Source organism: Phyllobates terribilis, unplaced genomic scaffold (assembly GCF_046119375.1).
Source record: "Phyllobates terribilis strain yellow unplaced genomic scaffold, ASM4611937v1 Scaffold_241__1_contigs__length_2998254, whole genome shotgun sequence".
NCBI classification, from domain to species: domain Eukaryota; kingdom Metazoa; phylum Chordata; class Amphibia; order Anura; family Dendrobatidae; genus Phyllobates; species Phyllobates terribilis.
This window is the reverse complement of record NW_027363001.1, coordinates 323,956-396,044: the sequence shown is the minus strand read 5'-3', so window position 1 is coordinate 396,044 and position 72,089 is coordinate 323,956.

Genomic DNA, 72,089 nt, shown 5'->3' with positions numbered 1-72,089 from the left:
GCTGAACTTAGGGCCCTAACCGAGGCCTGTAAACTAGCGGAAGGTAGTATTGTTAACATTTACACAGATTCTAGGTACGCTGGTGGCAGCGACGTGGATGAGCGCCAGGATTCTGCAGGGATCCATGGGGGTAAGTATAACAAGTTTTATTTTTTTTTTTTAAATACAATTAATTAACTAGGAGTGGGGGGGAATCAGAGATGCATGGGGGAATGAGAGATGCACGGGGGGATAAGATGCACATGGGGGGATGAGAGATGCACGGGGGGATGCGAGATGCACGGGGGGGATGAGATGCACGGGGCGGGATGAGATGCACGGGGCGGGATGAGATGCACGGGGCGGGATGAGATGCACGGGGGGATGAGATGCACGGGGGGATGAGATGCACGGGGGGGTGAGATGCACGGGGGAGGGGATGAGAGATGCACGGGGGAGGGGTGAGAGCTGCACATGGGGGGATGAAAGATGCGTGAAAGATGCATGGGGGGATGAGATGCATATGGGGGGATGAGAGATGCATGGGGGGGATGAGAGCTGCACATGGGGGGATGAGAGATGCACATGTGGGTGTGAGAGATGCACATGGGGGGGTTATGTTTACATAACTTTGTTGCCCTATGAAGGGCAGGGGGGGCAAAAATTTCTTGCACAGGGGCCCACTACAGTCTGTGTCCGCCTCTGGTGGACATTGACAGTGTTATAGCAGAAGATGAGGCCCCTTAAGTTCAAAGGCCCCATCTATGCTATATAAGTCTGAAAGTTACTTTAGGTCAAAAAACACCAGCTGTGAATGTTCCTTCTTGAATCAATAATGCGTCCTTGCCAGTCATCAGAATGTATCTGATTTAATGTGTCTAATTCAATGTGTCCGATTGAATGTTTCAACACAAGCACGAGAATAGAAGTTAGTCTTTGTGTGCTAAAATTGTATAATCAAACCATATATGGTAAATCCGTTTCCTGCCTTCAGAGTGAATATAAAACCCATGCTTTGTAATAAAGTTTAGAGCTTGTTTGACACACATCCTGTCCTGTGTCTCACTCTCTCTCCGATATCGTAATCCAAAGGATAGAAGACTCAGAATGCAGTGACGACAGCTGGCGTCTCGAACAAGGACCTTGAGTTAATCTACCCAGGGGTGCTCGACCGGTCCAAGACGTGGGACGAGCAAAGCTCTTTGTTGGTGATATATACAGTGCTGAGGTAAGAATAACTGTTATATTCTACCTAATTATATCACTGCATAGAAGAGACTCCCTCACCCCCGAGCGGTCGGCTCCCCAGGTAATTCACAGATTGTTGTCTGGCTCAGGTCCCTTTGAACCAGTAGAATCCCCTCAGATCAGTCCTGCCTTCTATCCTTTGGAGAATTTAAGAATGAAAGTATGGATCCGATGATTGTGTTGTGGATGTGTCCCGGGATTGATGTTTTTGGTCTGTTTTTCTGGTTGGCGTATAAGTCCTAGAGAGGCTAGTAGTGGAATGGTTCGGAAACCTTTGTGGCCCATTGTCTAAGTGACCATTGTCTAAGTGACTGAGGAGTCTCTTCTAGGTGAGGAGAACCTAAAAAAATGGGGAACCAAAATGCCAAGGAAGGCATTATAGCCAAAGACTTAGTAGTACGCAGAGAAGGGAAACAGGCACTGATTGGAATTGACAAAATATTGTGTAAAGCGGGAATGAATGAGAATGGAGAGATGAATGGAGAGAAATGGAAATCCTTCTTTAACTCCTATCATGGATGGCTGAAAGATAAGGGTCTGTTAGGGACAGTAGATGTATGGATGAATGCATGCGCTTATTTTGAAGGAAAGATTGAAGAATTAGGAGACGGACGTTACAGACTGACAAAAAACGGAATGACAGATTTTCCTCCCTGTCCGCTCCCGACGTCACCCCCACCCCAGTACCAGATTTCCCAGGAACCCAAATGTTGGGTTTGCCCCAGATGTGGACAGCAGAACCCCTTGACAGTAGACATCTGTGTGGCATGTGGAGGACCGAGACCCCACCCAGCTAGACTATTCCCAATGAGGACGGTAGTTGTGCCAGGAGCACCGGGAGCAGCAGCAGCAGCAGCAGGGGGGGATGCAGTGGTTCCAGGTCAGGAAGCTCGTACAATGTTAATGTATAGACCATGGAGTCCTTCAGAGCAGTTGGCACTGATCTCCCAGCTGCCAGACCCATCCCAGTCCCCTATGGGTTTCGCTAGAATGATCACCACCATACAGGATACGTACCATGCCACTAGAATAGATCTGCAGGGGGTAATTAAGGGAAAATTGGCAGATGAAGCCCGCTATGATAGGTTGATAGATGAGACAAAAAAACAGTATGCCAATAGGACCGGACCCGTAGATGCAGAATCTAATGATGCAGCAGCTGGAGTCCTATTCGCAGCAGCGTTGGTAAAAGCATGTCAAGACAGGCAAGCAGAAAAGCAAGTTACACTAGAAGATAGAGTGCAAGGGAAGGAGGAAGATCCTAAGGATTATTTCTATGCACTAAAGAAAACCTGGTCAGAAATGGGGTTCAACCCCGGGAATAAGACTAGTGAGAGGGTATTAGCAAGTGATTTCATGAATGGACTAAAGAAAGAGATTGCAGAGAAGGTAAAAGCAAGTGGACCGGACTGGAGATCAGTGAAGGCAGAAGATTTAGCTAGAATAGCTCAGGGGGCACAACATGACATAGCGCAGGCAAAAAGAGCTGCCAGAATACACATCGTAGAGACGACCCCCAGAAACAACAGAGGCAGAGGACGGACTGAAGGAGGAGGACAGAAACTGTGTTACGGATGTAAAAAGCCAGGACATTTTAGAAAGAACTGTAGGACCAACCCGTATCCAAATGCTCAGAGTACGGGTCCTCCAGCCGGCCAAACAACGCCCCCATAGGATGAGGGTAGCTTGCACATGAACCCCCTCATCTCCTTACCCCCAACTCCCAGTTGTACAGTGCAGGTGAACCTACCAGGGGGACATGAAATCGATTTCCAAGTAGATACGGGGGCCGACAATTCAGTAATTACTCAAGGTGATTGGCCATACACTGACACTGATTTTTCACATCATGTCATTGCCACCCCCTTCAATTCCCCGTCTGTCCTGCTCCCTGTCACTAAGAGAATTCCCCTGCAAATTCAAGGAGCTACTGTACATAGCCAGCTCAATGTAATCTATTGGGAAATGATGTGTTGTCCCAATTACAAGCACATATAGAGTATCATCCCGATGGCACTGTGACCATGACCCCAGGTTTAAAACCAAGTACCCTTTGCAAAATTATGTCACTAGATATTGCCAGCATAGAAGAGACAAATGAGTTTCCCCTGATATTAGAGCAGGCTGTGCCACATGATTTTTGGGCCTCAGACAAAACAGATGTTGGTAGGTTAAGAGTTCAACCAGTAATGGTAAAATTAAAACCAGGAGCAATCTTGCCTCAACAGAGGCAGTATCCCCTTAGCTCGGCTCAGGAGAATGCCATAGCCCAGCAAGTCCAAAAATTACTACAGAGAGGAGTCCTAGTCAAAACCCAGTCCCCTTGCAACACTCCCCTGTTCCCAGTAAAGAAAAAGAGCGTGCCAGGACAACCAGCCGCATATAGAACGGTCCATGACCTCCGGTTGGTTAACAAAGCCACAGAACTTCTAACACCAGTTGTGCCCAACCCGCATACTCTTCTGTCACAGATACCTTCTAACTCTCTTTGCTTTTCAGTGGTCGATTTGGCAAATGCATTTTTCAGTGTACCATTACATCCTGACTGCCAGTACTTGTTTGCTTTCACATTCCAGGGTAGTCAATATACACGGACAGTGTTGCCACAGGGTGCCCAGAATTCACCCACAATGTACACTGCAAGTCTGCAGGAAATACTGGAGGGATGGTCTGAACCACATATCGTTGTTTTGCAATATGTCGATGACCTGCTCATTTGTGCCCCCTCCAGGAAACAATGTCATAGTGCAACTATATCGCTTATGTTGTTTCTCTATCACGCTGGCTGCAAGGCATCGAAAGATAAGCTTCAGTTTTGTAAATCTTCAGTCACCTTTTTGGGACATTGCATTACACCAGGAGCTCGTCATTTAACAAATGCACGTAAACAAGCAGTACAGGCATTCACCGTCCCTATTAATGTTGCAGCCCTCAGAACTTTTCTTGGAATTGTTTCCTATTGCAGACAGTGGATTCATGCCGTCTGTTTTAATGCAGCCCCTCTATGACTGTCTTACTCCAACACCTTTTGTACTAACATCAGAGGCAATAGACTGTTTTTATTCTCTCAAGAACCGTATTTTGGCCGCTCCAGCTTTGGGTACCCCTAATTATGAGCTCCCATTTACTCTGTACCTTCATGAGCAAGCTGGACATGCAGCAGGAGTTTTAACTCAAACACACGGTGACAATCAGAGACCTGTTGCCTATTTTAGTGGCAGATTAGATGCGGTAGCCAGAGGTGCACCATCCTGTGTACGTGCTCTGCATGCTGTTGGACTATTACTCCACAAATCCACAGACATTGTTCTTGACCACCCGCTCACCGTTCTAACACCTCATGATGTCTACACTATATTGAATCAAGTGCAACCCGCTCACCTCTCAGCAGCATGTCATCTCAGGTTACAGTGTGCACTGTTAATGCCTCCCAATGTTTCTTTACAGAGGTGTACTACTCTGAACCCAGCAACTTTGTTACCTCTCTCGGATCTGAAGGAGGAGTCAGGTACTGGGCTTTTTAAGAAAGATCCAAGAGAGGAAGTTCCTCATGACTGTGTACAAATGATGGCACAAGAAACGGCAGGTTTACCTACTGTATTTAAACATGAATTACAAAATGCAGATTTTGAATTTTTTGTAGATGGATCCCGTCATCAGGACGATTCAGGTACCTTCCATACTGGATATGCAGTTGTCTCCCTCAATGCAGTAATCAAGGCAGAACCAATGCTCCCACACCAATCGGCTCAAGAAGCTGAACTTAGGGCCCTAACCGAGGCCTGTAAACTAGCGGAAGGTAGTATTGTTAACATTTACACAGATTCTAGGTACGCATTCGGTATATCGCATGATTTTGGTCCAATATGGAAGTCAAGAGGTTTCCTGACGGCAGCAGGACACCCCATTAAGAATGCTGATGCGGTCCAGCAGTTAATTGATGCGCTACAACTACCCAAACAAGTAGCTGTCATAAAGGTAAGAGCACATACCAGACGCACTGACCAGGTAAGCAGAGGAAACGCGATGGCAGATGCAGCGGCAAAAACAGCAGCCTGTAAGCCGCAACAAGGGTCAACAGTACGTCAGATAAGTGCCCCTAAAAACCCCTTTGTGTCGGAGGACATCTTATCCCAAATGCAGTCTCAGGCTCAAAAGGAGGAGGTTGATAAGTGGTTACAGGAAGGTGCATGCCTGAATGAAGCAAATGGGGTATGGGGGAAAGGGACACGACGATGCCTTCCAAGGGCACTGTACCCAGCAGCTGCCCAGATACTACATGGGCCGACACACCAATCTAAAACGGGTGTGATGAGTGTGATGCAGAAACATTGGGTGGCACCAGGATTCTCCACCTGTATTGAAAACCTGGTACAAGGGTGCATGATATGTGCTACACATAATCAGGGTAGAGTAGTTAAAACACCACCCAAACACACACCCTGGGCCCTCTATCCATTCCAGAGACTGCAAATTGATTATATTCAGCTGCCAAAGTCAGGATCATGGGAATATGTGTTGGTCTGTATTGATTTGTTCTCAGGATGGCCAGAGGCTTTCCCGATTGCCAAAGCCACGTCTGCGGCAACCGCAAAGAAACTGCTTGCGGAGGTGGTCTGCAGGTATGGGGTACCAGAGGTAATTGAGAGTGACAGAGGTACACACTTCACAGGTTAAATAATGAATGAAGTCATGTCAGCTCTAGGAATTCAACAAGCATTCCACACCCCATATCACCCACAAAGTAGTGGTAAAGTGGAAAGACTGAATGGGACATTGAAATTAAAAATTCAGAAAGCCATGGCTGAGACAGGAAAACCATGGCCGGACTGTTTACCGCTTGCTCTGTTTTCAGTAAGATACACGCCTAATAAAAAGACTGGACTCTCTCCATATGAGATATTGTTTGGCAACATACCCAGCCTAGGGTGTTTCTATCCGCAAGCATTAGAAATGAACAACCATGTGCTAAGTTCCTATGTGAGGGCTTTACACAAAAAGATTAAGCAAGTACATGATAATGTCTTCAGTTCTCTTCCAGATCCAGATCAAGACTCTAGCAGCCATACGCTGCAACCTGGAGACTGGGTGGTTATAAAAAGATACGTGAGGAAAAGTCTAGATCCACGGTTTGACGGACCCTTTCAAGTTCTGCTGACCACAAGTACAGCCGTTAAGCTAGAGGGAAAAGAGACCTGGATACACGCGTCCCATTGCAAAAAGATACTAGGAGAACCAGCGGACAAAGAATGAAGACATTGTTTATACTTACCTGCATCCTTGCGACCACAGGTGCATGGACTAGGTTAGGCACCATGGATGGAGACGACAATAGATTCATTAGACACCATCTTGCTCTAATCGATGGACTAAAGGAGCAAAACCAGACCATTGCTAATTGTTGGATATGTACACATGCCCCTGTGACGTCCACTAGCATACCCTTTCTCGCTGTTCCAGTCTCATGGGAAGAGATAAACTTTTGGGTGAACTGTTCAGATACTTTGGCCAATAATTCCACACAGAGATTTTCCTTTCTAAATCCCGCAAATTGGTTTAAAGGTATCGGTGGGTGGTTGGCTGGTATAGTGCAAGCTATTTTACAGGTTTTGCTAATGTGTCTTGCGGTTTATTTGGTTTTTAAGCTTTTTCTAATGTGTATTCAGCGGTGTACTAAAAGAAAATATAGAGAAACATATTGATAAATGAAGGAACAAAAGGATGGAATGTTATAGCAGAAGATGAGGCCCCTTAAGTTCAAAGGCCCCATCTATGCTATATAAGTCTGAAAGTTACTTTAGGTCAAAAAACACCAGCTGTGAATGTTCCTTCTTGAATCAATAATGCGTCCTTGCCAGTCATCAGAATGTATCTGATTTAATGTGTCTAATTCAATGTGTCCGATTGAATGTTTCAACACAAGCACGAGAATAGAAGTTAGTCTTTGTGTGCTAAAATTGTATAATCAAACCATATATGGTAAATCCGTTTCCTGCCTTCAGAGTGAATATAAAACCCATGCTTTGTAATAAAGTTTAGAGCTTGTTTGACACACATCCTGTCCTGTGTCTCACTCTCTCTCCGATATCGTAATCCAAAGGATAGAAGACTCAGAATGCAGTGACAACAACAGCTTGGGGCCCCTGTGCAAGAAATGTGCCTGGGTCCCCCTCGCTGCCTAGCATGCCGCTTATGATCAGGGAAATCTGGCCGTGAGACCCCCGAAGCCTCGGGCTCCGAGCAACAAGCCAGGATACCGGCATTATTGCCGCCCTGTAAGCAGGGGTGTGCATAGAAATCACAGGGCTCCATAGTAAATGGGCCCCTCCACACCGCTAAAAATATATATTTTCACTGACATGGAGACAAATTATATATCAGTAAAGATAAAGATTCGGTTCTGCTGGTTCCAGCACAGTCAGACTTGCAGTCAGGTGACAACTAGAGTGTCAGCTATGTTGGTGAATAGAACATTGCAAGATATGGCTGAGACTCTCTAGTTGACACATGACAGCAAGTGTGAAAAGCGCATCCTCATGGTTACGTGATAATGGCTGGAACCGGCAAATTCCAACCATGTATATACAGTGCCTACAAGTAGTATTCAACCCCCTGCAGATTTAGCTGGTTTGATAAGATGCAAATAAGTTAGAGCCTTCAAACTGCAAACGAGAGTAGGATTGATGAACAGAAGCATAAATCTTACAAACCAAAAAGTTATGTTGCTCAGTTGAATTTTAATAAATTTTAAACATAAAAGTGTGGGTCAATTATTATACAACCCCTATGTTTAATATTTTGTGGAATAACCCTTGTTTGCAATTACAGCTAATAATCGTCTTTTATAAGACCTGATCAGGCCGGCACAGGTCTGTGGAGTTATCTTGGCCCACTCCTCCATGCAGATCTTCTCCAAGTTATCTAGGTTCTTTGGGTGTCTCATGTGGACTTTATTCTTGAGCTCCTTCCACAAGTTTTCAATTGGGTTAAGGTCAGGAGACTGACTAGGCCACTCCAACACCTTGACTCTTTCCCTCTTGAACCAGGCCTTGGTTTTCTTGGCTGTGTGCTTTGGGTCATTGTCTTGTTGGAAGATGAAATTACGACCCATCTTAAGATCCTTGATGGAGGAGCGGAGGTTCTTGGCCAAAATCTCCAGGTAGGCCGTGCTATCCATCTTCCCATGGATGCGGACCAGATGGCCAGGCCCCTTGGCTGAGAAACAGCCCCACAGCATGATGCTGCCACCACCATGCTTGACTGTAGGGATGGTATTCTTGGGGTCGTATGCAGTGCCATCCAGTCTCCAAACGTCACGTGTGTGGTTGGCACCAAAGATCTCAATCTTGGTCTCATCAGACCATAGAACCTTGAACCAGTCTGTCTCAGAGTTCTCCAAGTGATCATGAGCAAACTGTAGACGAGCCTTGACATGACGCTTTGAAAGTAAAGGTACCTTACGGGCTCGTCTGGAACGGAGACCATTGCGGTGGAGTACGTTACTTATGGTATTGACTGAAACCAATGTCCCCACTGCCATGAGATCTTCCCGGAGCTCCTTCCTTGTTGTCCTTGTGTTAGCCTTGACTCTTCGGACAAGCCTGGCCTCGGCACGGGAGGACACTTTCAAAGGCTGTCCAGGCCGTGGAAGGCTAACAGTAGTTCCATAAGCCTTCCACTTACGGATGATGCTCCCAACAGTGGAGACAGGTAGGCCCAACTCCTTGGAAAGGGTTTTGTACCCCTTGCCAGCCTTGTGACCCTCCACGATCTTGTCTCTGATGGCCTTGGAATGCTCCTTTGTCTTTCCCATGTTGACCATGTCTGAGTGCTGTTCACAAGTTTGGGGAGGGTCTTAAATAGTCAGAAAAGGCTGGCAAAAGAGATCTTTAATCCACACATGTGAAGCTCATTATTCTTGGTGCCTGAACTACTTCTTAATACTTTAGGGGGACCAAACAGAATTCTTGTGGTTTGAGGGGTTGAATAATAAATGACACTCTGAATTAACTTTTAACGTTTTAAAAAACAAAAAACAAACAAAAAAAAAACAATATTTGCTGCGGTGCATTTCCCACTTCCAGGCTGATCTACAGTACAAATGTCACAATGCCAAGTTAATTCCGCATGTGTCAACCAGCTAAATCTGCAGGGGGTTGAATACTACTTGTAGGCACTGTATTATATGTCTGGTATCTGTATCATCTGGTATCTACTTTATTCATTGTCTATGGAGCTGATGGAAATAACCGAGCGCAGCGCTCAGCAGCTCATAGATAATGAATAGAGCAGAGGCCAAACAGGCACAACTCTGCTCCATTCAGGACGACACTGCAGAGCTCTGTTCCCAGAATCTCTGGGGGGCCCAGTGGTCCAATCCCCAGTGACCAGCAAGTTATTCCCGATTCGATGGATTGAGGATACCTTGATTATTTGGTGAATAACCCTTTAAAGAGCCAGGTTTATTCTTCTATTCTTTACAATCACAGTATAATACATGAACTGAAAACAAATATGTTCACACACACAAACATATACATAAACACACACATACATATAATGTACATATGACGCGCCCCCTGGGACATATTCCTTTTTGAGGGGAATACCCGGCACCGGATCAGATGGGGGTTGTAGTCTCCGAGCGGCTGTGACCCGGCCCGTGCCCAGGGCGTCAAACTCAGTGTTATGTGGCAGTCCTACAGATGTTATTAAAAATTCTTTTGTGTCGACTACGCCACCCGTTGTGATGCGGTCACTGTGGCCGCCGCTGCAGCAGGGTCCGCTGAGGCTGATGGTGGGTGCGCAGCTTGGTGGGATAACCCCCAACGGGAGGGGTATAGCCTCAGGGGGGACAGGTGCAGAGGATGGGGGTTGTGGTGGTGCAGTGCAGACGGCAATGAAGACAGAGTCGGGTTGTGCAGTTAAGGGTGTTTACTTACTGCAGATGTTGTACTGGTCACTCCAGCTTCGAGTGACCACCCGAGCCGTGCTGCGTCCACCAGGTCCTGGATCCAGCCAACCCCCAAACAAGTCCGGAGCGTGGCCCTGAGCTCTCCTTCTGTCCCGTTCTCTGGCCGTCCCCACCAGTGATCCACCTAGGTCCAGCTCCCTCGGGCCTTCTGTTGGGACACCCTTGGCCTTGGGTTCCCTGACCCTCCACGTGGTATGCCTTCGGGGTGGATGTGGTGGGTGGCCGTGGCAGTTGCTGCCCACGGCCTCCGGTCTCTGGCTAGGGTGTGTTTTCTGCCCCCGCCAGTTTGGGATCCGGTACCCTGTGCCGACTCTTCACCCGGGGATTTAATTTGGGTTCTTGGAGTCCTCTTTTCTGTTTCCCCCTCTGGGTCTCTCTTCTCCTCTCTCACTCTGGGTCTCTCTTCTCCTCTGCTCGCTGACTTGTTCTCTGCATCTGACCCTGATCTTAGTTGGTGCCCTTCTTTTATATCCCTCTATGTGTGAGCTCAGGTGACCAGCACCCAATGAGCTCCTATCACTACCCAGACTGCACCCCCTATCTGCCCCTACACTACATGGGATGTTCCAACCCCCTCCCACTCCAGCCAAGGACAGACTCGGTCGTACCTGCACATTTCTAAGTGGGAGTACCGTCGGTCTGCCCTCCGGAAATGGGATGTATGTAGTGCATGCAGCCTACCGAGCTCAGTTCCACTCTCCATCCTTGCCCGGGAGTGGAATATCACACCTCTGGCTTGAGGTGCAATACTCCTGTAGCAGCCGAATCCTCAGGGTGCTACATTCCCCCCTGGTAAATCACAGCACGTCCTCGGGCTGTAAGAGAAAATACCACAAAACAACACATTTTTTTTTTCCATAATAACGAAACATATAAACTTCATAATAAACACTATATAGATATATATATAAATAACATTCTCGTAGAAAACATTCTTGCCCTCCGGCCACCGTGTATCTGATGACCGGGAAAGTGCGACAGTTCTCTGGAACACGTGGCTTTCCTATAAAACCAGTAGGGGGCGCTTTAGGAAGCGCAACCATATACAGGGGAAGTTGGCCGCTCTCAGTCCTCGGCCAGGTAAAGGGAAGGGAATGGCTGCTCACAGTCCTCAGCCTGGTATGGATACGGGATAACGGGTAAACAGTTTACTCATGCTGGTCCCAACGGGGACTATATATATGTAGCAACAGTTTCTTTGGTACCCGGTCGGGTAACTATTTACATCTACTGCTCTGCCGCACTCAACGGCGTCTTCCTCCTGCTCTTTGCTTGTAGCTGGTTGTAGCTTCAGACCCGTCCGGGTCCTCTTGCTCCTCCTCCTCGCACCGCAACTCCTCCTCCGTCAGGCGGTGTACGTGGAGGGCGTAAGGTCCTTTGGCACACTTGTGCCGGGTGAAGGTGACCTCGTCTCCGATGTAGAAGTCACGACCTCTGTGACCCTCCGGCAGATGGGATTCAACGTCTCTGCGCGTTACAAAAACGTCACCGAAGGTGTTGCGGTCTCGGATGAAGCCCCACCCATGCTGCTGGTTGAACTTGATCACTGTCCCGATGGTGCGGGGACAATGCGCTGCACGGGGGTCCCTCCTGGTCCGGCTCTTCTGCTCGGCACTCCGTACTTGGGCCTGTTGCTCTCGGACCCGCCTCTCTCTCCGCTCCCTTGCGAACTCCGCGAGCTGCTGACGGCAGCACTCAGCGCGCTCTGCTGCAGCTGCCCGGGTTTCTCCGGTGAACCCCATTAGATCTTCTCCCGTGGGGTCCCACGCAAATTGGGCTTCTTCCAGAGGAGGCGAGACCCGTGCCACGGGCTTCGGAGCCGGAATCAGGGGCTCACACAAGGGCCCTAGTCTCTGCTGCCGCTCCAGCTCATGGAATTCTTCAGGCCAGATGAAGGGCCGCCCGTCCGGCCATGTGAGCTGGCTGAACAAGTCCTCCCCCAGGTGTGGCACCCTTGGTTTTACGGGCGCGGGCGCGGTGGTGGTGGCGCCCGGGTTGCCCAGGCCTTGCGGCCAGGCCTGGGGCACCTGGAAGGTGAAGGGCACCGTTAATACGGCGGCGCCCTGGGCTACCTGGCCTTGCGACCAGGCCGGAGGCTCCGCGGAGGTAGGGGGCGCTGTTGGTGATGCGGCGCCCGGGGGTACTAGGCCTTGCGACCAGGCTGGTGGTATTTCCTGCTTTGTCACGCTCCGGGTCGAGGCGTGTGACGTCACAGGGGTCGCTGCGGCGGCTTCCGGTCGGGGCCTAGTCCATAGCGGTGACATGGCGGCTACGGGCACAGCAGGGGGACTTTCGGGCTCTGCGACGGGGAGCTGGGGCAGGTGGGCGGTTTCCCGGCTTGGGGTATAGGCGTCCCCTTTAACTGCCTCCTTGCGTCCGGCTCCCTTCTCGGCGCCGTCTCCGGCCTTGGGTCCTCCCGCGCCATCCTCAGAGGCGGTCTGTTTCCTCTTCCAGGGTAGCGTGCTCCGTTGACTGGTCTCAGCTTGCTGGGCCATCTCCCGGCTCCATTCCGCCAATATCTCGCGCTGTACCCGGGCCATCCTCCGTGCGAGGCCCTCCAGGGCAGTCTGTGCACACTCCCGGTCTCGGGGGAGCTGTGCAAGGACCTCCACTAGGCCTAGTGGGGTCGTGGATTCTAGCAGGCTCCTGACCAACGGGTCGGTGCTGCTCTGCTCTTCTTCCAGCAGGCTCCTGGCCAGCGGGCCGGTGCTGCTCTGCTCTCCTTCCTCGGTCTCTAGCAGACTCCTGGCCAGCGGGCCGGTGCTGTTTTGCTTTCTCTCCATCTCCGGGTAAGCTCCTCCGCTACTCTTCTCCAGGCTTCTTGCCTCCGGGTGCGCTCGCTCCAGACTGCTTGTTAGACTTCTTGTCTCCGGGTGCGCTCGCTCCAGACTACTCCAGGCGGCACCCATCTTCGCTCTTTTCTTTCGTCTCCTCCCACTTCGAGGGCGGTCCCGGGGCAACTCGGTGACTGTCAGCTCCAGGGGTAGTTCTTTCACGCTGACAGACACCTCCAGCATCACAGTCTCTGTTGGTGGGGGCGGTTTCCACTTTTGGCGCCATTTTCTGTCCTGGCCCACGATGGGAGGCGGCCTCCTGCCCTCCTTTGGCACGCCCATAATGGCGTCCGCTGCTCTTCCAAGGCGGGAAAAAGCTGGCAATGGCGGGAATCGCTTCCCAGTGGCGGGAAACTCGGCAGATGGCGGGAACAAGCTGGAAATGGCGGACAATCGGCGGGAAACGACCTGTGATGGGGTCCGATGGCGTGGACCCTCCGGAACCGGCGGGAGACTTCTTTCTGAGGTAAACTTGCACTTTTCTTCAGGCACGCAGTACCCGGGTGTTGCGGGCACGTAATCCTGCCGACTACGCCAAAGTTGACGCGCCCCCTGGGACATATTCCTTTTTGAGGGGAATACCCGGCACCGGATCAGATGGGGGTTGTAGTCTCCGAGCGGCTGTGACCCGGCCCGTGCCCAGGGCGTCAAACTCAGTGTTATGTGGCAGTCCTACAGATGTTATTAAAAATTCTTTTGTGTCGACTACGCCACCCGTTGTGATGCGGTCACTGTGGCCGCCGCTGAAGCAGGGTCCGCTGAGGCTGATGGTGGGTGCGCAGCTTGGTGGGATAACCCCCAACGGGAGGGGTATAGCCTCAGGGGGGACAGGTGCAGAGGATGGGGGTTGTGGTGGTGCAGTGCAGACGGCAATGAAGACAGAGTCGGGTTGTGCAGTTAAGGGTGTTTACTTACTGCAGATGTTGTACTGGTCACTCCAGCTTCGAGTGACCACCCGAGCCGTGCTGCGTCCACCAGGTCCTGGATCCAGCCAACCCCCAAACAAGTCCGGAGCGTGGCCCTGAGCTCTCCTTCTGTCCCGTTCTCTGGCCGTCCCCACCAGTGATCCACCTAGGTCCAGCTCCCTCGGGCCTTCTGTTGGGACACCCTTGGCCTTGGGTTCCCTGACCCTCCACGTGGTATGCCTTCGGGGTGGATGTGGTGGGTGGCCGTGGCAGTTGCTGCCCACGGCCTCCGGTCTCTGGCTAGGGTGTGTTTTCTGCCCCCGCCAGTTTGGGATCCGGTACCCTGTGCCGACTCTTCACCCGGGGATTTAATTTGGGTTCTTGGAGTCCTCTTTTCTGTTTCCCCCTCTGGGTCTCTCTTCTCCTCTCTCACTCTGGGTCTCTCTTCTCCTCTGCTCGGTGACTTGTTCTCTGCATCTGACCCTGATCTTAGTTGGTGCCCTCCTTTTATATCCCTCTATGTGTGAGCTCAGGTGACCAGCACCCAATGAGCTCCTATCACTACCCAGACTGCACCCCCTATCTGCCCCTACACTACATGGGATGTTCCAACCCCCTCCCACTCCAGCCAAGGACAGACTCGGTCGTACCTGCACATTTCTAAGTGGGAGTACCGTCGGTCTGCCCTCCGGAAATGGGATGTATGTAGTGCATGCAGCCTACCGAGCTCAGTTCCACTCTCCATCCTTGCCCGGGAGTGGAATATCACACCTCTGGCTTGAGGTGCAATACTCCTGTAGCAGCCGAATCCTCAGGGTGCTACACATACACACACACTGTACATACACACACACGTATACCGTACATACATATATCTATACACACATATACCATACATACACATATACCATACACCGTACATACATATACTGTATTGATACACATATATACATATACAGTACATACACACACACATATATACACACACACATGTATACACACAGTAATATAGACACAGATATAGACACACATGTATACACACACACCTATACATACATGCAGTAATCTATGATACCAGGTGTTCAGATGTGAGCTGTGCATGAGTTCTGCCACATAGCTCAGAGATGAAGTGGAGAGGGCTTCAGACACCACTGTGGGGGATGGGGACACAGTATACTGACATCAGCCCCTGCTGCTGTGCTGTCCTGTGCAGTGAGCCTAATCTCCCACCTCTTCTCTGTCAGCAGCTACTGCTGGAAGGACCGGAGGGAGCAGCAGAAGCACAGTCAGTCCTGCTCTTCCTCCACTATGGCCTCTGTGTGCTGTGCAGCCCGGGGACCCTGACTGCAGGTGAGGTGAACACTTACTATTGGGCGTCGTGCAGGAGCCAGAGGCTGCAGCCAATGAGCGCTCTCCTCAGTCTGATGAGGAAAGCGTTCATTGGCCAGCGTCTCTCTCCCTGCAGGACACGCCCCCTGTTTGTAGCCCTGCTCTCTGCGCCGTGTGCTCCGCTCTCTCCCCGGGGTCAGAATGATTAGGGGCAGGAGTGAAAGGGGCCCGGTGCTGCTTGACTTAGGGCCCCTCTTCTGCCCATAATATGGACTGAATGGCTGCGTTGTCTGCCCTTATGGGCAGTACGCTTGTAATGACTGGGGGTCCGAGAGAGATCCAGTGAGTCACAAACTGAGACAGAGACAGAAATAAACAACACTTTCTTTACTAAAACAGGGATTAGACTAAAATTCAGTATTGAATGAATCAGTCTAAGGTTCTGCCTGGGACACTACCTCTACTAGATACACACAATCAGCAAGAGCTGAAATCAATGTGCCAATCTCAAGGTTTCCAGTTTATGTGAATTATTCTAGTGATCTGGAACAATTTTACCTAAACACAAAGTCAGTCTAGTGAGGGCGGTATATGGGGACCCCCTGAGATGGCACACTGAATACAATCCTACCCCTATTAACAATAATAATGCACGAAACTATATCAATTGCTCTTATACCCTTATTATCAGGATACCCAGGTATCTTAAAATTATGGTACCGTTAACCTCAGATGCAGTCTATCACAGGCCTGTGAATCACGGTGGCTGCAGCTAGTCCCGGAAAACTTTGGCGCCAAAACAAAAACAAAGTTCACAAAAACAGCAAAAATTCCTTGTCTTTTCGGCCGATGCCGAGCCCACACGCCGGGGACTTTAGTCCTGTAGCCTCAGATTAAGGTCTGGGACGATCTCTTCACAAAGGCTTGTCAATATCCTCTCAGTAGAAATGGCACCAGAAACCTTCTTTCCTCCCGAAGTCTCTCACTCTTATTCAGTACACCAACCATGTGCTCCGTCACAGAAATGGATTCCTCAGTCCCTTCCTTTATCACTCGACACGTGACTTCTCCAGCACAAAGTCTCTAATTCACTCAGCATGGACTTCGACAAAACTCCACAGAGCCACACAGCTTTCCCCAGCTCAGCACTTGTTCTTAAAGAGAGAAAGGGGTAAACAAACTCCACAGGGAAGCGTGTAAAGACAGCATCTTCCTGCAGCTCCGTTCTCACAGACTTCCTATCTAGCCTCTCACACCTCAGACACTCTTAGAACACATAGAGTTTCTTGCACTGCCCCTCCTCTGAACTCAGCCAGGCAAAAGTCACAGGGTCCTAGTGCTCTCCTGCTGTTATCACATTTCACACTCTCACATGCTCCTGCCTGCAAGGGCCCCTCTCCACCTTCGGGCCGGGGCGGTATGTCCGCCCCTGGCTTTGTGGGGGCTTATTAAACATCGCAAGTGTTCAATATAGAAGAAAAATGACACCAGATTTCAGTCCATCTTTATTTGTTTTCTGAAAAATTCCTGACATTACAGAACTAAATTGAAATGCCTTTAATACCCCACTCTCTACATTGTGACTTAAATAAAAACAAAATATATCGGTAACAGGACAAACTTCTGAAACTAAAATCTGTATCAGCAGGTTTAACAGCGGGAAAACAAAATTTTAGTTAAAATGCTGTCACTTCATTAAAAAAAAAAGTTTCTTTCAATTGCAACCAGTCATCCTGTCCCTGCAGCTGAAAAACACCCCCATAGCATGATGCTGCCACCACCATGTTTCACTGTTGGGATTGTATTGGCAGGTGATGAGCAGTGCTGGTTTTCTCCACACATACCGCTTAGAATTATCACCAAAAAGTTCTATCTTCATCTCATCAGACCAGAGAATCTTATTTCTCATAGTCTGGGAGTCCTTCATGTGTTTTTGAGCAAACTCTATGCCGGCTTTCATATGTCTTGCACTGAGGAGAGGCTTCCGTCGAGCCACTCTGCCATAAAGGCCCGACTGGTGGAGGGCTGCAGCGAGAGTTGACTTTGTGGAACTTTCTCCCATCTCCCTACTGCATCGCTGGAGCTCAGCCATAGTGATTTTGGGGTTCTTTACCTCTCACCAAAGCTCTTCTCCCACAATTGCTCAGTTTGGCTGGTCAGCCAGGTCTAGGAAGTCTTCTGGTGGTCCCAAACTTCTTCCATTTAAGGATTATGGAGGCCACTGTGCTCTTAGGATCCTTGAGTACAGCAGAAATTCTTTTGTAACCTTGGCCAGATCTGTGCCTTGCCACAATTTTGTCTCTGAGCTCTTTGGGCAGTTCTTTTTGAGCTCATGATTCTCATTTGGTCTGACATGCACTGTGAGCTGTGAGGTCTTATATAGACAGGTGTGTGCCTTTCCAAATCAAGTCCTATCAGTTTAATTAAACACAGCTAGACTCCAATGAAGGAGTAGAACCATCTCAAGGAGGATCACAAGGAAATGGACAGCATGTGACTAAAATATGAGTGTCTGAGCAAAGGGTCTGAATACTTATGACCATGTGATATTTAAGTTTATCTTTTTTAATAAATTTACAAAAACTTCTACATTTCTGTTTTTTTTTCAGTCAAGATAGGGTGCAGAGTGTACATTAATGAGAGCAAAAAAACTGAACTCTTTAGAATTTACCAAATGGCTGCAATGAAATAAAGTGTGAAAAATTTAAAGGGGTCTGAATACTTTCCGTACCCACTGTACATCCATGTAACTACCAGACACCTGCTCTAATTGCACAGTACATAACCGACTATTTTAAAAGACTTTAGCCACTAAGTTGTGATATGGTAAGGTGCTGTGTGGCCCAGCATCCTGTGAATGGGCCAGCAATTGGCTGCTGGGGCTACAAGGCGACTTTGGCCACAACAAAAAAAAAGGTAGTAATATGCTAGTATTGGCAGAGATTTTTGGCAGCAAGACCCAGATCACAGTTAAGTATCACCATGCAGCCCAAGTCTTGAGATTGTCCCATGAACCAAGCTCATTTCAATTAATAGATCTTGGATCAATATGTTCCACAATTGGATGTATTAAAAAAAAAAGTGTACAGGACAGCATGGGATCACAGCTGCAGCATGGTCACAGCAGGGGAACATTTATATCATCATCATGGGAAACTTAAAAAGATAGCAGAAATTAAGATCCATTAATTAAAAATGAACTTTGTGGGTAACCCCCTTTAATATTGTGGAGGTCCACCTAGTCCAGTAGTCACATGTAATACAGTGGGGGACACCTAGGAGAAGTGAGTGCATGGATTTTATTATTTTATTATTTTTTTTTACAGGTGAGGACACTGCGTGAGCAGACTACCACTACCCTCATCATAGTCCCTGCTGGTGCTGAACGCAGCGCAGGCATGGAACCATGATGAGAGTAGTGTTCAGAACCAAGCGCATGGGAACAGTATCACTTACTGGGCTGCTTTGTGTCGTTTTTATAGAAAACCTGTTTTGTCTGCTTTCGATGTGTTTAAGAAACCATAAGCACATAGGACACACAACAAGTGTGCTAAATTTCAAAAAACTTCATGTATACATCAACAGCACAATAAGTATACATGTAAATGAACACCAATAAAAACAGTAAAAACAAGAAAAGAGATTGTATATGTGCATTGTACACCGAATAGCAAGCTTTGGGGCAGGTGACTAACCTGGCTGCAAAGATCATTTAGAAAAAATTGGAAAAAATTGAAGTTAGGAGATCAGTCTAATTTGCCCACCCTGCTATTATAGCATATGTATCAATGTGTATCCAGTTACATGTTAAACACTGAAGAAACATAGTGATAAGCACAATACACTAATGGAGTAGATAATTACCCTATTTACCTATGCAGTCCAGCAAAGTTCTTTGTTGCATCCGCTTGAAAGAAGAGCAGGAAGACCCCCACTCGGTGGGTGTACGGAGGTCCTCGGCGAAAAAAAAGATGCACGTAGAGCTGCAGTGTAGGGAACAGGCAGCTCCAGCCGGTGGCGTGCCTGAACGCAAAAAGTTAACTGTTAACAGTTTCCTCTGACAAAGGAACCGAGTTTTCTGAAACGCGTAAGGACCGGGACTTGCATGCTCCGTAGACTGGATGACGTCACACGCTGCTGTACATGTGGCTGCATTACTTTGTTTTTTTGCATTCACTGTGAAAATGTGCCGTTTAACCCCTTCCGGACTTGGCAATTTTCCATTTTTGCCCTTTTGTTTTTCCCTCCTTTGCTTCCAAGAGCCATAACTTTATTTTTCCATCGATATAGCTGTGTCACAACTTGTTTTTTTTGTGGTACAAGTTGCACTTTTGAATGACACCTTTCATTTTATCATATGGTGTACTAGAAAGCGGGGAAAAATTACAGGTGTAGCAAATCAGTGAAAAAAAGCTAAACTTCGCATTAAAGAAAAATCCCTGCTGCTAATCTTGGGCAAAATGTGTGGCAAAAAGCACATGGTTAACATGCACATTTGCTCAGAATTTTGCAATGGAATTCATCCTATGTAAAGCAATGGGTGAAATCCACAGCGAAACGCTGCAGTTTAATTCAGATGTCGCACATTTAAAATCTGCACCGCAGGACAACTCCATGTGGATCTGCAGCCAAAGTTAATCACAGACACAACACGGACTCCACACTGATGCCATCCATGTGCGTTCTGTGATTTTCATGGACCCATAAACTTGTATTTGTTCATGTGTGATTCCAGTAAAGTTTTTATTTATATGGATGAGGTGACCACTATCTGACCAATTCATTACTATTTACAAAACATTTAATTGGTTCATGCGGATCTATAGAGCTATGATCATGATCTCCCCTGCATGTATAGCAGAGCTGAGCATAGAACAGCTGAGCGGTGCTACAACACAGCTTTCAGGGCAATGATGATGCCGTAAGATGGTCTGGGGGATACTTTATGAGAAAGGGTCATATCTGCACTTGTTTTTCATAAACTAGACAGCATCATAAGGTACAAATTCGGATGGCATCAGTGGGTTCTTCAGCATAGCATAGCTGAACTGTGCTACAACCCAGCCGTCAGATGATTTATTAGACAGGGTCATTAGATGTGTGTCACCCCAGGCCTGGATGCCACAAATATTAAAGGCTGTGTCTGAGAGCAGGAGGGAGGTTTCCTGGTCAGGGACAATTAGCATGCAACACCTCCTGTCCCAGGCCAGTAGGGGGAGCTGGCAGCCCCTATAAAAGCTGGAACTGGGGCAGGGTTAGAGAGACCAGAACCCACTTCTGAAGTGTCCAGAAGGGTTCTCAGAGAAGAGGGACAGGTCAGCAGCGGCTGAGGAGTCCGTGAGGCAGAGGAGAAACTGCAAGCCAGGGACAGAGGCGACGAGAGCCGGTCCTGGCTGAGAGAAGCACACAACCGGACATTGGGGTCCGAGGCTGTCAGGGTTGCAAGCCCAGCAGCAGAGAACCAACCCGCGAGGGATTTCAGGTCCCTTGGCCTAAGAAGCCTGGAGGCTCCGCCACACAGAGGGACCAGTACAGCAGGAGAAAGCAAAAGGTACCCAAGGCCCGAGTCGCAAGCCATACAGGCGAGAAGTACACGGCCAGCTCAGGGACATGGGCTATTACACCACGAAAAGGGGGATAGTCAGCAAGAGCATACAGAAAACGGTAGGCCTACACACTCACCCTGACCAGTGGGGCTCCCCCGAATGCTGTCCGATACCCAGGCCCATTCCTACCCGGTACTACTGTTGGGTCATTAGTAACATCTACAATAAAGACCCAGAACTGTTGGAAACAGGCTCTGAACTTTTACTATTGCGGCCGGCACTATCACCCCCCGCATCCATATACACTGCCCTGAGGCTACACTCTTCCCGTGGGGAGTTATCCTACCCCTGTGCTGCACACCAACACCAGCCTCAGCGGTCTGCCTCGCAGCGGCGGTTATCTCTGACCGCAATCCACGGGTGGCGTAGTCGGACATTCATAAATCTATACATAGACTGTCACAATTTGGTCTGACCACCCTGAGCCACGGGATTGGGTTGCCACTACTACCCCCAGCATCGTACAGAAGCCCGGTCCCGGGTACCCCACGGCCCAGGGGGCGAGTCAGGTGCATCTGAGCACAATCGTCCAACAGCATTAGAACTACTGGAGGATGGATAAGTAGGGTAAAGAGAGTCATGTGGGATCATCATTAGGGAGGGGATAGCTGCAAATCAGTGCAGATGTAGAACTAGGTTGTATTGGCACAGATTATTTATTCTGTATGTACAGAAAACGGACTTCTTATTTTGATTTTGTTAGTAACCCATTAAACCCAGGAAGTATTCCTCTGGTGTGACTGTCCATCCATAATCACAGAAAATCATGGTCTCTGATGGCAGAAAAAAAAAATCTAAATACAATTTTCATGACGAACAAAGGAAACAAGGTCATGTTGCTAAGTAGTATAAATGCTGCCCGTGGTCCTGGGTTCAAATTGCACCAAGGACAACATCTGCAAGGAGTTTGTATGTTCTCCCCATGTTTGCGTGGGTTTCCTCTGGGTTCTCCGGTTTCCTCCCACACTCCAAAGACATACTGATAGGCAGGGTTGGACTGGCCCACCGGATAACCGGAGAATCCTCCGGTGGGCCCGCCCATCCAGGACACGCCCACCTACGGCACTTCTCATTTGTCAAGCGCAGCGCCTTCACATTAACTGTGCCTATCTGCTCCTGTATCTCGTCCACGTGCACGCTCCTTAGAGAGGGGTGAACATTTCATTCTGTACCCGGCTGCACTGCTCATCGGCGCAATGTGAAGTGCAACTCCTTCTCATGGCCTGCCGGCTTCAATACTGATCTTTATGGCACGCACTGCTCCTCAGAGAGCAGTGCACTCTTACTGGTACAGAGTCAGCACGGTCACAACTGACTCTGTGCTGATGGAGCGCTGCTGTCTTCCGATCAGCTGTTGTGTGTCTGTGTTTGGCATCGCGCTTCAGAGAGAGAGGTTACAGCAACCGGAGTATCAAGACAGGGTACCTTAGAGCGAAGCACACTTCTCGCACTGAATTGCTTCGTACTAAGGTGACCAGGGGTATGACCTCTAATCAGTCTAAGGTCAGATTTATTACCACCTACAACCATGAGTGGGAGAGCATCATGTCCATTTTAAAGCGTCATTGGCCTGTCCTCCAGACCGACCCTCATTTAAGGGATTCACTGGTGGATTATCCATTAATGACAGCTCGCAGATCTAGAAATCTGCGCAACATACTTGTTCGGAGTCATTATGCTCCCTAAACACCATCTTTGTTTGGATCTACTCGAATTTTGAGCGAATGCTTTCAGTGTGGGAATTGTCTGGCGTGCAGCAATGTCCTCCGCATTGCCTCATTCATGTCGGCGTACAGTACTAAAACATTATTAAGGAATATGTGAATTGTGGCACCTGCAATGTGGTGTATTATGCCACCTGCGGGTGCCAACTCATATATGTTGGTCTGACATCAAGAGAGTTGCGCAGATGTGTAAGGGAGCATGTGAGGGACATTGCTGCTGCCCGGATGGTGGAGGACCCTTCTTTATTGAAAACATTGCCCCGCCATTTTAGGACCCACCATGATTGCGACCCTGCTTCCCTTAAGGTTAGGGGGATTGAGGTCGTCCATGGTGGGATCCGCGGAGGCAATATTAGAAGGGTCCTTGCCCAGCGTGAAACGCGCTGGATTGTAACCCTGGGGACGATGACCCTTGGGGGTTTGAATGAATCCCTTAGTTTTGCCCCTTTTTTGTGAACATCGTTCCCAGTGTCTTCTGTGTTATGTACCTACATTACATTTTAAATATATATTTTTTAGAATTTTTTTTTTTTAAAGAATTAAATCTGTTGTTTTTTTGATGTAGCCCCCTCTAGTCTTCGGTACGATCTGGACTGACATTATTCTTATTACTTTGTTTACTACCATAACCTGTGGACTAATGACTGTATATCATTAAGTGTATGATTGTATGTAACATGCATTGACCTCTTTTTGTATCTATCTTTCTGGCTCCAGAAATATGCTGTGAAAATTATATATTATCACTTGATTAAAATATATTGAATTGCACACCTTCTCTCCTTTTTTCTCTTTCCCTTTTTTTTAATCTAACACTGATTGCTTGCAGAGTTTCAGTGCAGCGAGAGAGAAAGAGAGAGAGAGAGAGAGAGCGAGAGAGAGCGAGCGAGGAGAGAGAGAAGAGAGAGAGAGAGAGAGAGAGAGAGAGAGAGCGAGCTTCCTGCTGGAGACCTGGAGTGAGTCAGTGTGAGTACATTTCTTATAACTAGTTCTCCAGCCTCAAAACTCTCATTTAATTGTCTCATGCAGTTAGGGGTGGAGGCCCCCAGGCTACTAGGGGGTGACACAGTGGGGAAAGGGGTCCTCAGAGTATTAGGGGGTGACAGTGGGGAAGGGGGCCCACAGAGTATTAGTGGGTGACTGGGGAAGGGGGTCCTCAGAGTATTAGGGGGTGACACAGTGGGGAAGGGGGCCCACAGAGTATTAGGGGATGACACAGTGGGAAAGGGTCCCTCAGAGCATTAGGGGGTGACACAGTGGGAAAGTGGGCCCACAGAGTATTAGGGGGTGACACAGTGGGAAAGGGTCCCTCAGAGCATTAGGGGGTGACACAGTGGGAAAGAGGGCCCACAGAGTAGTAGGGGGTGACACAGTGGGAAAGAGGGCCCACAGAGTATTGGCGGGTCACACAGTGGGAAAGGAGGCCCAAAGAGTATTAGTCGTTGACAGTGGGAAAGGGGGCCCACAGAGTTTTAGGGGGTGACAAAGTGGGAAAGGGGGCCCACAGAATATTAGTGGGTGACTGGGGAAGGGGGTCCTCAGAGTATTAGGGAATGACACAGTGGGGAAGGGGGCCCACAGAGCATTAGGGGGTAACACAGTGGGAAAGGGGCCCACAGAGAATTAGTGGGTGACAATGGGGAAGGGGGCCCTCAGAGAATTAGGGGGTGACACAGTGGGGAAGGGGGCCCTCAGTGTATTAGTGGGTGACACAGTTGAAAAGGGGCCCACAGAATAGTGGGTGACAGTGGGGAAGGGGGCCCCCAGAGTAGTAAGGGGTGACACAGTGGGGAAGGGGGCCCTCAGAGTATTAGGGGGTGACATAGTGGGGAAGGGGGCCCTCAGAGTATTAGGGGGTGCCACAGTGGGGATGGGGGCCCTCAGAGTATTAGGGGGTGACACAGTGGGGAAGGGGAACCACAGAGCATTAGAGGGTGACATAGTGGGAAAGGGGCCCACAGAGTATTAGGGGGTGACACAGTGGGGAAGGGGGCCCTCAGTGTATTAGGGGGTGACACGACAGTGGGGAAGGGGGCGCTCAGTGTATTAGGGGATGACACAGTGGGAAAGGGTGCCCACAGAATATTAGTGGGTGACAGTGGGGAAGGGGGCCCTCAGAGTAGTAGGGGGTGACACAGTGGGGAAGGGGGCCCTCAGAGTATTAGGGGGTGACAGTGGGGAAGGGGGCCCTCAGAGTATTAGGGGGTGACACAGTGGGGAAGGGGGCCTTCAGAGTATTAGGAGGTGACACAGTGGGGAAGAGGGCCCACAGAGCATTACGGGGTGACAGTGGTGAAGGGGGCCCACAGAGTATTAGGGGGTGACACAGTGGGAAAGGGGGCCCACATAGTATTAGTGTGTGACAGTGGGGAAGGGGGCCCTCAGTGTATTAGGGGGTGACACAGTGGGAAAGGGGCCCACAGAATATTAGTGGGTGACAGTGGGGAAGGGGGCCCTCAGAGTAATAAGGGGTGACACAGTGGGGAAGGGGGCCCTCAGAGTATTAGGGGGTGACATAGTGGGGAAGGGGGCCCTCAGAGTATTAGGGGGTGACACAGTGGGGATGGGGGCCCTCAGAGTATTAGGGGGTGACACAGTGGGGAAGGGGGCCCTCAGAGTATTAGGGGGTGACACAGTGGGGTAGGGGGCCCACAGAGTATTAGTGGGGACAGTGGGGAAGGGGGCCATCAGTGTATTAGGGGATGACACAGTGGGAAAGGGGGCCCACAGAATATTAGTGGGTGACAGTGGGGAAGGGGGCCCTCAGAGTAGTAGGTGTGACACAGTGGGGAAGGGGGCCCTCAGAGTATTGGGGGTGACACAGTGGGGAAGGGGGCCTTCAGAGTATTAGGGGGTGACATAGTGTGGAAGAGGGCCCACAGAGCATTACAGGGTGACAGTGGTGAAGGGGGCCCACAGAGTATTAGGGGGTGACACAGTGGGAAAGGGGGCCCACATAGTATTAGTGTGTGACAATGGGGAAGGGGGCCCTCAGTGTATTAGGGGGTGACACAGTGGGAAAGGGGGCTCACAGAATATTAGTGGGTGACTGTGGGGAAGGGGGCCGTCAGAGTAGTAGGGGGTGAAACAGTGGGGAAGGGGGTCCTCAGAGTATTAGGGGATGACATAGTGGGGAAGGGGGCCCTCAGTGTATTAGGGGGTGACACAGTGGGAAAGGGGGCCCACAGAGCATTACGAGGTGACAGTGGTGAAGGGGGCCATCACAGTGTATTAGGGGGTGACACAGTGGGAAAGGGCGCCCACAGAGTATTAGGGGGTGACACAGTGTGAAACGGGGCCCACAGAGAATTAGTGGGTGAGAGTGGGTAAGGGGGCCCACAGAGTAGTAGGGGCTGACACAGTGGGGAAGGGGGCCCTCAGAGTATTACGGGGTGACAGTGGGGAAGGGGGCCCATAGAGCATTAGTGGGGTTACACAGTGGGGAAGGGGCCCACAGAGAATTAGGGTAGTGACACAGTGGGAAGGGGGCCCACAGAGCATTAGGGGGGGTGACACAATGGGAAGGGGGCCCACAGAATATTAGTGGGTGACAGTGGGGAAGGGGGCCCCTAGGTAATTAAGAGTGACAAAGTGTGAGAGGCCCCTCAGGTAATAAGAGATTACACAGTGTGCAAAGTGCCCCTCAGGTAAATACCCTGAAGTGGAGTAGTATTTTAAACATGAGGATCTGTCAGCTCTCCCGTGCGGTGTAGTATATAGAGGATGTGTGGTGTAGTATATAGAGGATGGGTCCCGTGCGGTGTAGTATATAGAGGATGTGTGGTGTAGTATATAGAGGATGGGTCCCGTGCGGTATAGTATATAGAGGATGGGTCCCATGCGGTGTAGTATATAGAGGATGTGTGGTGTAGTATATAGAGAATGGGTCCCGTGCGGTGTAGTATATAGAGGATGGGTCCCATTCGGTGTAGTATATAGAGGATGGGTCCTGTGTGGTGTAGTATATAGAGGATGGGTCCATGGGCGTACCCACCGTGGGGCGGGGGGGGCAGCTGCCCCCCCCCCCCAGAAGCAGAGACGCACGCCGCACTCCAGGGCCAGCATCAGCACGCGGGCAAATGCCGGGGCCCTCAGCAGGCGGGGGGGCCCTCACCGCACGCTATGGGACCCGTGAGCGGAGGAGAGCCGTGTCAGCACCCGCTCCCCCCTGCTTGCTCAGGGCCCGGCAGCTGGCACAATACTTACCTCTCCCCGTGCCTCCGCAGCAGCTCCTGCATCCTCCTCGGCTGCTGCACTGTGATGTTTCAGGTCAGAGGGCGCGGTGACGTCTTTACACCGCACTCTCTCCTGAGCAGTCACAGCGCAGAGCGGGATGAGGCCGGCGACGCTGGAGTCAGGAGCAGCGGCGGCAGGTGGGACGTGAGGTGAGTATTTGATTTATTTTTATTGTATGGATGTTAGAACTCTCCTGTTAGGCTTTTTTTGAGTTTGCTGGTCACATGACCATTTTTGCCTATTTAATCCGGATCCGCCCTCCTTGCCTTGCTGGACTTCATTGTATTTACTACTCTTGAGCTAGCTTTGTGCTCTGTTGCCTTTCTGTGCTAGTTTTGCTAGGTCTTCTGACCTCTATGCTTTTTGTTGTGTGTTTGTCTTTGACTGCTACTATTTCTGCTAGGAGGTGTCCAACTTATCCCAGTCCCTAGTTCTTGTAGGGATACCTCCCTCACATCTATAGGTCTTCGTACAGACTAGCCGAGGACTTTAGCGGGTCTGATCGCAGGATCAGGTTCCCCGTTACATTGTAGGGATCTAGTTTAGTTCTATTGTAGGGACAGATCTCCTGTCTTTCCTTAGTCTCTGTAGCAGATCATAACAGTAAGTCCAGCCCTAAAAGAAAAAAAAAAAAAAAAAAATTTTCTCTAAGGAAAGACCTCCAGTTTTCCATCATGGTCTCGGTTCAAGATTTGGCTCAACGCTTGCAGGGACTCTCTCTGGAGGTGGTCAAGCTCCAACAACACGTGAGTAGCTGTCCTGGAGCACATTTTGTTGAACCTAAGGTACGTCTGCCTGATTTATTTTTTGGCGAACAACAAGATTTTTTTTCTTTTAAAAATGCTTGTTTATTGTATTTTCGTTTGAGACCCGGATCCTCTGGTGATGAATCACAGCGCATAGGGTTCATAATGTCACTTTTGCGCAAAGATCCTCAGGGATGGGCCTTCTCTCTCCAACCTAGTGATCCGTGCTTTAGATCAGTGGATAGTTTTTTTTCTGCTTTGGGTTTGTTGTACGATGATCCTGATCGTGTCTCATCTGCTGAGTCTGAATTAAGACGTTTGAGGCAGGGATCGGGTAATGTGGAAAAATATTGTTCTCACTTCCGTCGGTGGTCTGCTCAGGTGGGGTGGAACGATTCAGCTTTGAAAAGCTTGTTTCTTGCAGGGCTAGGTGAAAGGGTTAAGGATTTACTGATTGCTTATCCCACACCTGGAAACTTGCAGGAGGCAATGCAATTAGCTATACGGGTCGACAGGAGACTGCGTGCAAGGATTAATGAGAGCAAATCCTCTGCTATGTCAGCTCCGAGTCTTGAGAGGGTCTGTGCTGACAATGGAGAGCCGATGGAGATTGGGGCAATGGCACCCCGCTCTCAGGAAAAAGTCCGCAGGCTTTCTAAAGGCTTGTGCTTCTATTGTGGAAATTCTGGTCATTTTATTAAGAGCTGTGTGCTTCGTATGAAGAAAGAAAAAAAAATGGTCAGTCATGCCCGTATTGCCTGTTTAAATTCTAAGGGAGTATTCCTATCTGCCACTACTGCTGCTCAGGATGAATTAATTGAATTTCGGGTATTTTTGGATTGTGGTTCTACTCTGAATGTGATTGATGGGGGATTCTTGGAAAAACTTAGATTAGAACCTAAAACTTTGTCATCCCCTATTTCTGTGGTTTCTGTTGATGGCTCTCCCTTGAAGAGTGTTACTCACAAGGTCTGTGAATTTCCCCTCACTATTAATGGTATTCATCAAGAGAATTTGGATTTGGTGGTATTGGATAATTTGCCTTCTCCAGTAATATTGGGGTTACCCTGGTTAAAATTGCACAATCCTGTATTGGATTGGTCTACCAATGAAATTAAGTCCTGGAGCCCTAAGTGTTATGACAAGTGTTGTAACGGGCGCATTGCTGCTGTGGAAAAAGGGGAATTACCTGTACCTATTCAGGATTTTTGGAGAGTTTTTTCTGAGGAGGAGTCGCAAATTTTGCCTCCCCATAGAGACTATGATTGTACCATTGAATTTGTCCCTGGAGCGACTCTTCCTAAAAGTCGTTTATTTAATCTGACTATTCCTGAGAGAAAGGCTTTGGAGGAATACATACAGACAAGCTTGGCCGCCGATCACATTAGGCCTTCCAAGTCTCCTGTGGCTGTTGGATTTTTTTTTGTAAAAAAGAAAGATGGCGGCTAACGTCCTTGTCTGGACTTTCGTGAGATTAATAAAATTACTGTACGCAATCCTTACCCACTGCCATTGATTCCTGATTTATTTAACCAGTTAGTGGGGGCCAAGTGGTTCTCTAAAATTGATCTCCGGGGGGCATACAATTTGTTGCGCATGAAGGAGGGTGATGAATGGAAGACTGCTTTTAACACTCCTGTGGGTCATTTTGAGAATCTGGTGATGCCTTTTGGTCTTACCAATGCTCCAGCATTTTTTCAGAATCTTATTAATGACATTCTTAGACCTTTAATCGGCAAAAATGTGGTTGTGTATTTGGATGACATTCTGATTTATTCGCCTGATCTGGAGTCTCATTGGCGGAGCGTACGTGAGGTATTACAGTTGTTAATGGACAATTCGCTTTTTGCTAAGCTGGAGAAATGTGAGTTCGCTGTACAGAGAATTCGTTTTTTGGGCTACATTATCTCCAGTGAAGGTTTTGAGATGGACCCGGTTAAAGTTCAAGCTGTGCAGGAATGGCCTAGGCCTATTGGTTTGAAATCGATACAGAGGTTTTTGGGTTTCGCCAATTATTACAGAAAATTCATAAAAAATGTTTCTATTATTGTCAAACCGCTGACCGATCTCACCAGGAAAGGTGCTAATGCGGTTCAGTGGACTTCTGAGGCCATTGAAGCTTTTGTGTTTCTAAAGGAGAGGTTCACCTCTGCTCCCATCCTTATGCAGCCTGATGTGACTAAGCCGTTTTTGGTTGAGGTTGATGCTTCTTCGGTGGGGGTCGGTGCGGTGTTGTCTCAGGAAAACAAGGATGGAGTACATCCCTGTGCCTTTTTTTCAAAGAAATTTTCTGAGACTGAACTTAATTACGATATTGGTAATCGGGAATTGCTGGCGATTAAACTCGCATTTGAACACTGGCGTCACCTCTTGGAAGGTGCTGAATTTCCCATTCAGGTTTTCAATGATCATAAAAATCTGATCTATCTTGATGCTACCAAGCGCTTGAATGCCCGTCAGGCTAGGTGGGCACTTTTTTTCTCGCGGTTTAATTTTTCCGTTACTTACATCCCGGGTACCAAGATTGTTAAAGCGGATGCTTTGTCTCGCAGCTTTTCTCCCATGGTCGGTGTTGAGGAGGAAGAGGAGACCATTTTACAAGAAGGTGTTGTGATTGCTGCTTTGGATTCCGTTTTGGAGGATGAGATTCTTAAAGCTCAGGAGAATGCCCCATCTAACACTCCCCATGGGAGGTTGTTTGTGCCTAGGACCTTTAGGAGAGATTTGTTTGTTGAGTGTCATGAGTCTCGGTTGGCAGGTCATCCAGGAATTTCTGAGACCAAGAGACTTGTGGGTCGCAGTTTTTGGTGGCCTGGATGGCAGAAGGAAGTCATTAAGTGGGTGCGCCAATGTACTGTGTGTGCAAGATCCAAGTCTTCGCATGCTCCTGCTGCGGGGTTGCTTTGCCCTCTGGAGGTTCCTAGTGCACCTTGGACACATCTGGCTATGGACTTTATTACTGACCTTCCCCCCTCTGAAGGTTTCACGGTCATCTGGGTGGTCGTGGACCGTTTTAGCAAGATGTGTCACTTGGTTCCCTTCATCAAACTGCCCTGCGCTAAGACACTCGCTAAGGCCTTTGTCAAGGAAATTGTCAGACTACATGGTGTTCCTACTGACATTGTTTCTGATAGGGGACCTCAGTTCGTGGCTCGTTTTTGGCGTGCCTTTTGTGACAGGTTGGGAGTTCATTTGTCGTTTTCATCCGGATATCATCCTGAGTCTAATGGCCAGACAGAAAGGAAGAACCAGGATGTTGAGCAGTTCTTGCGTTGTTTTGTGGCAGACAATCAAGAGGGGTGGTCTGAGTTTCTGCCACTTGCTGAATTTGCTCTTATCAACCATACATCCTCTTCTGCTGGGTGTTCGCCTTTTTTTTGTTGTTCTGGGAGACATCCGTCTTTTGGGTCATTCTCCAAATTGGTTTCGGCTGTGCCTGAGGAGGAGAGTTTTTCCGGTGATTTGGAGAGAGTTTGGACGGATGTGCGTGGTAATCTTCAGGAGGCTAACAAAAAATCTAAGAGGTACTTTGATAGGAAACGGCAAAAGGTTTTGTTTGCTGTTGGTGACATGGTTTGGTTGTCCTCTAAGAATCTGCGATTGAGGATTCCTTCTAAAAAATTGGGTCCCAAGTTCGTAGGGTTCTTTAAGGTGCTTCAGATAGTTAACCAATCTGCTGTTAGGTTGGAGGTTCCTACGTCCTGGAAGATTAACCCGGTGTTTCATGTTTCTCTATTGAAAAAAGCTGATGTGTCGGATGGTAACGCCTCTGCCACTGTTCCTCCGGTGGTGGAGGACAGGGAATATGAAATTTCCCGCATCCTAAATTCTAGACGGTATAGAGGGAGTTTGCAGTATCTCGTCGCTTGGAAGGGTTTCGGACCTGAGGATAACTCATGGGTGAGGGCGGATGATGTTTCTGCCTCCAGACTTGTCAGAGCGTTTCACAGGAGGTTTCCTGGTAAGCCTGGGCCTAGGGGATCCGGAGGATCCTCTTAGAAGAGGGGGTACTGTTAGAACTCTCCTGTTAGGTTTTTTTTTAGTTTGCTGGTCACATGACCATTTTTGCCTATTTAATCCGGCTCCGCCCTCCTTGCCTTGCTGGAATTCATTGTATTTACTACTCTTGAGCTAGCTTTGTGCTCTGTTGCCGTTCTCTGTTAGTTTTGCTAGGTCTTCTGACCTCTATGCTTTTTGTTGTGTGTTTGTCTTTGACTGCTACTATTTCTGCTAGGAGGTGTCCAACTTATCCCAGTCCCTAGTTCTTGTAGGGATACCTCCCTCACATCTATAGGTCTTCGTACAGACTAGCCGAGGACTTTAGCGGGTCTGATCGCAGGATCAGGTTCCCCGTTACATCGTAGGGATCTAGTTTAGTTCTATTGTAGGGACAGATCTCCTGTCTTTCCTTAGTCTCTGTAGCAGATCATAACAATGGAGGCCTGTGGCAGTATAAGGGAGGGGGGTGAGGTGGGGACGTGAGATCCTGTATGGGGCATTATAAGGGAGGGATGTGTGTGACATCCTGCATGGGGCATTATAAGGAGGGGGGGTGTGACATCCTGCATGGGGCATTATAACAGGGGGGGTTACGTCCTGCATGGGGCGTTATAAGGGAGGGGGGTGTGTGACATCCTGTATGGGGCATTATAAGGGGGGGTGACATCCTGCATGGGGCATTATAACGGGGAGGGGGAGGTGACATCCTGCATGGGGCATTATAAGGGAGGGGGGTGTGTGTGACATCCTGCATGGGGCATTATAAGGGAGGGGGGGGTGACATCCTGCATGGGGCATTATAAGGGGGGGGGGTGTGACATCCTGCATGGGGCATTATATGGGAGGAGAGGTGTGCGACATCCTGCATGGGGCATTATATGGGAGGGGAGGTGTGCGAAATTCTGCATGGGGCAGTATAAGGGAGGGGGGTGTGTGACATCCTGCATGGGGCATTATATGGGGTGGTTGTGTGACATCCTGCATGGGGAATTATAAGGGAAGGGGGGTGTGACATCCTGCATGGGGCATTATAAGGAGGGGGGTGTGTGTGACATCCTGCATATGGCATTATAAGGGGGGGTGACATCCTGCATGGGGCATTGTAAGGTGGGGTGACATCCTACATGGGCCATTATATGGGGGGGAACAACCTGCGTGGGGCATTATGTGGGGGGAACAGCCTGCGTGGGGCATTATGTGGGGGGAACAGCCTGCGTGGGGCATTATGTGAGGGGAACAGGCTGCATGAGGCATTATGTGTGGGGAATAGCCTGCATGGAGCGTTATATGGGGGCCAGTATTCTGTATGGAGCATTATATGGGGGCCAGTATCCTGCATGGAGTGTTATATGGGGGCCAGTATCCTGCATGGAGCGTTATATGGGGGCCAGTATCCTGTATGGAGTGTTATATGGGGGCCAGTATCCTGTATGGATTGTTATATGGGGGCCAATATCCTGTATGGAGCGTTACATGGGGGCTAGTATTCTCTATGGAGCGTTATATGGGGGCCAATATCCTGTATGGAGCGTTATATGGGGGCCAGTATCCTGTATGGAGTGTTATATGGGGGCCAGTATTCCGTATGGAGCGTTATATGGGGGCCAGTATTCTGCATGGAGAATTTTATGGGGGCCAGTATCCTGTATGGAGCGTTATATGGGGGCCAGTATCCTGTATGGAGCGTTATATGGGGGCCAGTATTCTGTATGGAGCGTTATATGGGGGCCAGTATCCTGTATGGAGCGTTATATGGGGGCCAGTATCCTGTATGGAGCGTTATATGGGGGCCAGTATCCTGTATGGAGCGTTGTATGGGGGCCAGTATCCTGTATGGAGCATTATATGGGGACCAGTATCCGGTATGGAGCATTTAGGGCGGCATGGTGGCGCAGTGGTTAGCACTGCAGCCTTGTAGCACTGGGGGCCTGGGTTCAAATCCCACCAAGGACAATATCTGCAAGGAGTTTCTATGTTCCCCCGTGTTTGCGTGGGTTTCCTCCAGGTTCTCCAGTTTCCTCCCACACTCCAAATACATACTGATAGGGAATCTAGATTGTGAGCCCCGATGGGGACAGCGACGATAATGTATGTAAAGCGCTGCAGAATATGTTAGCGCTATATAAAAAATAAAGATTATTATTATTTTATGGGGGCCAGTATTCTGTATGGAGCGTTATATGGGGGCCAGTATCCTGTATGGAGAGTTATATGGGGACCAGTGTCCTGTATGGAGCATTTTATGGGTGCCAGTATACTGTGTGGAGCGATTCGCTGGTTTCTGAGCTATTGTGGAATTTACAATAGATATCACTCATGAATGTAAGAAGTGAAATATTTGCATTGTACTATATATATATATATTTCTCTTCGGTATCTGTGCATCATGAATCGTGGTATGTGTTAAAGGGGCCCACTGAGACTCTTTGTCCCGGGGCCCACAAAAACCTGGAGCCGGCCCTGCTGCACACACACTTAGAACACTGGCGGTCGCGGCCAGCGAAAGTTCCCTCTGCGGCCGGCCGCAGGTGACTGCCCTGCTCTGCACCCGGCGGCCGGAACTGCGCAGTGTCACTGCATGGGGTCCAGCCGGGATTACCTTTAACGCACGCTGAGTGACACAGCACACCGCATGTCACCTGATCAGGGTCCTGACTCCTGAGGCGTGCTGATGTAGCACGGTGCCTGCCTCCCCTGTTTCCTGCCTCCCCTGTTATCCCGCCGGAGTGGAGCACTTGTCCTGTTACTGTGGGCCGGCTGCCAGTGACTGTGGCAGCCAGCCAGTGTAAATTACACAATACACTCACTCACTGTGTAATTATTGAAATTTGGAAGGGCCTGGGCCTTGGGAGTAGGAACCGGTCCGGACCTGGAGAAAGGACAGATGGTTAAAGACAATGAAGTGGCTGCACTTTTTGAGGAGGCTAATATTTTTTTCCCTGCAACAAGGCACGAACTCTTCATTTTAAGTGCCTTCCCGTCCACCACAGCTATTGTTGAAAGATCTTTCAGTACCCTTCGAAGGGTAAAGACCTGGCTCAGAAGTACAATGGGAGAGGACAGACTGACTGGATTGTGTTTGATGAGCGTCCATCGGAAATTCTTCAAGGAAAATCAGGACTGGATTGAAACTAAAGTTTTGAACAAGTTTTCTTCAAACCCAAGAAAAATGATATTAGTATAAGACATGTAATTAGAATAAAAATCAAAAAATTTTTGCAAGCAAATAATTGTAATAACTAATAAAGCACTTCTATAATTACATATAATTTTCTTAAAATTTTAATTTCATTCACCTTTTTCGTTTTAAAATTTTACAACCTGAACGACCATGGCTTGCCCCCCCCCTAGTTTTGATCCTTGGTACGCCCATGGATGGGTCCCGTGCGGTGTAGTATATAGAGGATGTGTGGTGTACTATATAGAGGATGAGTCCCATGCGGTGTAGTATATAGAGGATGTGTGGTGTAGTATACAGAGGATGGGTCCCGTGCGGTGTAGTATATAGAGGATGTGTGGTGTAGTATATAGAGGATGGGTCCTGTGCGGTGTAGTATATTGAGGATGGGTCCCATGCGGTGTAGTATATAGAGGATGGGTCAAGTGCGGTGTAGTATATAGAGGATGGGTCCCCTGCGGTGTAGTATATAGAGGATGTGTGGTGTAGTATATAGAGGATGAGTCCCATGCGGTGTAGTATATAGAGGATGGGTCCCATGCAGTGTAGTATATAGAGGATGTGTGGTGTAGTATATAGAAGATGAGTCCCATGCGGTGTAGTATATAGAGGATGGGTCCTGTGTGGTGTAGTATATAGAAGATGAGTCCCGTGCGGTGTAGTATATAGAGGATGGGTCCCATGCGGTGTAGTATATAGAGGATGGGTCCCCTGCGGTGTAGTATATAGAGGATGTGTGGTGTAGTATATAGAGGATGAGTCCCCTGCGGTGTAGTATATAGAGGATGTGTGGTGTAGTATATAGAGGATGAGTCCCATGCGGTGTAGTATATAGAGGATGGGTCTCATGCGGTGTAGTATATAGAGGATGGGTCCTGTGTGGTGTAGTATATAGAAGATGGGTCCCGTGCGGTGTAGTATATAGAGGATGGGTCCCATGCGGTGTAGTAAATAGAGGATGTGTCCTTTGTGGTGTAGTATATAGAGGATGGGTCAAGTGCGGTGTAGTATATAAAGGATGCAGGGGCATATCTAGGAGGGGGCGTGTAAGGAGACTATTGAGTGTAATAGTGTGAGGAGCCAGTGTGAGTGGGCACAGAATAGAGACTGAGTAGTGGGTGGGGGATGGCATAGGGGTACAGTGTAAGGTCACAGTCAGGAGGGGAACAGTATGCTAAGGAGGGGGAATGTGATGAGGGGGCACAGTATAGAGACTGGGCCCTATAGGGGGGACACAGTGTGAGGACAGTGTGAAGAGGGGGCCAAGTATGGAAAGAAGAGGGCAGTGTGGAGAGCAGGTACCATAAGAGGGACAGTGTGTGGGTCATATTTTGTGCAGGGAATATAGTGAGGGGCAATTATTTATTCATGGGCTCAGCGTAGGGCAGATATTTGTATTCAGGAGCATTATAATGACACTGCTATCTTTCAGGGCATCATGTTGGGATGTGCTGCAGAAGCCCGGAGAAGACGGAAGTCTGCAGACACGAGCTGTCGATGAGAAAAGTCATCATGGCGTCTGGACAAGAGGAAGAAAAGAAAGATGACGCTGTCTCTGGAGTCGTTCTCTATCAGGTACCTGGAGGTAAATGTTTTTTATGATGCTGACATTTTTTTATTTTTATTTATATTAGGAGCATTAACCCTTTTAAAGCCCATGACGTACTAATACGCCTCTGTGCCCTGGGCTTTAAGAGCCTGACCCGTATTAGTACGTCATGGCGATCGCGCGCGCACACAGGTTGTGCGGGCGCGATCGCCGCCGGGTGTCAGCTGATTGTCACAGCTGACACCCGATACTATGTGCAGGGAGCGGTCCTGCACCACTCCCAGCACATTAACCCCCGCGATGCTGCGATCGAAGTCGATCGCGGCATTGCGGGGGCAAGGGGAGGTGATCGGCGATACTCACCTCCTCTTCCTGCTTCCAGCGCTGTCTGAAGCGGCTTCCCGGGTGTTGCCATGACGACCCGATGTCGTCATGACAACATCCGGGTCACCAGACAGCAGGAAGATTGCTTGGACATGCGCAGTGCATCTCCAAACAATCTTCTCCCTGTCCAGCGCTGACAGCCTGCATGGCACATTGATGGTGCTGCATTCCTGTGCTATGCAGGCGATCAGAATAAAAAAAGTGAAAGTCCCATAGTGGGACAAAGTAAAAAAGTAAAAAAAAGTGTCTCAAAGTGAAAAAAAAAATAAAAAAAAAATTGTAAAAATATTTAAAAAAAAAAATAATCCACTAAAAATAAAAATATAATGTACCCATCAATAAATATTAATATGAAAAAAAAAAAACAATAAAAGTACACATATTTGGTATTGCCGCGTCCGTAACGACCTGATCTAGAAAACTGTTCCACTAGTTAACCCCTTCAGTGAACACGGTAAAAAAAAACAAAAAAAACAAAGCAAAAAACAATGCTTTATCATCATACCGCCAAACAAAAAATGGAATAACACGCGATCATAAAGACGAATATAAATAAAAATGGTACCGCTGAAAACGTCATCTCATCCCGCAAAAAACAAGCCGCCATACAGCTCCATCATCCGAAAAATCAAAAAGTTAGAGCTCTCAGAATAAAGCGATGCAAAAAAATATTTTTTTCTATAAAATAGCTTTTACTGTGTAAAAGCGCCAAAACATAGAAAAACTATATAAATGTGGTACCGCTGTAAACGTACTGACCCGAAGAATAAAGCTGCCTTATCAATTTTACCACAAGTGGAACAGAATAAAAAAATGTAAAAAAACACAATTTCTGAATTGTTGGTTTTTGTTTATTCTGCCTCCCAAAAATAGGAATAGAAAGCGATCAAAAAATGTCACGTGCCTGAAAATGGCACCAATAAAAACGTCAACTCATCCCGCAAAAAACAAGCCGTCACATGACTCTGTCGGCCAAAATATGGCGATGCAAAAACTAGATTTTACAAAATATGTGTCTTTTAGTGTGTGACAGCTGTCAATCATAATAACCCGATATGATTCTGGTATCGCTGTAATTGCACCGACCCAAATAATAAAGTAATCTCATCACTTATACCGCATGAGGAACGCTGTAAAAAATAAACGCTAGGGCTGGGGTTGGGGTTATGCTAATGTTAGGGTTGGGGTTGTTTTTTTTTTCCAATGTAAAAAAAAAAAAAATGACGATATGGCGACTAGTGTTGAGCGCAAGTGCTCGCTACTTGAGTTTGCATCGAGTGCTCGGGTATGCACTGAGTATCGGGTGCTCGGGTATGCACTGAGTATCGGGTGCTCGGGTATGCACTGAGTATTGGGTGCTCGGGTATGCACTGAGTATCGGGGGTGCTCGAGTCTCCGCCCCATATGCTTCGCGGTCAAAAAAACCTCGCGGGGATTGCCTGCCATGCACGAACGATCCCCGCATGTTTTTTTGGGGGTGTCTAATAACCGTGAAACATGCAGGCGGGGACTCGAGCATTTCACTTGAGCACCTATGATACATGGTGCATACCTGAGTACCCGATGCAAACTCAAGTAGCGAGCACTTGCGCTCAAGAGTAATGACAACTTATTCGATATGATGACCTAATCTTATCAAATTCTGTGTCGTTCCTCTGGGTTCAAAATGTTCGCTATACCCCTTAATAAAATCCTTGAGGGGTATAGTTTCCAAAATGGGGTCACTTGTGGGGGAGCTCCACTGTTTAGGCACATCAGGGGATCTCCAAACGCGACATGGTGTCCGCTAACAAATTGAATGGAAAATCGGCTCAATTTGTTAGCGGACACTATGTTGCGTTTGGAGAGCCCCTGATGTGCCTAAACAGTGGAGCTCCACCACAAATGACCCCATTTTGGAATCTAGACCCCCCAAGGCACCTATCTAGATGCATAGTGAGAACTTGGAACCCCTAGGTGCTTCACAAATTGATTCGTAAAAATGAAAAAGTATTTTTTCCACTTTTTCATTTTTACGAATCAATTTGTGAAGCACCTGAGGGTTCCAAGTGCTCACTATGCATCTAGATAGGTGCCTTGGGGGGTCTAGTTTCCAAAATGGGGTCACTTGTGGGGGAGCTCCACTGTTTAGGCACATCAGGGGCTCTCCAAACGCAACATGGTGCCCACTAACAATTTGAGCCAATTTTCCATTCAATTTGTTAGCGGACACCATGTTGCGTTTGGAGAGCCCCTGATGTGCCTAAACAGTGGAGCTCCACCACAAGTGACCCCATTTTGGAAACTAGACCCCCCAAGGCACCTATCTAGATGCATAGTGAGAACTTGGAACCCCTAGGTGCTTCACAAATTGATTCGTAAAAATGAAAAAGTATTTTTTTTTCCACTTTTTCATTTTTACGAATCAATTTGTGAAGCACCTGAGGGTTCCAAGTGCTCACTATGCATCTAGATAGGTGCCTTGGGGGGTCTAGTTTCCAAAATGGGGTCACTTGTGGGGGGTTTCCACTGTTTAGGCACATCAGGGGCTCTCCAAACGCAACATAGCGTCCGCTAATTATTCAAGCAAATTTTACAATCAAAAAGTCAAATGGCGCTCCTTCCCTTCCGAGCCCTGCCGTGCGCCCAAACATTGGTTTTTCCCCACATATGGGGTATCTGCGTACCCAGGGGAAATTGCACAACAAATTTTGGGGTCCATTTTTTCCTGTTACCCCTGTGAAAATAAAAAATATTGGGTCTAAAGTAACATTTTTGTGAAAAAAGTTAAATGTTCATTTTTTTCTTCCACATTCCAAAAATTCCTGTAAAGCACCTGAAGGGTTAATAAAGTTCTTGAATGTGGTTTTGAGCACATTGAGGGGTGCAGTTTTTAGAATGGTGTCACTTTTGGGTATTTTCTGTCATAAAGACCTCTCAAAGTGACTTCAAATGTGATGTGGTCCCTAAAAAAATGGTTTTGTAATTTTTGTTGGAAAAATGAGAAATCGCTGGTCAAATTTTAACCCTTATAGCTCCCTAACAAAAAAAAATTTGGGTTCCAAAATTGTGCTGATGTAAAGTAGATATGTGGGAAATGTTATTTATTAACTATTTTGTGTGACATAACTCTCTGATTTAAGGGCATAAAAATTCAAATTTTGAAAATTGCAAAATTTTCAAAATTTTCGCCAAATTTCTGTTTTTTTCACAAATAAACGTAAGTGATATCGAAGAAATTTTATCACAATCATGAAGTACAATATGTCACAAAAAAACAATCTCAGAATCAGGGGGATCCGTTGAAGCGTTCCAGAGTAATTACCTCATAAAGTGACAGTGGTCAGAATTGTAAAAATTGGCCTGGTCATTAACGTGCAAACCACCTTGGGTTGTAAAGGGGTTAAAGATGTCCACGTTTATGATGAGTCTGCAGTCATTCTATGTGACTGCAGACTTCTGAACTCTCACAGTGTGCACTGCACGCTATCAGGATTCTCTCATGCCAGCGATTTGCATACATCCAGTCACGTGCCGACTAGACATGTGTGGCCTCACTCAATGAAAATGAATTGAGGGAGGCCGGACATGTCTAGTTGGAATGTGGCCAGAAGTGTACAAATCACATACTTGTGCTCACATGACTGTCCACTGTTTCCACGGCAAGGGAGAATCCTAAAAGTGTGCAGTGCATGCGCTGTGAGAATTCAGAAGCCTGCAGTCACACACAGTGACTGTAGACTTTCATCTGAAACCTGGACGAGCGCATTAATTATAAAAGTAAAGCCTTGTAGCCAATCCTGACAGCGTGTAATATCCTCCCAACTATCAATGTTCAGTCAGTAATTTTTCTCTGAAGTGGTATAAAAAAGGTATAATAGAAACAAGTCACCAATTCTGCATTTATCACCCACTCCTGGTTTTGGCTCCCACTCCTGAGAAAAAATACTGACCGAACACTGATAGTGGGGCCGTGGCCTTAGTGTGCAAATCACATATGTGCTGGGGGGGGGGGGGCGCAAAACTGAATTTTTGCCCCGGGTGCTAGAAGACCTGGATACACCTCTAAGGGGATGTGCCCCGTGTATATATTCTGCATAGTGGGCCCCAAGAATTATTTTTCTCTGGTGGGCCCAAGGTACTCCAGTCCGACGCTGCTGATAGGGAATTTAGATTAGCAATAATAATTATGTATGTAAATCGCTGCGGAATATGATATGAATATGATTATTATAAATACAATTTTCATGACGAACAGAGGAAACAAGCCTATACAAGGCCATTTTCCTAAGTGCTGCATTTTTTCCCACAGCGTTTTTCTACTCAAACATTTTAAGAAAAAGTGAATATGATTTTACTCATGTCCAAAGTGCATTTAAAGATGCTGCAGAATTGTGCACTTTTTGAAACTTTTTTTTCTATTATAATCTTCTAAGGAAATCCTAAAAATGCATTCAAAATGCTGTGTGAACATGTTCCAATGGTTACTTTGGAATTGCAGACATATTAAAACAGATTTTCCATTTATTGGTTCAGGTCAAAATACAATATTTATTCTAGAACTAGGTGAAATAATCCAGAAGACCGCAATGGTCTGGACAGTGTGCATCATGGGCCATCCTTGTTACCGGGAAGTGACATTCCTGGAAGGAGCTGACAATATATACAATGGTTTGTGAAAGTATTCCTTACAACCTGTGTTAAATATTTTTGTAATTAAATTTGAGTGTGATGCATCAGCACTAAATAGTCTAAATTGGTGAAGTTAATTGAGAAGAATATAGGCAAAAATTTAATTTATGGGATAAGAACTAAAAATTGTTATGTGCACAAGTATTCACCCCTTTTCCTATAAAGCCTATAAAAATTCCTGGTGCAAGCAATTATCTTCACAAGTCACATGCTTAGTAAAAGGAAGTCCACCTGTGTGCAGTCTAAGTGTCTCATGGTCTGTCAGTATATACACTTTACCTTTTCTGAAAGGCCACAGAGCAGAGCCTGCAACACCATTAGGCTGCGTGCCCACTATGCGTTATTCAAGCGTTTTTGATGCGGAATTTCCGCAGCGGAAATGCTTAAAAATCACCTGGTAATCTGTGCCCCATGGTCCCCAATGATAAACCGCATGTGCTATGCACATGTTGCGGAAATTTCCACTGCGGATTATCATTGCGGAAAAATCAGTAGCATGTCCATTATTTGTGCGTTTCCGCATGCAGATTTGACTTCACAATGCATTTGAAAATCGCATGTCAAATCCACATGTAAAAACGCTGCAAAAACGCGTGTAAAATCCACATGCGTTTTTACTGGCAAGGACATGCAGAAACGCTGCGGAAATTTTCCGCTTCAATTCTGCATCGTGGGCACATAGCCTAAAGCAAGAGGTACCACTAACCAAACAACACGATGAAGACCAAGGAGATCACCAAACAAGTCAGGGGCTAAGTTGTTGAGAAGTACAAGTCAGGGTTGGGTTATAAAAAATATCCCAATCTCTGATGATCATCCAGAGCACAATCAAATCCATTATCAAATGGAAAGAATATGGTACCACAACAAACCTGCCAAGAGAGGGACGCCCATCTAAACTCTCAGCCCGGCCAAGGAGGCCATTAATCAGAGAGGCAGCACAGAGACCAAAGTAACCCTGAAGGAGCTGCAGAGTTCCCAAGCAGAGACTGGAGTATCAGTCTATACGACCACAATAAGGCCACGACCCCACTATCAGTATTTGGTCAGTATTTTTTCTCAGGAGTGGGAGCCAAAACCAGGAGTGGGGGATAAATGCAGAATTGGTGCACTTGTTTCTATTATACCTTTTCTCTGATTGTTCCTCAACTGGCCTAAGCCGTACACTCCACAGAGGTGGACTTTATGGAAGAGTGGGCAGAAAAAAAGCCTTTACTTACAGAAAAAAATGTAAGGCTTGTTTTGAGTTTGCCAAAAGACATATGGGAGACTCCCCAAATGTATGGAGGAAGGTGCTGTGGTCAGATGAGACAAGATTGAACTTTTTGGCCACCAAGGTAAACGCCATGTCTGGCACCAAACCAACAAAGCTCATCACCCCAAAAACACCATCCCAACAGTGTAACATGGAGGTGGCAGCATCATGCTGTGGGGATGTATTTCAGCAGCAGGGACAGGGAAATTGGTCCAAGATGTGGTGAAGTTGACTGGTTCGAAATACAGGGATATTCTTGAGCAAAAACTGTTTCAGTATGTCAGTGATTTGAGACTGGGATGGAGGTTCACCTTCCAACAAGACAATAAACCAAAGCATACTGCTATTTGCAACACTTCAGTGCTTTAAGGGGACACAGGTATGTTTTAGAGTGGCCTAGTCAAAGCCCAGACCTTAATCCAATTGAGAATTTGTGGTTAGATTTAAAGATTGTTGTTCACCAGAGGAAATCATCTAACTTGAAGGAGCTGGAGCAGTTTTGCCTTGAGGAATGGAAAAAATTTCAGTGGCAAGATGTGGAAAGCTCATAGAGACTTATCCAAAGCGACTTGCAGCTGTAATTTCTGCAAAAGGATGCGCTACAAAGTATTGACTTTAGGAGGGTGAATAGTTATGCACACTGAAGTTTTCCGTTATTTTGTCTTATTGGTTGTTTGCTTCACTAAGGAGGTTAATACTTTTGCAATCCACTGTAGATCCCATTGGCTCACATACGAGGCTAATAAGTATACATGTTTGAAAATATTAAAGGGGCATTCCTATTTCCAAGATCCTATCCCAATATGTAGTAGGTGTAATAATAGTAATATTAGCAAATATCTCTAATTAGAAATGTAGTATAGTATTTTTGATTCACTATGTCTCTTTCCACATGTGCAGGCATCGCAGGACCTTAGGCATCCATGGTGATGTCCACTGATAAAGTCACAGTTAGTTAGCTAGTTGTCGTAACCATGGATACCTAAGGTCCTGCAATGCCTGCACATGGGGTAAGAGACCTAGCGAATGAAAAATACTATATTACATTTCTAATTGGAGGTATTTGCTAATATTATTATTATTACACCTACAGATTGGGATAGGATCTTGGAGATGGGAATACTTCTTTAGACTTGTGCTCTAGTAAATTTATATATATTTCATCCCAATGTAGCTAACCCCTATCCGTGCAGTGAGAGCTGATATTGGATTATCTGCCATGGATGACATAACTATTTTTCCTATACTAGCCCCATTGCCATGTTCGGCTTTATGACATCACAGTTCCGTTGTCCACGAGTCATGGAATGTTCAGCAAGAACGGTCAGTGCGAGGCAAGCAGAGGTAGAGAGGAGAGCTGAACACTAATCCAGAACGAATTTTATCATATTTTTGTGTTTTTTTTTACTTAATTTCTTTTTTGGGAGTGTTTTCTACCATCCACGCACACTTTTGTGTGTGTGGAGGGGGAGGCAGCCTAATGGCTGCCCCAGTAGCTGGAGGAAAGATCCAAGCACGGAGACATCTCCCACATGCCAGGACATCCTCATACAGCCAGAAGCCTGAACACCACCAAAGGCAAACTGGCTTTACTGGATATCTGATGGCAGCACTTGATCATATCGTGCTATTTATTAAATGCCTGTTTGGGTCACCAAAACAAACAACTGGCCGATATTTGAGACTGAAAAGTCCACCACCATATCGTCCATCACCCAAAACGGGCCGATACGTGAGACTGAAAAGTCCACCACCACAACCTGCAGCAAACATCAGCGCAGAGCCAGTGGATATAAAGAAACATCAGGAACCCACCAAAATAATACCTGAGGTACAGACAACAGCCCCGTTGCCCGGGAGCCCATCTACCTGGAAGATGCCAACTTCCTCTCAAACACCTAAAGTCCCCAGTATGCCTTACTCCTATCCACCGCGTATTAAGGTGACTGTTAAACAAGTCTACAATCCTATACCATACATGCCAGTCAGCAATGCTGCTAGAAAGAACTTGCAAGCCATGCTGAGCCCACATGAAGTATGCTGGCTCTACATGAGAGAGAAGGACCAACTTCCAAATATCAGGGATGTCATTCTCCTGAGAAGAGGATTCCATGACACAATATCTAACCAGGAGAAAATGCAGTGGCAAGTTGTTTGCAGCGTGCCCATAACATCTTCTGCACAGCTGCTTCTCAGACAGATTTACTGGTTTTGACTATGGCTTGCTCAATGGATTATGTTTTTTCACTGCCGCCTGCCGTTACCTCTGCTTGTTTCCGACTATGTTTTTGTACTGCCGCCTGCCCTGACCTCTGCTTGTTTCCGACTATGTTTTTGCATTGCCGCCTGTCCTGACCTCTGCTTGTTTCTGACTATGTTTTTACACTGCCTCCTGCCCTGACCTCTGCTTGTTTCTGACTACTCATTTGCCTGCTGATTTTGTACTTCGTTCTCAATGCCTGCACTAGTAGGACCCCAGTAGAGAGCTAACTGAAATAAATCCTGCATCCTAACAATGATCCCGAGTTATATCAGACCAGCGATCACATTGGTAGAATGATGCCTTAACATGAAGAGGAGTAGCACCAGTTCTGCATCAAACAGCATGGAATGTTTTTCTAAAGAAATGATAAAGGAACAGTACGGTACAGACGAAAGTCACAAAGCCTCAACATGAACAAACCATAAAGAACTTTAAACATAATCTTATGAGACAACAAACCAAGTGGCGCAAAAAACCACATCCGACCCAACCAGCTGTTTTGTAGTAGGTATTCTCCTCTGAACTTCCCTTAAGAGGATTGTCCATCTCAAACACATTAGACTAGTATGGGTGTTCAACCATGTAGACACCCTCCAATCAATAGCACAGGGGTCTTGAATCCGCCACATAAAAGCTTCAAGAGGAATTGGATGGAGCACTGGTTTCGTATGTACCCTGCCACTCTAGTCAAGGTCTATAAAAATAACCGAACACAAGGCCGAGTCGTCGGATAGTTTTTGGAACCTCCACAAAACAGAATTGCTATCTCTCTATTCATAGTTCCCCAGGTCTGGAGACAGATGCGGGTCTCAAATCTGGGATCTGCGCCTATCAGACACTTATGGAATCTTCTAGGGATATGGCATAAAAGTATGAGAAAACTCTTCTTGTATATAGTCCGCCTCAGATTTCTTCAGCTGTTTGCAATGGTACGTAGTCATGACTTAAATGGTAGGAGGGATTCCTGTGGGGGGGGGGGTTGTCCATTATCTGCTGACATCTGCTCTAATAAAGCATATGGACTGGGAATGCACTGATGAGAAAGACCCTTTAACGACATGTTCTGTCCCACAAACGAATCTAGTGCACTGCGCTGGCCGCCTATAGATTTTAATTTCAAAAACCAATTTAAAAGTTTGTTATATTTGTTAAAACTTTATTTTTTCCAGGCTCTGTGTCTGAGAATTAGCGACAAGGAAAATGGACTCAAGATAAAGCCTAGAAAGATATATTCCCTTACAACTTCTGAGAAATAGGTATAGCCCGTATTTACCCAAACTTGTGCCCCCCCCCTAACCCCACCAAGTTATCACCGACCTAGTGGTAGATGAAAACAAGAGTTAATAGTTGTGTTTCTTCTTTCTTAAAAGGAAAAAAAATGTTTTACACAGCTTCTATGAGAGAATTGTCCCCAACATCCTCCTTGTGACCCCGCCTGCTGTACCACCCTTGTGATGTACGAGAACGTCGCCCACTTCCTGCTAGGACAACGGAAACCCAAGGAGTAAAGAGAGAAGTTCCTCATGGCTGCATGGAGTAATGCTGGAGATCTCCAAGTCTGCAGGGACAGAGACTTTACCAAGAAGGCAAATCCTGCCGGCACTTTTCAGGGCAGTGTTGGTACAATAGAACATTTATGACAGGACAGAAGTTTTGTAATAGGAATGAATATAGGAAATAAAAAAAAATTGTTGACAAACCTGATTTTGATGTTCATTTCATTGTGTTAAATATTAATTATGGATATTCATTTTATTCTTTATTCTGTACCATATCAGCCATCGTTTCTAGATGACATGCGCTATATGTGTGTGTATTTTTAGTTCACTACCATATGCGGAATGACAGGTGCTATAAAAGCCCATGTTAGAGACTGGGGGGTCTCTTGCCATTCCACAGGACGAGGGTCTGTGTGTAAACCAGCTGCTGATGTAGGCCCAACGGACACATGGTGTCATCTTGACACACGTGCTGCACACAGACAAACGCAATCTACCAGCCAGGATCCCAGGAAAAGATGGGTGAATCTCAACTATTAAGCTAATTATGGACAAATGGACAATCACTTTGTAACTAATAATTTTTGTACCTTCTGCAATAATTCTTTTTAATGGACAATCCAAGAATAAATCAATACATTTTTATATAAGAATATTGTGATATTGATACTTTGAGAAGTACTCGATAGAAAAAAATATACAGAAAGAAGTATTTTTTTACACATTGCCTTCCATATTACAGTGAAGTTTCTTAAATCTGGTATCTGATAATGCACAAAGAACAATAGAAATCCAATTAAAACCAGTCTCTGGTTATGACATAAACCTTCAGTATGCTATCCTTTAGGCCTCATTCAGATCCCTCTGTTCTGTGAGTTTCATGGATAAAATACATATGAATTATAGTTTATGGAGCTGTTCACATGTCTTTCTTTTGTAGACTGTGTCCATGCAAAAATCAGTGATGTGCTTTTGTTTTTTAACTGGCTTCATAGAGGAAAAGTACAAGTGTATGGGTCTGTGAGAATCACAGCACACGCATGATATTAGTGTACTGTACACTGTGTGTTGTCCATGATTAACATTGCAACACATAGAAGCCATGTCATTCATTTATCATGTGAAACTGATAGTGAAAAGTGACACTGACCAAACACTGATGACACTTAACCTGACCTTTCCTGGCGCATGTGTACTGCAGTACTTTGCTCTGCCCCCGACAAGGCAGAGAAGTTCGCCTGCGCAGGAGTGCAATGCCGGGGGGAGACTGGATGACATAGGGACGCGTCATCCACACGAAGCAAAAAGGACGGCATCAAAGGAAGGTAGGCGCCGGAAAAAGACTAGCGTCACCCCTTGAACCAGACCGCCCCACAGGCGAGTATAATAAAACATTGTCTTGTAGGCCGGGTTGGGGGCATATATACAGCATTAAAAAATGCTGTATATCAGGCCTGAATGGTGGTGGTTTTGCCTCATGATAAAAACCTGGTGACAGGTTCCCTTTAAGCCGACTGTCAGTGACGCGACCCCTGGGCCGTGGGGTCCTCGGCAGCCAGGCCTCTGCGTATGCCGGTGGGGGATATCACGGTGGCTGGCCCGGTCCGTGACCCAGGGCGGTCAGTATAAAGGGGAAATTATATATAGGGGATTTGGAAAGTTTGTGACGCCACCTGTGGAATGCGGCAAAAGGGTGCCGCCGCTGCGGAGCAGTCCTCTGGAGCCGGTGTTACGGCAGCAAGGATAGTATGGCTCTCCACAGGTAGAGCTAGCCCCATGGCAGTGTAGGGGTAGATGGTGGATGCATGGGAGAGACGGCAGGACGGTCCCGGAGGAAAGACGGACACTCACACGGGGGTAAGCTTCAGTACCTTTACTGGTGATGGTGCAGGCACGGTTCAGGGTACTCCGGACGAAGGGTGCACTTTTGGACTCTCCCCAGTGAGCGGGTATAGGACTCCTGATCCGTGGCTTTACTCGCTAAGCTTCTGACCTGCCTGGAGCTAGGCCTAGCTTGGTTACTGTCTCTCTTTGCACCTGCTGACTTGGTGGTAGGGACTTTTCTTGGAGATCACTCTCCCTGGTCGCTGGGGCCTCCGTGACTCCTAGCCCAGCATTTGGTGAACCTGGGACCTGTAGTCCTCCAGGGGTTCCGGTGGTCCCTACTGGGTATAAAGGGTCCACGTAGGTGCGGACCCGGTGTCCGGTATATATATCGGGGTGAGCCTGGTATGCTCCTCTGCCCCCTCGCTACTTCTTCCTTCTCCTCTCGCCTTCGGCCACACTCAGGGCCCTCACACGTGCTGTAGGCCTTGGCTTGCCTAAGCACAGCAGCCAGCTTGCTGCTCTCTGAGCGTCAGCACGCTCTCTGCTCAACTCTGAGCTCTGTCCCTCTCTGTGTCTGAGAGACTAACTAACTTCTGACTGAGCTGCCTGGCTCCACCCTCCCTTTATATATCCCTAACGGGCTCCCTCTGCTGGTCTGAGGTGGTAGGGTGGAGGTGTGTGAATGTGTGAGGGCCTCTTGTGGACAACTACATCCATGCACCCTTCTGGGTTCTGTGGCACCAGTGCACAGCAGGCCGCCATATCAGCATTTAGTGAGACCCTTACCTGTCCTTCTAGAAGATCACGATTTTAAGACATCATGTGCACATTTCCTTCAGTGTACTCTCTTAACGAAGCATCTTGGATAGTTACTCTGATTCCAAATCAGTCACTTCATTAAGCAAACCATTATGATCAGGCCTTTGGGCACTATGCTAAGAATAAGTTACAACAATCTGAAAGTCTTCCCTTTTGGGCTAAAAACCCATGACTTTGTTACACAGCTGTTCAACCATTGGCCCGCAGTGGGTGGAGGTTGAAGGGAATCTCTATATCAGACCTCTACTATGGCCATACAGGGTAGGCAGAGCAGGGCCTGTCACAGGGCAGTCACAGGACCCTGTGCCGTGCAGGGGAGGGGATATGGTAATTTAGCACAGAGGCGGCGATTTAGGGGAATAGTAAGCAGATTGGAGGAGTTTGCTTGGCGTCGCACGGACGCCAAGCCTCTGGAAAGCAGACTTTATAAAACCAGATTTCTCTGCAATCGGACCCCTACTATGACCATACAGGTAAGTATAGATTTACTTTTCTATCACCTGTATGTCCATAGGAGAGGTCTGATATCGCCCAGGGGGGTGGACACATTCCCTTTAAAAGGGCACCGTCAGCTACTTTACCAAATTACTACTTTGCCAAAAACCAACAATATGCCTTTGTTAGGCTACTTTGAACTAAAAGCTTGTGTAAAAAAACAAAAAACAAACATGCTTTATGTGGGCTGTTTACAATCTCCTCTTCCTTGATTGACATTACTGGTTTTACAGGAGCCAGAGGAGAGTAAATGAAAAACAAGTAGGTGGGAAAAGTGCACCGAACTACCCAGCCATACCAAGGGTGCAACTAACACCTTATTATTTAGGCATGCTTAAAGAACGATCTTAAAACGCAGCTAGAGCCTCGCCCCAACACCACGGCACATAAGCTGTCAGGCAGGAGAAAGCATCACCGGACAGGTAATAGAGCTCAAGGTGATCTCAGTTCTCTATTCATGTAGAATGCTGTTTAATGAATTACTAATACATTTTTAATGATATTACTAATAGTTTTGCTTAAAAAAATATATATTTCATAGTTTGCTGATCACCAGCAGGATTCAGCACCCACTGATGTGGTTCCAGGATTTGATTTTACAACAAAGTGGTAAACTCATCATCTTCTACTTGTTTGCAACTAAGTGACAAGAGGCTTGAGGAGAGATTGCCCCCGACTAAAGCACTTTGCATATATATTCAAACACTATATAGTCAGTCTGTTCCTGAGAAATGCAAAGTATTGCTGGACTTTTCTGTGAATGATGCACATGCATAGCTTGGGGATGAAATCCGGCTAAACAAATTCTTAATAGCAATTACAATTCTCAAATCAGAAAGTGATCCATTGAAGTACCCTCTAAAAAGCAGCTGGACAACATTAGGATTTTTATTCTGGAGGTCGGTGTGACTAGTATCCACAAACTAACAGTTCTGTTATCATTTACCCTTTATTAGTATCGTTCCAGTCTTTTACATTAGTCACACTGCTTTGTGCAGGGGTGGACATCAGGGGCGGACCTACCGCCCGTGCAGCCTGTTCATTGAATGGGGGCCCCGAGGGAGAGGGGGCCCCTCCAGCCTCCAGCAGGGCCGCCATCAGGGCATGACTGTCCTGACTCCAGTATGGGGCCCGGCCGGTTGGGGCCCCCTCGGAGCCCCGTTGGGGCCCCCCTCTTGTGCGTCTCCTCATGGGGCCCCCGTGGGGCCGGCGTCAGCACCCGGGCAAATGCCGGGACCCTGAGCAGGCGGGGACCCTCACCACCGGGCACCCCGCGTGCCATGGGAACCGTGAGTGAGCGGAGGAGAGCGGTGTCAGCACCCGCTCCCCCCCCCGCTTGCTCAGGGTCCTGGCACCCGGCACAAGAGGGCCTCTTGTGGAGAAGTCCATCCATGCACCCTTCTGGGTTCTGTGGCACCAGTGCACAGCAGGGCGCCACATCCCCCCCTAGTAAAACTCGGTACTCCTGGACTGAAGCATTTTTCTCAAAACAGGTTAAACAGTAACATTTCTTCCCTTTATGGGAGTCACTTTTCTTGAACGTTACAGGTAACATTATAATACAATAATAACATTAATACATTTTCTTATATAAAACACTCCTCTTAAAGTCTCAGTGAGATCCATTAACTGGTGTCCATCTCACTGGTGAAGATGAGCAGCATGAGGGACCCGTCCGAAAACCCTCAACGTAGGCCCTGGGTGTGGCTGCAGGGCATAGGTGATCTAGGTGCTGGACCACGTCTTCGGCCACGCCAAATGGGTTTTTGTTCAGTGGTCACTTAAGGAGCACTCCAGGGAGTGCAACTATGTACATGAACAGTTCTTGGGCTGCTCACAGTCCTCAGCCTATGAGTCCTTTATACAGTTATATGAAAAAGTTTGGGCACCCCTATTAATCTTAAGCTTAATGTTTTCTTAAAATTGGTGTTTTTGCAACAGCTATTTCAGCTTGATATATGTAATAACTGTTGGACACAGTAATGTTTCTGCCTTGAAATAAGGTTTATTGTACTAACAGAAAATGTGCAATCTGCATTCAAACAAAATTTGACAGGTGCATAAGTATGGGCACCCTTATTTTCTTGTTTTAAATACTCCTACCTACTTTTTACTGACTTACTAAAGCACTTTTTTTGGTTTTGTAACCTCACTGAGCTTTGAACTTCAGAGCCAGGTGTATGCAATCATGAGAAAAGCTACTTAAAGTGGCCACTTGCAAGTTGTTCTCCTGTTTGAATCTCCTCTGAAGAGTGGCATCATGGGCTCCTCAAAACAACTGTCAAATGATCTGAAAACAAAGATTATTCAACATAGTTGTTCAGGGGAAGGATACAAAAAGCTGTCTCAGAGATTTAACCCGTCAGTTTCCACTGTGAGGAACATAGTAAGGAAATGGAAGAACACAGGGACAGTTCTTGTTAAGGCCAGAAGTGGCAGGCCAAGAAAAACATCAGAAAGGCAGAGAAGAAGAATGGTGAGATCAGTCAAGGACAATCCTCAGACCACCTCCAGAGAGCTGCAGCATCAACTTGCTGCAGATGGTGTCACTGTGCATCGGTCAACTATGCAACGCACTTTGCACAAGGAGAAGCTGTATGGGAGAGTGATGCGAAAGAAGCCGTTTCTGCAAGCACGCCACAAACAGAGTCGGCTGAGGTATGCAAAAGCACATTTGGAGAAGCCAATTTCTTTTTCGAAGAAGGTCCTGTGGACTGATGAAACCAAGATTGAGTTGTTTGGTCATACAAAAAGGCGTTATGCATGGCGGCAAAAAAACCACAGCATTCCAAGAAAAACACTTGCTACCCACAGTAAAATTTGGTGGAGGTTCCATCATGCTTTGGGGCTGTGTGGCCAATGCCGGCATCGGGAATCTTGTTAAAGTTGAGGGACTCATGGATTCTACTCAGTATCAGCAGATTCTTGACAATAATGTTCAAAAATCAGTGATAAAGTTGAAGTTACGCAGGGGATGGATCTTTCAGCAAGACAATGATCCAAAACACCGCTCCAAATCTACTCAGGCATTCATGCAGAGGAACAATTACAATGTTCTGGAATGGCCATCCCAGTCCCCAGACCTGAATATCATTGAACATCTGTGGGATCATTTGAAGAGGGCTGTCCATGCTCGGCGACAATCAAACTTAACTGAACTGGAATTGTTTTTTAAAGAGGAATGGTCAAAAATACCTTCATCCTTCTTCCTAACACATAAAACCTCAATAGGGTCCAAAGCTCAGGAAACCTCCTTCAAAATTATCTCTAGATGGTACCGGGTACCAGCAGTCCTTCATAGATGGTACCCAGTGGTCTCAGACAGATGTTGGAGATGTGGGGAGGGGGAAGGGACAATGTCACAAATATGGTGGGGGTGCCCTATAATAAATGCATTTTGGGCAAAGGTGGTTCCCATGATTGAGAAAATAACTGGTTTGACTATCCCTAATACGCCAGAAGCCCTCCTTTTATCAATGTTACCAATAAGTAAATGTAGTTATAAAAGGTCATCAATAGGCTACCTAATACAGGCGGCTAAGAATGTCATTCCACGACACTGGAAAAGCAGAGACCCACCCACTGTGGAGGAATGGTTTGCGGAGATTTCTCTCCTTAATAGGATGGGGCATCTGATTGTCATCTCACCGGCTGATGTTGATAGATACTGTGTGATTTGGAGGGATTGGATGGATTTCCAAAACTCTGACGCCTACCATCTAGCCCCCAACTAAAGTTATCCGGGATGTCGTCACAACAATGATCATAATCACACTCTATTGATTGGTGGTCTGCCGTGGTCCGCTCCCTCTCTCTATCTTTCATATGGAAAAATACATGCTTGATCTGGATATTGATGGAAAACCCTCCCTGTATCCCCCCAATGTACTGTAGTTATGCATAGATTTATAGTTACGCTACCCCTTTTACTATGTATATTGTATTATCTTGTACTTTTTCAACACAAAAAATAAAAAAAACTTGAATTTGAAAAAAAAAATACCTTCATCCAGGATCCAGGAACTCATTAAAAGCTACAGGAAGCGACTAGAGGCTGTTATTTTTGCAAAACGAGGATCTACTAAATATTAATGTCACTTTTCTGGTGAGGTGCCCATACTTATGCACCTGTCAAATTTTGTTTGTATGCAGATTGCACATTTTCTGTTAGTACAATAAACCTCATTTCAAGGCAGAAACATTACTGTGTCCAACAGTTATTACATATATCAAACTGAAATAGCTGTTGCAAAAACACCAATTTTTATAAAACATTAAGCTTAAGATTAATAGGGGTGCCCAAACTTTTTCATATAACTGTATATACCCTTACGGGTAACTAAATAAACACATATATTTCAGTTTATACAATAAACATTATGCAATACCCTACTGGGTAACTATTTATACTGCAGGTATTTTTAACTTACTCCTTATACCTGACAGGGGTCTGGCCTTTTGTGCTACGCGATGACCTACGTAGTACTGGAATGCAAGTAGTGGGGATGCTTGCGCTATTTTCCGCTCTATGTGTTGGTGGACTGCAAGACTGCCTTAACCTCTCTACGGGACAGGCAAGTACACTGGTTACTGGGCCTACTGGCTCTGCTTCTACCGGTGATCGTTCTTCCGGGGATTCTTCCTGAGCAGGCTCTTCCGGGGCACTTACAGGTCTTACTTGCAGTGGAGAGTCTTCTAGCTGTTGGTAGAAGTGTAGCACAGGTATTATTACCGCTCCATCCAGTTGAGGCCAATCTGCCGGGAAATCTCCTAAGTCAGTATGGAGTACTTCTTCTTTAGGCTCCTCCGGTACGGTGAGAGGCACTTCCTCCTGGGGCTTTAGCGGACTTGGGCACAACTTCAGATGGTCTCTTGATACTGTTGCAGTTATTCTTCCTCCGTCTTTGCGAATTAGGCAGATTTTCCTATCGTCGAATCTGGAATTCAACACAGTGTAAGGTTCCCTTTCCCACTGGTCGTCAAGCTTGTGGCTTCTTCTCTTTCGTTTCAGCACAACTTCTCCAGGTGTCAAGGGTTCAGCTGGTGCACTCTTGTTGTTCTGTGCTTCCTGCTTATCTCTCACCCTACTTAGACTGTCTTCGACACAGGCTTGTACTCTCTTGTACTGTTCCTGTCAAGTCGCATCCCAGTCTTCAGTGGACATATCTGCTTCTGGCTCGACCACTCCAAGCTCCAGGTCCATGAGCAACTTTCCAGGTCTTGCTCTCATGAGGTACGCTGGAGTACAATTGGTGGAACTCACAGGTATGTGATTGTACAGATCTACCAGGTCAGGTAGTTTGTCCGGCCATTGGTTTCTTTCTTCGAGAGGTAAGGTCTTCAACAGGTCGATGACTATGTTATTCATCTTTTCACATAACCCATTGGTTTGGGGGTGGTACGGTGTAGTCCGGATCTTCTTACACCCGTACAAATGGCAAAACTCTTTGAACAGCTCGGCTTCAAAGGCAGGGCCTTGATCCGTCAGCATTTTATTTTCATTTTGCATGCTGGCTTGACTAACCTGTTTCAGCGCCCGCAGGGCTTCCTGTACGCGCCAGACGTAGTCCCGGATACTGTCCTCAGGTTTCTGGACACAGTGGTGGAACCTCATCCGGAGATCCGTCTCAGTGCAGTTTTCAAACACAGTTTGCAGTCTCTTAAAGATGATGGATACTGATTCCTGGTCTGCGGCTGGCCAGGTTTCAACTTCCCACTCTGCAGCACCAATCAATTGTCCCAGCACAACAGCAGCTCTCTGTTTACCGGTCATAGAATACATGTCTAGCACACCACATATTTTTCTCTTGAATCCAGACAGGGTGTCTGGTTTGCCATTATACTGGGGAAGCCACTTCGCTCCAGGGATATACAGCAGGGCCATGGGTATCAATGGGGTTACGACCCCTGCTGGTGGAGCGACCGCTCCGGCCTGTGCAGCGCCGGGCGCGGGTTGGGCATCAGGAGCGTTAACCGGTGCTCCGGTGGCTCGCTGGTCGCTGGCCATGGTTGCGCCCCCCTAGTGAACTGGAGCCTACCTTCTTCACTGCTTATCAGGTAGGCCGCAGTTCCGCGGGCGACGGTCTTCTTCCAGTACCTTGCGTCGCTCGCATCTGACGTCAGAGCGTCCTCTGGGCTCCTTCCAGGACCTGACACTTACTGATTCGACGTCAGGGGCGGGGCGTGTCCTGGGCTTTGCGCGCTTCCAGCGTTTACGCTTCTCCGATTCCCGCGGTTACGCCCCTCTTCTTCCCGAACGACGACAGGAAGATGGCGGACAATGGCGAGAAATGGGAATAGCGGGAAACCTTCACCACAGTGAGTATTACAGTCTTTTAAGGTGCACAGTACCCGGTGGCAACGGGCACAGAATTCTGTTCGTGACGCCAAGGCTAACGCGCCCCCTGGGCCGTGGGGTACTCGGCAGCCGGACCTCTGCGTATGCCGGTGGGGGATATCACGGTGGCTGGCCCGCTCCGTGACCCAGGGCGGTCAGTATAAAGGGGAAATTATATATAGGGGATTTGGAAAGTTCGTGACGCCACCTGTAGAATGCGGCAAAAGGGTGCCGCCGCTGCGGAGCAGTCCTCTGGAGCTGGTGTTACGGCAGCAGGGATAGTATGGCTCTCCACAGGTAGAGCTAGCCCCAGGGCAGTGTAGGGATAGATGGTGGATGCGGGGGAGAGACGGCAGGACGGTCCCGGAGGAAAGACGCACACTCACACGGGGCTAAGCTTCAGTACCTTTATTGGTGATGGTGCAGGCACGGTTCAGGGTACTCCGGACGAATGGCGCAATTTTGGACTCTCCCCAGTGAGCGGGTATAGGGCCTCCTGATCCGTGGCTTTACTCGCTAAGCTTCTGACCTGCCTGGAGCTAGGCCTAGCTTGGTTACTGTCTCTCTTTGCACGTGCTGACTTGGTGGTAGGGACTTTTCTTGGAGATCATTCTCCCTGGTCGCTGGGGCCTCCGTGACTCCTAGCCCTAGTACTGCAATCAGCATTTGGTGAACCTGGGACCTGTAGTCCTCCAGGGGTTCCGGTGGTCCCTACTGGTATAAAGGGTCCCCGTAGGCGCGGACCCGGTGTCCGGTATATATATCAGGGCGAGTCTGGTATGCTCCTCTACCCCCTCGCTACTTCTTCCTTCTCCTCTCGCCTTCGGCCACACTCAGGGCCCTCACTAGGCCTTCACACGTGCTGTAGGCCTTGGCTCGCCTAAGCACAGCAGCCAGCTTGCTGCCTCTTAGCTGCTCTCTGAGCGTCAGCACGCTCTCTGCTCAACTCTGAGCTCTGTCCCTCTCTGTGTCTGAGAGACTAACTAACTTCTGACTGAGCTGCCTGGCTCCACCCTCCCTTTATATATCCCTAACGGGCTCCCTCTGCTGGTCTGAGGTGGTAGGGTGGAGGTGTGTGAATGTGTGAGGGCCTCTTGTGGAGAACTACATCCATGCACCCTTCTGGGTTCTGTGGCACCAGTGCACAGCAGGCTGCCATATCAGCATTTAGTGAGACCCTTACCTGTCCTTCTAGAAGATCACGATTTTAAGACATCATGTGCACATTTCCTTCAGTGTACTCTCTTAATGAAGCATCTTGGATAGTTACTCTGATTCCAAATCAGTCACTTCATTAAGCAAACCATTATGATCAGGCCTTTGGGCACTGTGCTAAGAATAAGTTACAACAATCTGAAAGTCTTCCCTTTTGGGCTAAAAACCCATGACTTTGTTACACAGCTGTTCAACCATTGGCCCGCTGTGGGTGGAGGTTGAAGGGAATCTCTATATCAGACCTCTACTATGGCCATACAGGGTAGGCAGAGCAGGGCCTGTCACAGGGCAGTCACAGGACCCTGTGCCGTGCAGGGGAGGGGATATGGTAATTTAGCACAGAGGCGGCGATTTAGGGGAATAGTAAGCAGATTGGAGGGGTTTGCTTGGCGTCTCACGGACGCCAAGCCTCTGGAAAGCAAACTTTATAAAACCAGATTTCTCTGCAATCAGACCCCTACTATGGCCATACAGGTAAGTATAGATTTACTTTTCTATCACCTGTATGTCCATAGGAGAGGTCTGATATCGCCCAGGGGGGTGGACACATTCCCTTTAAAAGGTCACCGTCAGCTACTTTACCAAATTACTACTTTGCCAAAAACCAACAATATGCCTTTGTTAGGCTACTTTGAACTAAAAGCTTGTGTAAAAAAACAAAAAACAAACATGCTTTATGTGGGCTGTTTACAATCTCCTCTTCCTTGATTGACATTACTGGTTTTACAGGAGCCAGAGGAGAGTAAATGAAAAACAAGTAGGTGGGAAAAGTGCACCGAACTACCCAGCCATACCAAGTGTGCAACTAGCACCTTATTATTTAGGCATGCTTAAAGAACGATCTTAAAACGCAGCTAGAGCCTCGCCCCAACACCACGGCACATAAGCTGTCAGGCAGGAGAAAGCATCACCGGACAGGTAATAGAGCTCAAGGTGATCTCAGTTCTCTATTCATGTAGAATGCTGTTTAATGAATTACTAATACATTTTTAATGATATTACTAATAGTTTTGCTTAAAAAATATATATATTTCATAGTTTGCTGATCACCAGCAGGATTCAGCACCCACTGATGTGGTTCCAGGATTTGATTTTACAACAAAGTGGTAAACTCATCATCTTCTACTTGTTTGCAACTAAGTGACAAGAGGCTTGAGGAGAGATTGCCCCCGACTAAAGCACTTTGCATATATATTAAAACACTACATAGTCAGTCTGTTCCTGAGAAATGCAAAGTATTGCTGGACTTTTCTGTGAATGATGTACATGCATAGCTTGGGGATGAAATCCGGCTAAACAAATTCTTAATAGCAATTACAATTCTCAAATCAGAAAGTGATCCATTGAAGTACCCTCTAAAAAGCAGCTGGACAACATTAGGATTTTTATTCTGGAGGTCGGTGTGACTAGTATCCACAAACTAACAGTTCTGTTATCTTTTACCCTTTATTAGTATCGTTCCAGTCTTTTACATTAGTCACACTGCTTTGTGCAGGGGTGGACATCAGGGGCGGACCTACCGCCCGTGCAGCCTGTTCATTGAATGGGGGCCCCGAGGGAGAGGGGGCCCCTCCAGCCTCCAGCAGGGCCGCCATCAGGGCATGACTGTCCTGACTCCAGTATGGGGCCCGGCCGGTCGGGGCCCCCTCGGAGCCCCGTTGGGGCCCCCCTCTTGTACGTCTCCTCATGGGGCCCCCGTAGGGCCGGCGTCAGCACCCGGGCAAATGCCGGGGCCCTGAGCAGGTGGGGGCCCTCACCATCGGGCACCTCGCGTGCTATGGGACCCGTGAGCGGAGGAAAGCGGTGTCAGCGCCCGCTCCCCTCCCCCCCCGCTTGCTCAGGGCCCTGGCACCCGGCACAATACTTACCCTTCCCCGTGCCTCCGCAGCAGCTCCTGCATCCGCCGCGGCTGCTGCACTGTGACGTCTCAGGTCAGAGGGCGCGGTGAGGTCTTTACACTGCACTCTCTCCTGAGCAGTCACAGCGCAGAGCGGGATGAGGCCGGCGACGCTGATGAGTCCGGAGCAGCGGCAGCAGGTGAGACGTGAGGTGAGTATTGGATTTCTTTTTTTATTGTATGGAGGCCTGTGGCAGTATAAGGGAGGGGGGGTGAGGTGGGGGTGTGTGAAATCCTGCATGGGGCATTATAAGGGGGGGGGTGAAGTCCTGCATGGGGCATTATAAGGGGGGGTGACATCCTGCATGGGGCATAATAACGGGGGGGGGGGGGAGTGACATCCTGCATGGGGCATTATAAGGGAGGGGGAGTGTGACATCCTGCATGGGGCATTATAAGGGAGGGGGGTGTGTGTGACATCCTGCATGGGGCATTATAAGGGAAGGGGGGGGTGTGACATCCTGAATGTGGCATTATAAGGAAGGGGGGGTGTCATCCTGCATGGGGCATTAAAAGGGGGGTGACATCCTATATGGGGGGGAACAGCCTGCATGGGGCATTATGTGGGGGGATCAGCCTGCGTGGGGCATTATGTGGGGGGAACAGCCTGTGTGGGGCATTATGTGTGGGGAACAGCCTGCATGGAGCGTTATATGGGGGCCAGTATTCTGTATGGAGCGTTATATGGGGGTCGGTATCCTGCATGGAGCGTTATATGGGGGCCAGTATCCTGCATGGAGCGTTATATGGGGGCCAGTATTCTGTATGGAGCGTTATATGGGGGCCAGTATTCCGTATGGAGCGTTATATGGGGGCCAGTATTCCGTATGGAGCATTATATGGGGGCCAGTATCCTGTATGGAGTGTTATATGGGGGCCAGTATTCCATATGGAGCGTTATATGGGGGCCAGTATTCTGTATGGAGCATTTTATGGGGGCCAGTATTCTGTATGGAGCATATTATGGGGGCCAGTATTCTGTATGGAGCATTATATGGGGGCCAGTATTCTGTATGGAGCGTTATATGGGGGCCAGTATCCTGTATGGAGCGTTATATGGGAGCCAGTATTCTGTATGGAGCATTATATGGGGACCAGTATCCTGTATGGAGCATTTTATGGGGGCCAGTATTCTGTATGGAGTATTTTATGGGGGCCAGTATCCTGCATGGAGCGTTATATGGGGGCCAGTATCCTGCATGGAGCGTTATATTGGGGCCAGTATCCTGCATGGAGCGTTATATGGCGGCCAGTATCCTGCATGGAGCGTTATATGGGGGCCAGTATCCCGTATGGAGCGTTATATGGGGGCCAGTATTCCGTATGGCGCGTTATATGGGGGCCAGTATTCCGTATGGAGCGTTATATGGGGGCCAAAATCCTGTATGGAGTGTTATATGGGGGCCAGTATTCCTTATGGAGCGTTATATGGGGGCCAGTATTCTGTATGGAGCATTTTGTGGGGGCCAGTTTTCTGTATGGAGCATTTTATGGGGGCCAGTATTCTGTATGGAGCATTATATGGGGGCCAGTATTCTGTATGGAGCGTTATATGGGGGCCAGTATTCTGTGTGGAGCGTTATATGGGGGCCAGTATTCTGTATAAGGTATTATATGGGGACCAGTATCCTGTATGGAGCAGTTTATGGGGGCCAGTATTCTGTATGGAGCATTTTATGGGGGCCAGTCTCCTCTATGGAGCATTTTATGGGGGCCAGTATACTGTGTGGAGCGATTCGCTGGTTTCTGAGCTATTGTGGAATTTACAATAGATATCACTATGTAAGAAGTGAAATCTTTGCATTGTACTATACATATATTTCTCTGCGGTATCTGTGCATCATGAATCGTGGTATGTGTTAAAGGGGCCCACTGAGACTCTTTCGCCCGGGGCCCACAAAAACCTGGAGCCGGCCCTGGGCCCCCGGCCCCATGCTGAGCGTTAAGCGCCGGGACATCTCAGCGCCGATTTCCTCTGTGTAGCAGTGCAGCGCTGCTGCGTCAGCGCCTTCATGATTCCCCTGACTTCCGGTCATGTGACGGCGCTGGAAGTCAGGTGAACCTGGTGGCAGCGACGTGGATGAGCGCCAGGATTCTGCAGGGATCCATGGGGGTAAGAATAACAAGTTTTATTTATTTTTTTTAAATACAATTAATTAACTAGGAGTGGGGGGGAATCAGAGATGCATGGGGGAATGAGAGATGCACGGGGGGGATAAGATGCACATGGGGGGATGAGAGATGCACGGGGGGGATGCGAGATGCAAGGGGGGGATGAGATGCACGGGGCGGGATGAGATGCACGGGGCGGGATGAGATGCACGGGGCGGGATGAGATGCACGGGGGGATGAGATGCACGGGGGGGTGAGATGCACGGGGGAGGGGATGAGAGCTGCACATGGGGGGGATGAGAGCTGCACATGGGGGGATGAAAGATGCATGGGGGGATGAGATGCACATGGGGGGATGAGAGATGCATGGGGGGGGGAGAGCTGCACATGGGGGGATGAGAGATGCACATGTGGGTGTGAGAGATGCACATGGGGGGGTTATGTTTACATAACTTTGTTGCCCTATGAAGGGCAGGGGGGGGGGCAAAAATTTCTTGCACAGGGGCCCACTACAGTCTGTGTCCGCCCCTGGTGGACACTGACAGTGTCATAGCAGAAGATGAGGCCCCTTAAGTTCAAAGGCCCCATCTATGCTATATAAGTCTGAAAGTTACTTTAGGTCAAAAAACACCAGCTGTGAATGTTCCTTCTTGAATCAATAATGCGTCCTTGCCAGTCATCAGAATGTATCTGATTTAATGTGTCTAATTCAATGTGTCCGATTGAATGTTTCAACACAAGCACGAGAATAGAAGTTAGTCTTTGTGTGCTAAAATTGTATAATCAAACCATATATGGTAAATCCGTTTCCTGCCTTCAGAGTGAAAATAAAACCCATGCTTTGTAATAAAGTTTAGAGCTTGTTTGACAGACATCCTGTCCTGTGTCTCACTCTCTCTCCGATATCGTAATCCAAAGGATAGAAGACTCAGAATGCAGTGACGACAGCTGGCGCCTCGAACAGGGACCTTGAGTTAATCTACCCAGGGGTGCTCGACCGGTCCGAGACGTTGGACGAGCAAAGCTCTTTGTTGGTGATATATACAGTGCTGAGGTAAGAATAACTGTTATATTCTACCTAATTCTATCACTGTATAGAAGAGACTCCCTCACCCCCGAGCGGTCGGCTCCCCAGGTAATTCACAGATTGTTGTCTGGCTCAGGTCCCTTTGAACCAGTAGAATCCCCTCAGATCAGTCCTGCCTTCTATCCTTAGGAGAATTTAAGAATGAAAGTATGGATCCGATGATTGTGTTGTGGATGTGTCCCGGGATTGATGTTTTTGGTCTGTTTTTCTGGTTGGCGTATAAGTCCTAGAGAGGCTAGTAGTGGAATGGTTCAGAAACCTTTGTGGCCCATTGTCTAAGTGACCATTGTCTAAGTGACTGAGGAGTCTCTTCTAGGTGAGGAGAACCGAAAAAAATGGGGAACCAAAATGCCAAGGAAGGCATTATAGCCAAAGACTTAGTAGTACGCAGAGAAGGGAAACAGGCACTGATTAGAATTGACAAAATATTGTGTAAAGCGGGAATGAATGAGAATGGAGAGATGAATGGAGAGAAATGGAAATCCTTCTTTAACTCCTATCATGGATGGCTGAAAGATAAGGGTCTGTTAGGGACAGTAGATGTATGGATGAATGCATGCGCTTATTTTGAAGGAAAGATTGAAGAATTAGGAGACGGACATTACAGACTGACAAAAAACGGAATGACAGATTTTCCTCCCTGTCCGCTCCCGACGTCACCCCCACCCCAGTACCAGAACTCCCAGGAACCCAAATGTTGGGTTTGCCCCAGATGTGGACAGCAGAACCCCTTGACAGTAGACATCTGTGTGGCATGTGGAGGACCGAGACCCCACCCAGCTAGACTGTTTCCAATGAGGACGGTAGTTGTGCCAGGAGCACCGGGAGCAGCAGCAGCAGGGGGGGGATGCAGTGGTTCCAGGTCAGGAAGCTCGTACAATGTTAATGTATAGACCATGGAGTCCTTCAGAGCAGTTGGCACTGATCTCCCAGCTGCCAGACCCATCCCAGTCCCCTATGGGTTTCGCTAGAATGATCACCACCATACAGGATACGTACCATGCCACTAGAATAGATCTGCAGGGGGTAATTAAGGGAAAATTGGCAGATGAAGCCCGCTATGATAGGTTGATAGATGAGACAAAAAAACAGTATGCCAATAGGACCGGACCCGTAGATGCAGAATCTAATGATGCAGCAGCTGGAGTCCTATTCGCAGCAGCGTTGGTAAAAGCATGTCAAGACAGGCAAGCAAAAAAGCAAGTTACACTAGAAGATAGAGTGCAAGGGAAGGAGGAAGATCCTAAGGATTATTTCTATGCACTAAAGAAAACCTGGTCAGAAATGGGGTTCAACCCCGGGAATAAGACTAGTGAGAGGGTATTAGCAAGTGCTTTCATGAATGGACTAAAGAAAGAGATTGCAGAGAAGGTAAAAGCAAGTAGACCGGACTGGAGATCAGTGAAGGCAGAAGATTTAGCTAGAATAGCTCAGGGGGCACAACATGACATAGCGCAGGCAAAAAGAGCTGCCAGAATACACATAGTAGAGACGACCCCCAGAAACAACAGAGGCAGAGGACGGACTGAAGGAGGAGGACAGAAACTGTGTTACGGATGTAAAAAGCCAGGACATTTTAGAAAGAACTGTAGGACCAACCCGTATCCAAATGCTCAGAGTACGGGTCCTCCAGCCGACCAAACAACGCCCCCATAGGATGAGGGTAGCTTGCACATGAACCCCCTCATCTCCTTACCCCCAACTCCCAGTTGTACAGTGCAGGTGAACCTACCAGGGGGACATGAAATCGATTTCCAAGTAGATACGGGGGCCGACAATTCAGTAATTACTCAAGGTGATTGGCCATACACTGACACTGATTTTTCACATCATGTCATTGCCACCCCCTTCAATTCCCCGTCTGTCCTGCTCCCTGTCACTAAGAGAATTCCCCTGCAAATTCAAGGAGCTACTGTACATAGCCAGCTCATGGTATCGCCCCGAGGCCAATGTAATCTATTGGGAAATGATGTGTTGTCCCAATTACAAGCACATATAGAGTATCATCCCGATGGCACTGTGACCATGACCCCAGGTTTAAAACCAAGTACCCTTTGCAAAATTATGTCACTAGATATTGCCAGCATAGAAGAGACAAATGAGTTTCCCCTGATATTAGAGCAGGCTGTGCCACATGATTTTTGGGCCTCAGACAAAACAGATGTTGGTAGGTTAAGAGTTCAACCAGTAATGGTAAAATTAAAACCAGGAGCAATCTTGCCTCAACAGAGGCAGTATCCCCTTAGCTCGGCTCAGGAGAATGCCATAGCCCAGCAAGTCCAAAAATTACTACAGAGAGGAGTCCTAGTCAAAACCCAGTCCCCTTGCAACACTCCCCTGTTCCCAGTAAAGAAAAAGAGCGTGCCAGGACAAGCAGCCGCATATAGAATGGTCCATGACCTCCGGTTGGTTAACAAAGCCACAGAACTTCTAACACCAGTTGTGCCCAACCCGCATACTCTCCTGTCACAGATACCTTCTAACTCTCTTTGCTTTTCAGTGGTCGATTTGGCAAATGCATTTTTCAGTGTACCATTACATCCTGACTGCCAGTACTTGTTTGCTTTCACATTCCAGGGTAGTCAATATACATGGACAGTGTTGCCACAGGGTGCCCAGAATTCACCCACAATGTACACTGCAAGTCTGCAGGAAATACTGGAGGGATGGTCTGAACCACATATCGTTGTTTTGCAATATGTCGATGACCTGCTCATTTGTGCCCCCTCCAGGAAACAATGTCATAGTGCAACTATATCGCTTATGTTGTTTCTCTATCGCGCTGGCTGCAAGGCATCGAAAGATAAGCTTCAGTTTTGTAAATCTTCAGTCACCTTTTTGGGACATTGCATTACACCAGGAGCTCGTCATTTAACAAATGCACGTAAACAAGCAGTACAGGCATTCACCGTCCCCATTAATGTTGCAGCCCTCAGAACTTTTCTTGGACTTGTTTCCTATTGCAGACAGTGGATTCATGCCGTCTGTTTTAATGCAGCCCCTCTATGACTGTCTTACTCCAACACCTTTTGTACTAACATCAGAGGCAATAGACTGTTTTTATTCTCTCAAGAACCGTATTTTGGCCGCTCCAGCTTTGGGTACCCCTAATTATGAGCTCCCATTTACTCTGTACCTTCATGAGCAAGCTGGACATGCAGCAGGAGTTTTAACTCAAACACACGGTGACAATCAGAGACCTGTTGCCTATTTTAGTGGCAGATTAGATGCGGTAGCCAGAGGTGCACCATCCTGTGTACGTGCTCTGCATGCTGTTGGACTATTACTCCACAAATCCACAGACATTGTTCTTGACCACCCGCTCACCGTTCTAACACCTCATGATGTCTACACTATATTGAATCAAGTGCAACCCGCTCACCTCTCAGCAGCACGTCATCTCAGGTTACAATGTGCACTGTTAATGCCTCCCAATGTTTCTTTACAGAGGTGTACTACTCTGAACCCAGCAACTTTGTTACCTCTCTCGGATCTGAAGGAGGAGTCAGGTACTGGGCTTTTTAAGGAAGATCCAAGAGAGGAAGTTCCTCATGACTGTGTACAAATGATGGCACAAGAAACGGCAGGTTTACCTACTGTATTTGAACATGAATTACAAAATGCAGATTTTGAATTTTTTGTAGATGGATCCCGTCATCAGGACGATTCAGGTACCTTCCATACTGGATATGCAGTTGTCTCCCTCAATGCAGTAATCAAGGCAGAACCAATGCTCCCACACCAATCGGCTCAAGAAGCTGAACTTAGGGCCCTAACCGAGGCCTGTAAACTAGCGGAAGGTAGTATTGTTAACATTTACACAGATTCTAGGTACGCATTCGGTATATCGCATGATTTTGGTCCAATATGGAAGTCAAGAGGTTTCCTGACGGCAGCAGGACACCCCATTAAGAATGCTGCTGCGGTCCAGCAGTTAATTGATGCGCTACAACTACCCAAACAAGTAGCTGTCATAAAGGTAAGAGCACATACCAGACGCACCGACCAGGTAAGCTGAGGAAACGCGATGGCAGATGCAGCGGCAAAAACAGCAGCCTGTAAGCCGCAACAAGGGTCAACAGTACGTCAGATAAGTGCCCCTAAAAACCCCTTTGTGTCGGAGGACATCTTATCCCAAATGCAGGCTCAGGCTCAAAAGGAGGAGGTTGATAAGTGGTTAAAGGAAGGTGCATGCCTGAATGAAGCAAATGGGGTATGGGGGAAAGGGACACGACGATGCCTTCCAAGGGCACTGTACCCAGCAGCTGCCCAGATACTACATGGGCCGACACACCAATCTAAAATGGGTGTGATGAGTGTGATGTAGAAACATTGGGTGGCACCAGGATTCTCCACCTGTATTGAAAACCTGGTACAAGGGTGCATGATATGTGCTACACATAATCAGGGTAGAGTAGTTAAAACACCACCCAAACACACACCCCGGCCCCTCTATCCATTCCAGAGACTGCAAATTGATTATATTCAGCTGCCAATTCAGGATCATGGGAATATGTGTTGGTCTGTATTGATTTGTTCTCAGGATGGCCAGAGGCTTTCCCGATTGCCAAAGCCACGGCTGCGGCAACGGCAAAGAAACTGCTTGCGGAGGTGGTCTGCAGGTATGGGGTACCAGAGGTAATTGAGAGTGACAGAGGTACACACTTCACAGGTGAAATAATGAATGAAGTCATGTCAGCTCTAGGAATTCAACAAGCATTCCACACCCCATATCACCCACAAAGTAGTGGAAAAGTGGAAAGACTGAATGGGACATTGAAATTAAAAATTCAGAAAGCCATGGCTGAGACAGGAAAACCATGGCCGGACTGTTTACCGCTTGCTCTGTTTTCAGTAAGATACACGCCTAATAAAAAGACTGGACTCTCTCCATATGAGATATTGTTTGGCAACGTACCCAGCCTAGGGTGTTTCTATCCACAAGCATTAGAAATGAACAACCATGTGCTAAGTTCCTATGTGAGGGCTTTACACAAAAAGATTAAGCAAGTACATGATAATGTCTTCAGTTCTCTTCCAGATCCAGATCAAGACTCTAGCAGCCATACGCTGCAACCTGGAGACTGGGTGGTTATAAAAAGACACGTGAGGAAAAGCCTAGATCCACGGTTTGACGGACCCTTTCAAGTTCTGCTGACCACAAGCACAGCCGTTAAGCTAGAGGGAAAAGAGACCTGGAGCCACGCGTCCCATTATAAAAAGATTCTAGGAGAACAAGCGGACAAAGAATGAAGATATTGTTTATACTTACCTGCATCCTTGCGACCACAGGTGCATGGACTAGGTTAGGCACCATGGATGGAGACGACAATAGATTCATTAGACACCATCTTGCTCTAATCGATGGACTAAAGGAGCAAAACCAGACCATTGCTAATTGTTGGATATGTACACATTCCCCTGTGACGTCCACTAGCATACCCTTTCTCGCTGTTCCAGTCTCATGGGAAGAGATAAACTTTTGGGTGAACTGTTCAGATACTTTGGCCAATAATTCCACACAGAGATTTTCCTTTCTAAATCCCGCAAATTGGTTTAAAGGTATCGGTGGGTGGTTGGCTGGTATAGTGCAAGCTATTTTACAGGTTTTGCTAATGTGTCTTGCGGATTATTTGGTTTTTAAGCTTTTTCTAATGTGTATTCAGCGGTGTACTAAAAGAAAATATAGAAAAACATATTGATAAATGAAGGAACAAAAGGATGGAATGTTATAGCAGAAGATGAGGCCCCTTAAGTTCAAAGGCCCCATCTATGCTATATAAGTCTGAAAGTTACTTTAGGTCAAAAAACACCAGCTGTGAATGTTCCTTCTTGAATCAATAATGCGTCCTTGCCAGTCATCAGAATGTATCTGATTTAATGTGTCTAATTCAATGTGTCCGATTGAATGTTTCAACACAAACACGAGAATAGAAGTTAGTCTTTGTGTGCTAAAATTGTATAATCAAACCATATATGGTAAATCCGTTTCCTGCCTTCAGAGTGAATATAAAACCCATGCTTTGTAATAAAGTTTAGAGCTTGTTTGACACACATCCTGTCCTGTGTCTCACTCTCTCTCCGATATCGTAATCCAAAGGATAGAAGACTCAGAATGCAGTGACGACAACAGCTTGGGGCCCCTGTGCAAGAAATGTGCCTGGGTCCCCCTCGCTGCCTAGCATGCCGCTTATGATCAGGGAAATCTGGCCGTGAGACCCCCGAAGCCTCGGGCTCCGAGCAACAAGCCAGGATACCGTCATTATTGCCGCCCTGTAAGCAGGGGTGTGCATAGAAATCACAGGGCTCCATAGTAAATGGGCCCCTCCACACCGCTAAAAATATATATTTTCACTGACATGGAGACAAATTATATATCAGTAAAGATAAAGATTCGGTTCTGCTGGTTCCAGCACAGTCAGACTTGCAGTCAGGTGACAACTAGAGTGTCAGCTATGTTGGTGAATAGAACATTGCAAGATATGGCTGAGACTCTCTATTTGACACATGACAGCTAGTGTGAAAAGCGCATCCTCATGGTTACGTGATAATGGCTAGAACCGGCAAATTCCAACCATGTATATATTATATGTCTGGTATCTGTATCATCTGGTATCTACTTTATTCATTGTCTATGGAGCTGATGGAAATAACCGAGCGCAGCGCTCAGCAGCTCATAGATAATGAATAGAGCAGAGGCCAAACAGGCACAACTCTGCTCCATTCAGGACGACACTGCAGAGCTCTGTTCCCAGAATCTCTGGGGGGCCCAGTGGTCCAATCCCCAGTGACCAGCAAGTTATTCCCGATGCGATGGATTGAGGATACCTTGATTATTTGGTGAATAACCCTTTAAAGAGCCAGGTTTATTCTTCTATTCTTTACAATCACAGTATAATACATGAACTGAAAACAAATATGTTCACACACACAAACATATACATAAACACACACATACATATACTGTACATACACACACACTGTACATACACACACACGTATACCGTACATACATATATCTATACACACATATACCACACATATACCATACACCGTACATACATATACTGTATTGATACACATATATACATATACAGTACATACACACACATATATATACACACACACATGTATACACACAGTAATATAGACACAGATATAGACACACATGTATACACACACACCTATACATACATGCACTAATCTATGATACCAGGTGTTCAGATGTGAGCTGTGCATGAGTTCTGCCACATAGCTCAGAGATGAAGTGGAGAGGGCTTCAGACACCACTGTGGGGGATGGGGACACAGTATACTGACATCAGCCCCTGCTGCTGTGCTGTCCTGTGCAGTGAGCCTAATCTCCCACCTCTTCTCTGTCAGCAGCTACTGCTGGAAGGACCGGAGGGAGCAGCAGAAGCACAGTCAGTCCTGCTCTTCCTCCACTATGGCCTCTGTGTGCTGTGCAGCCCGGGGACCCTGACTGCAGGTGAGGTGAACACTTACTATTGGGCGTCGTGCAGGAGCCAGAGGCTGCAGCCAATGAGCGCTCTCCTCAGTCTGATGAGGAAAGCGTTCATTGGCCAGCGTCTCTCTCCCTGCAGGACACGCCCCCTGTTTGTAGCCCTGCTCTCTGCGCCGTGTGCTCCGCTCTCTCCCCGGCTCGGGGTCAGAATGATTAGGGGCAGGAGTGAAAGGGGCCCGGTGCTGCTTGACTTAGGGCCCCTCTTCTGCCCATAATATGGACTGAATGGCTGCGTTGTCTGCCCTTATGGGCAGTACGCTTGTAATGACTGGGGGTCCGAGAGAGATCCAGTGAGTCACAAACTGAGACAGAGACAGAAATAAACAACACTTTCTTTACTAAAACAGGGATTAGACTAAAATTCAGTATTGAATGAATCAGTCTAAGGTTCTGCCTGGGACACTACCTCTACTAGATACACACAATCAGCAAGAGCTGAAATCAATGTGCCAATCTCAAGGTTTCCAGTTTATGTGAATTATTCTAGTGATCTGGAACAATTTTACCTAAACACAAAGTCAGTCTAGTGAGGGCGGTATATGGGGACCCCCTGAGATGGCACACTGAATACAATCCTACCCCTATTAACAATAATAATGCACGAAACTATATCAATTGCTCTTATACCCTTATTATCAGGATACCCAGATATCTTAAAATTATGGTACCATTAACCTCAGATGCAGTCTATCACAGGCCTGTGAATCACGGTGGCTGCAGCTAGTCCCGGAAAACTTTGGCGCCAAAACAAAAACAAAGTTCACAAAAACAGCAAAAATTCCTTGTCTTGTCGGCCGATGCCGAGCCCACACGCCGGGGACTTTAGTCCTGTAGCCTCAGATTAAGGTCTGGGAAGATCTCTTCACAAAGGCTTGTCAATATCCTCTCAGTAGAAATGGCACCAGAAACCTTCTTTCCTCCCGAAGTCTCTCACTCTTATTCAGTACACCAACCATGTGCTCCGTCACAGAAATGGATTCCTCAGTCCCTTCCTTTATCACTCGACACGTGACTCCTCCAGCACAAAGTCTCTAATTCACTCAGCATGGACTTCGACAAAACTCCACAGAGCCACACAGCTTTCCCCAGCTCAGCACTTGTTCTTAAAGAGAGAAAGGGGTAAACAAACTCCACAGGGAAGCGTGTAAAGACAGCATCTTCCTGCAGCTCCGTTCTCACAGACTTCCTGTCTAGCCTCTCACACCTCAGACACTCTTAGAACACATAGAGTTTCTTGCACTGCCCCTCCTCTGAGCTCAGCCAGGCAAAAGTCACAGGGTCCTAGTGCTCTCCTGCTGTTATCACATTTCACACTCTCACATGTTCCTGCCTGCAAGGGCCCCTCTCCACCTTCGGGCCGGGGCGGTATGTCCGCCCCTGGCTTTGTGGGGGCTTATTAAACATTGCAAGTGTTCAATATAGAAGAAAAATGACACCAGATTTCAGTCCATCTTTATTTGTTTTCTGAAAAATTCCTGACATTATAGAACTAAATTGAAATGCCTTTAATACCCCACTCTCTACATTGTGACTTAAATAAAAACAAAATATATCGGTAACAGGACAAACTTATGAAACTAAAATCTGTATCAGCAGGTTTAACAGCGGGAAAACAAAATTTTAGTTAAAATGCTGTCACTTCATTAAAAAAAAAAAGTTTCTTTCAATTGCAACCAGTCATCCTGTCCCTGCAGCTGAAAAACACCCCCCATAGCATGATGCTGCCACCACCATGTTTCACTGTTGGGATTGTATTGGCAGGTGATGAGCAGTGCTGGTTTTCTCCACACATACCGCTTAGAATTATCACAAAAAGTTCTATCTTCATCTCATCAGACCAGAGAATCTTATTTCTCATAGTCTGGGAGTCCTTCATGTGTTTTTGAGCAAACTCTATGCTGGCTTTCATATGTCTTGCACTGAGGAGAGGCTTCCGTCGAGCCACTCTGCCATAAAGGCCCGACTGGTGGAGGGCTGCAGTGAGAGTTGACTTTGTGGAACTTTCTCCCATCTCCCTACTGCATCTCTGGAGCTCAGCCACAGTGATTTTGGGGTTCTTTACCTCTCACCAAAGCTCTTCTCCCACAATTGCTCAGTTTGGCTGGTCAGCCAGGTCTAGGAAGTCTTCTGGTGGTCCCAAACTTCTTCCATTTAAGGATTATGGAGGCCACTGTGCTCTTAGGATCCTTGAGTACAGCAGAAATTCTTTTGTAACCTTGGCCAGATCTGTGCCTTGCCACAATTTTGTCTCTGAGCTCCTTGGGCAGTTCCTTTTGAGCTCATGATTTTCATTTGGTCTGACATGCACTGTGAGCTGTGAGGTCTTATATAGACAGGTGTGTGCCTTTCCAAATCAAGTCCTATCAGTTTAATTAAACACAGCTAGACTCCAATGAA